A 72,089-nucleotide genomic window follows, 5' to 3' on the forward strand; every position below is an offset into this window, starting at 1 on the left:
ATAAAGGAGTATTATTTGTCACTTCTTAAGTAGGACAGCTCAAACTGTCCAGGGTTTAATGGAAAGTGATAGCCGAGATCTTTCAAGCTAACACAGGCAAAATGTATATATCGGCTTTTCCTCTGAAAGGTTTTATTTCCTCCCTTCCTCCCTTCTTTCCCTCTCCCCTGCCTCTCATCCATCCATCCATCCATCCTTCCTTCCTTCCTCTGTGCTTGTCTGTCTGTCTGCTGTTTCTCTATTTCTCTCTCTTACACATTTCTCTTCTTCCCTCTCTCTTACCACATGAAGACATCATTTAAAAATCTTCTGTCTGGCAACATTTGAAAGGGAATATTCCTTTAACCTGCAGTCCTACTTACCAAGCATTGCAAGGCAAGGAACACTTTTCCTGTGCCCAAGAGAAAATGGGTCATCTTTTGGAAACAGTCAACTTTCTGAAAATAATAATTTTCATGGTGCTCCTGTGTAGTTTGCAAAGCATTCCCACATGCCTGATCTCATTTAATATTCCCAGACTTGGTTATCATCTCCACATTATAGATGAGAAAAATTGAGGGATTTAGGGAGGGCTAACTGTAGCAATTTATACGAAGTGTCTCAGCAAGAAGTTGGAACGTGGTAGGTAGCCGTGGATTCCCTTCATCTTTCTTCAGTCTCCATCAACAATCTTTTTTACTTCTCAAAACAGACTCTTTCCACTTTAAACCACAGCCTGTAGGACGGAACAGTTGGCAGAGCCATGCATTTCTGGACTAGAAGGGATGGGAGGTTGACTATATGATTATTTCTCTATTTCCCTGTATCCAACCCTGGAGAGCATTTCCTTGGATAGAGAGGGTGAGGAACCCTCTAACATGACAAACATGGTAGGACAAAGAAAATGTACTCTTCTGCTTTTGATTTGTGTGTAAACTTCAAATTCCACACATCTGTAGAAAAGGATCGTTTTTTGTTTTTTTTTTTGTTTGTTTTTTGTTTTTTCAATTTGCTTTTTTCCCCTTCTATTCACGTATCTTAAGTGAACTGCCGTGCCAAAGAAACACAATAAACTACTGTGCCCTGCGGGGCCCTGAATTTGCGGCACACTGGGGGCTACGAGAGCCACACACAAATATGAGACAAGCAACGGCACAGAAGAGTGAGCGCCAAGTGGTCATTTTGTTGGAATACTTCACAGAACAGATGGGCTTTTATGAGTTTTCTGAAGTTTGTTATTATAAATCTAAACTGTAGTTCTGAGGATTCTTTGCTTCTATATACATTTTAATATTTCTCTTTGTGTTTGGTGCAAGGGACCAGTCAGAGGTTCCCTCCCCTTAGAACTGGGCCTGTCAAGGCACGATAACCTTCCCTGGTGAAGCTCTCCTCACTACCTATTGAGGATTTCCACAGAAATCCTCACTCTACCTATTCAAGCTGTGTGGCTGGGGGAACAGATTTAATACGAGACACTGTGACCACATCTAAGGCATTGTTCAGGGAAGATCATGCTTCAGAAACATGTTTAGCTGCCAGATCTCATAATGCATCCAGTGTTTCTGTTTTGCTCATGCAGGCTAAGGCAGGTTGTGGGGGTAAAGGAATGGGAGAAGCACAAGGGCTCTCTCCTCCACGTGGTCACTCAGGATCCCGGCTGACGCAGGCGCCAATGTGGCCCCATGACGTTTGCTAGGGCAAGAAAAGGAAGAATCTGGAGAAGCACAAAGAGAATTTTCATTACCATCGCTCAGAAATGACACGTGCCATTCCTTTCCAAATTTCATTGACCAGAACTGGAGACATGGCCCTGCCTACCTAGAAAGGGATTGAGAAGTATGGTTTCCCATAAGCCAGGAAGCAGGAATGAGAAATAGAATCGGATGAATGCAGAGCTTCTGCTCAGTCTTATTAGATGTTTGTAGAAATATATATTTCAACATTATTGGGGAATTATCGTGGGCATGTAGTATACAGGCTTTGTTCAAAGATAAGCAAAAATACATATAAGAGCAATTAGGCAATAAAAATATTTATCTTTGCCTTTAATTAAAATATTATATTTTTATATATATAACTAAAATATATAGTTGTCTTGTGAGGCCACAAGTCAGCGGCCTTTTAAAGGTCATTTTCCTAAATAAAACAACCTTATGTTAACTAAGCATACATTAATATTGAGCCAGAAAAGACTCTAAAATTTCCTGGTTGAGTAAAACATGCCAAGGTGGCATGAATTAGACATGTCTTTGGTATGAGGGCTCTAGACCTTTAAAAATGTAATGGGAAAGAATTTGAAATAGGAATTTTTGAGATTTCCTTTGCTGCTTTAGGCTGAGAAGGGCACTTTTTAATAGTTTTTTATGCATACTTTCATCTACTTTTAAATATAAAAAAATTAAAGGCAAAGTCCTACCATTTGAAGGTGAAAGGAAATCACTCATGCATTTCTGGCAGCATTATAAATTAGTGCAGTCCTCTGGGAAAACAATCCAGCAAAATGTATCAAAAGCTTTCAAGTACAGTCTCGCTACCAATATGTCAGGAGTCATAAAAATGCTTATAACCTCACTAATCCCACCTCTGGGAACCCAACTCAAAAAACAGTTATCCCTGATCAATCATCTCAGGTAACGCTCATGAAAGGCAGTGTGGTTGGCTGCCACCCCAAAAAACTACTTTGATAAGGTCATGATTTGATTAAAATTAATAGAGGAAGAATAAAGATCATATAACCTTCGTTATGTAGATCATTCTCAAAATTACATGAGTAGACGTCCTGGAAAGCATTAACCTAAATAAGTTATTTGTCATAAATTCCTGATTCTTCCTGATTTTTCTTCAAGATCACTGTTGACTTTGTGAGCTCCTCTGGTAGAGTCCCTATTCCATTCTACAGTCTATTCTACTGTCTTTTCAGTTTTCAAATAAACACGTGCAGCATGGAAGTCTAGTTTTCATATCGTTCAGTGTTGGCAAAATACGTAAGTAACCAGGTGGCTTTAAAAAGTTTTCATGCTTCATACTGGCACATTTTTCTAGGTCTGGTCTCCCATCCATATATTGATTTTCTTTCTTTTTTTTTTTTTTTTTACTTGAAACCAAGATTTATTTAAATACCCTTAGCCCATTTACATTTGGAAGCCTTGAATGCAATTCTCTGCAGATTCCAAAAATAGAGTTCTATCTCTTTTAAAAAATTAACAGTGGAATCAACAGGACAGGGTAAATATTATCTATTGCAGACATAGAACCCTTTGAATAGACGATCTACAATTTCTAACCAGTATGTATTATGTACACTTGATGTGGTGACCACGTAGTGTCAAGGAGGAAAACATATGATATATGAACTTTTTGATTTCATGTTATATCCATAATCAATTCACAGAAGTAATTATCTTGTTTTTCTGTTTGATTTTTGTTTTGTTTTGTTTTAGGGGATTGGTTTGAATGAGCTATTTGTACAAAGAATGCCAATCTCACATTTTTGGTCATGCCTACACTGCAGTTTGTAAGAAATCTATTTTATGATTTGGAAAGAAAAAGATGATTTGTGTAAAGAGCATCATAGATTTATTTCAGCATTATCTACTTCAAAGAAAGGAAAGTATCACCCACATATATAAAATAATAGATGATCCAATATATGGAATATTATGCAATTTAAGATAATTTTTATGAAGTCTATGAATCACCCCATTATAGTGTAATTTAGATTTTTTTTCTTACAGACAGCCGGGGAGGGGCAGAGGGAGAGGAAAGAGAGAATCTCAAGCAGACTCCATGCCCAGCCTGAAGCCCCACATGGGGCTTGATCTCACAACCCTGAGATTATGATCTGAACTGAAACCAAGAGTTGGAATCCTAACCAACTGAGCCACCCAGTTACCCCTTTAGAAAATAAAAAATAATAGCCACTTTCTGTTGCCATCTGCTCCGTGCCAACTATGCTGTTTCCTCCCCCACTCCAACCCTAATGTCAGACACTGATCCTAGAAAAAATTTCCCACTGGACTCATAGTTTAGAAGAGAATGTACCTAGGTTTGGGGCAGTGTCTCTCCTTCCTCCTGAGCTTTCCTGAGCCACTCTCCATGTAAATCTTCCCAGGTTCCAGATAGCTCAGGTACATAATGAATGTGGTGTCGGGGAGTACCACAGCCGCCTATACCCTTTTCATGGCCCCAAAACTCAACCGTTATCCTGAGGCTCCAGTCCCGAGAGACTTTGATGAATGACTAGCCCAGCCACGGAGCAGTGGTTGGCTGTGCTGGCTCCTCTGAGAGATATGGGACTCAGTCTGCTTGTTTGTGTCTGAGGGAAGACTATGTTTAGACAGGAGCTCTGTAAGTGCAAGATGGTTGCAGCAGTGGTAAGAGGCTAACCCAAGCTGTTTGTTTTACTGTTTGGTTGGTGTTTTATTAAGATATTACTTTTTCTCAGTTTTATCAGAAAAGGAAGAACACAAATTGTGTATATTTAGGTTGTACTACATGATTTTTAATTTTTTTTAATTTATTCTTTTATTTTTTAAAGATTATTTATTTATTTATTTGACAGGTCACAAGTAGGCAGAGAGGCAGGCAAAGAGAGAAGAGAGAGCAGGCTCCCTGCTGAGCAGAGAGCCCGATGTGGGGCTCAATCCCAGGACTCCGGGATCATGACCCAAGTCGAAGGCAGAAGCTTAACCCACTGAGCCACCCAGGCGCCCCATCACATGATTTTTTTTTTTTAATCATGCAATGTGATGGTTTAATATATGGATACATGAAACTAACACAATCAAGGTAATGGACACATCCATCACCTCAGGTAGGTATCATTTGGGTGTGTGTGTGCTGAGCACACTGAAAAATCTATCCTCTTAGTCGATTTCAAATCTACAACATAGTATTATTAACTATAATCACCATGTTGTACATTAGCTCCCCAGAACACATTCATCTTGTAACTGAAGGTTCGTACCCTTTGACCACCATCTCCCCATTTCCCCGACACCCGCACCTCCTGGCAGTAACTGCTCGACTCTGGTTCTATGAGTTTGACTTTTTTAGATTCTACGTAGAATAAGTGAGATCATACAGTATTTGTCTTTCTGCCTCATATCCCAAGTTTTTTGACTAATTCGTGATGCTCACACACACACACACCAGAATTGAATTTTTCAACACAGAAATGGACTGCAAGCTGAGGACTTGCAGCCATACACACTCACAAAGTCTGAATAGCTTTTCTTCTCTAAGTATCCCTGCGTCTTTTTAGTTTCTCTGGATGTGATTTTGAAGAGATCCTGTGAAGGTCCTGTGTGAAGCTTTGTTTGTATGGGCCTGTTTCAGCAGACTTTCCAAAGCTTCTGTGATAAAAACTTCTCAGTGTCTAAGAGCCATGCATAGTCATGTCCTAACCCTCAGGTAAGGTTCATTTCATTCATGAAGAGCTATGTAAATATCAATGCCTGAAAGTGACCTCCTTGAGGCCCAGACAAACCCTGCCCCACCCCAAGACACTTCAGGATTTCTAACTTGGGAGCTAAAATAGGAGTTCAGACTGGATGTTTCTGTTAAGCCCAGTCTTCCCGATGGTTTCTTTGAACAATGAGGAGGACTTTGAACCTCAATACATGTTGCAAATTTATATAGTTCTTAAATTACATGCCTAAATGATTTAATTCAGATTTATTTATCATGAGATATATAAAAATATTGACAATTTCTTTTGATAGTTTTCCCAGAAAGAAAAATACCTTTGTCTCCTTAACATTCTCTACCCCAGAACCACCACAAACTGCATCAAGAATGTCTCATTTAGGAGCACCTAGGTGGCTCAGTGGGTTAAACCCTCTGCTTTCAGCTCAGGTCATGATCCTGGGGTCCTGGGATTGAGCCCTACATGGGGTTCTCTGCTTAGCAGGGAGTCTGCTTCCCCCACCCCCCGCCACTTACTGTGATCTCTGTCTGTCAAATGAATAAATAAAATCTTAAAAAAAAAAAAAAGAATATCTCATTTAGATTGCTTACTTGGCACTTTATACCTTCCTATGAAGCAAGCCCCTGGGGCTCTCATCTCTTGAAAATTTGTGTTTCCATGAAAACTCTGTTCCGCAAAGATGCATATTAGGTGCTTCTAGTAAGCTGAAGGGGGAAAATCTGTTCAATTAATTACTTTCCCCTTAGAAAAGAAAGAGTGACAAACATTGCTTTGAACTGAGAAATCACAAAACTGTTAGTATGATCGGAATATGGGGAACACAGTGGGTCATATATATGAATCACATGACATAGGTTCTCAAAGAAGGGATCCTATTTTATTTATTTTTGAAACCCCACTCCTAGATAAGGGCCAGACTCCTAGAAAGCATTCAATACTTGCTGATTGAACAGATGAGTGCATGTTTGCCCCAATGATTCATGCGTACGGTGTTGATGACCAGGGATGTGAAGGGTGCCAGACACAGCAAGGTAGTTAGAATCAGTGCGGATATGTTTTCATTGTTTTAGATTATTTCTTCATTGCCCTTCTGAAAAATAAAATACTGCCATCCATATTATTCTTGTGATTTTTAGATGCCATAAAAATTGATGATTTGCAGATACCTCTAAGCAAATAGTGTAATTTTTGATGGATCAAAAATCAAGTTACATAATGCAGTGGAAAGTCCTCATTTCTTCCCCAAAAGCCAAATGAAAAAGAGGAAATAAATCATGTATGTATTTTTGGTGTGTTTGCGCATGCATGTACTCTTTCAAACACTGTGTTGACTCTTTTAGAAACATAACTCCTTTAATGTTCTCCATGACACTGTGAGGCAGTTACTGTCCTAACTTTCATTTTACAGTTTTTTACAGAAACTCAAGACTGGGGGGTTATTTCGGTGACTTAAACAAAATCAGTGGTAGAGCTGAGTTTTTAAACCAAACAGGCTGATTCTAGGACCCAAGGCTTCAGCTACTCTAACATACTCCCTCTCTCTCTTTTTAAAAGGTTTATTTATTTATTTTGGAGAGAGAAAGAAAGAGCATGAGCAGGAGGGGCAGAAGTATAGGGGGAGAGAATCCCAAGCAGACTCCCTGCTGAGCACAGAGCCCACCATGGGGCTGGGTCTTATGACCCTGAGATCATGACCTGAGGTGAAATCAAGAATTGGGACACTTAACCAACTGAACCATCCAAGGCACCCTTATAATCTCTTTGTATTAGGAAAATAACACTGTCATTGGCTCTTTGGCTAGAAGATTTACAGTTTTCATATTGTATGGCAAGGATGAGAATGAAATAAAAATCAAAGAGAAAACAAAATTTTTAAAAATGAATTTTACCGCGGCCCACTGATGTTTCTTACAAACATGGCTGCTGGAATTGATCTTCTAGAAATAAATAATAATCTCTCTCTCTTTTTCATTTTGAATCCTTACGAACTCTGAATGTTCTAGTGTTTCTGTGCTTTAATTAGCAGCTGTTTCCAAGTGTGATAGGTGATTCATGCTAGTCTTAATATTGTATATAATTGGATCTCTAAGGCAAATTTATCTGTCAGAGTAAAATTGATCTACAAGTAGTTCCCTCTAGCTAATACTTAAATTAGTTTCACCTGGACTCTGCCCTCTGATTCCTTCGGAATTATACTCCAGAAAGGAAAACTAACAGCTGGTGTAGGAAGCAGTGATTTTATCCAAAAGATTCTACAGTGAGTCCAAGCTGAGTAGGAATGGAACAAAAAAACTAAACATGTTTACAGGCCAACATTGGGAAACTCAAGCCTACAACCCTTCATATTGAAAAATATGTAGAACCCATTATTCGAAATGGGTATTTCAGTACTACTGGTCAAGACTCTTAAATTGGTGAGCAATAGAAAGCTGTGAAGAGTTGGGGGTTCGGGATTCCATTGTAGATTTCTTACTGCATAAACGCAGACTCTGTATAGATGTCTGCTTTCCCTCTTAATTTTAAACAGCTCCAATGGAGTGTTCAAATCTACTTCTAAATCTCACTGGGCTGCATATGCAGTGGTTTCTCATTAAATAGATAATGAGGCACCTTACACAGAGGTGGAGTCAATAGGGCATTTTGGTATGAGTTGAGGGAATCTTCTTGTTCCCAAGTTTTTCTCCCAGGAGCCCCCTACTTCCGTAGGGCAGTGCATCATGTGCTAGAGATAATTGGTCACCTGTGCTTCATGGCTTGTCCCCTCTTGTCACCTTCAGGACCTTACCACAGTCAGCATCTCTCTGTATTATAACACTTATCACATGTCCTTATCACTTATATCTTGTCCATTAAGCCACAAATTCTCTTAAATTCTTTTTTTTTTTTAAATGTCTAATCTCAGGAACAAATGGTCAGCCAAAGAGTTGAGAATTCTACCATCGTGTTTTAATAGAATGACTCCTAGGCACGAAATTGGAAGACCCAGTTCTAATGTCAATAACACCCTGAGTTTTGCCTTGGGTCTCCCTGGTCATCAGTTTCTTCCTCTAATGTGAGAAATTGGCCTTGCTGGTTTTGTTCAAAGTATGTTATGAAGTGTGCTCTGCAAATAGAATGGTTTTGCCCTCAAACAAATCTAAAGAAATACTCAAATATCCCTCTTAGAGAGCAATGTTTTATGGAAAGTCTCCAGAAATCCTGATTATTTGTATTAAAAATAATACAAATATGAATTAGATTTTTATATGTTGTTTCTCTCTTTAAGAAAACGTGTTAGGGAGTGTCCGCATAGCTCAGTTGATGAAGGATCCAATTCTTGGTTTAGGCATTTTAGATTTCAGAGCACCAGAAGTTGACCTAAGAATTAGAAGTTATGAGGAACTTTCTCCCTGGGGTGCTTCGGTGGTGGAGTTGGTTAAGCATCTGACTCTTGATTTCAGCTCAGGTCATGATCTCAGGGTGGTGAGATTAAGCCCCACATCGGGCTTTGTACTCAGTGAGGAGTCTTCTTGTCATTCTCTCTCCCTCTGCCCCTCCTGCTCCTGCTATCTCTAAAATAGATAAATAAAACTTTTTTAAAAAGAGAGAGAAAATGTGTTAGTATCTTGTAATACTGGGATTCCAAGGGAGAAAGTTAGGGGCAATCAATCTGCAAAATCCGCCCCCCTCCCCCCGCAATACAAAACCTTACAGGATTATTATTACTGTATAGTATCCACCAATATAGCACTATTAGAATCAAAATACACTGGCAGAGGTAACTGTTAACCTAATGCCAGTTATTAGCCTTAAGATTACTTTCCTCTAAAGAAACTGTTATCCAGTATATAGTACATTAGAGCTTATAGATACCGAGATGAAATTAGTAAAACTTTAGCTAAAGAAGGTTATGGTATAGGAGACCAAAGTATAAACCGTAAGAACAATCAAGTATTCTGATGAAATTATATATGGAACACAATGGAGACAAAGGGATATATGGCTAAGTCTGGGAGGAAGCTGGGGCCTAAGCTGTGATGGGCATCATTATAAGATTATAAGAAGGTACCCCTTGTAATGATTTTTGAGGAGCACCGGGGCTTATCAAGGAACAGTGGAGAGAACAGAATTAACAAAGGCTCAGAAGCCTGATAGCCTGGCTTGTTCAGAGGTCACCGGCAACACTTGCCAGAGCAGTTTTAATGGAGTTGAGAGAACGGAGGCCTGATTCACTTGAAATGACACATGAGTGAGGAGCTCAGAAAATAGAGAAGTATTTCAAGAAGACTGTCCATGCAGAGAGTGTGAGGGATAGATGGACAAGTACAGGGGGAGGATTTCCTGCACGTGAGTCTACCAGAACGCAATCCTCCCCAGCCGCGAAATGGAGCAAAAAGCAATAGGGGGGCATCCGAAAAATGCTGGAGGAGAAAAGTTCAGGGTGTTGCTGAAAAGAGATACGTGGGGTGAGGAACTCATATCCCTTAAGTCAGGCAGCTGCAGAGAGGGCTGAGAAAGTGCTGAAGACACAGACACATTTCTCTCCACAACTTGACTGTGATAAAAAACAAAACCCGTGTAAGAAATTCTGATTTCTTGCTTTAAATATCCAGAAGGCTGGCTTTTATATGATTTAGTGTAAAAGGAGGACATTTCATTGAGCTACTTCATAAAAATAGGAAATTACCTTTCCTATTTGTATATGCTTATATATACCTTGAGGGTATCTGGAATGTTTCTGAGCAGGCTGTATAATTTGTTGCTCTGAGCTATATAAATCCAAAGATGAACCAAAATACAACCAGGCACGGAGGTCTGGCTTGAGTTTAAGAACTATTTTCTAGGGAAGGAAAATGTAATTCATAATATGCATTTCCGAGGAGGTAGCATTCCCAGCATAGAGACCTATATTATTGTAAATATCAAGCAATCCCCGTCCTCTGCCTTCTCTTTACAATTTATCCTCCTCAAGTTGATAATAATAATAATATGTTCACTTCTACAGCATCTCAAATCCAAGGATTTCCAAGTGCTTTGTAAATGTGAATCAAATCTTAAGACACCCCTGTGAGGCAGGTGAAAATTGTTACTAATATTTTATAAAGAAAGTAATAGATGAGGGATTTACCAAGTTCACAGTCATATGTTTGTTGGTGCCTGAGAGTCTGGGATGAAAATGTGTGTGTCACACACACACACACACACACACACACACACACACACACAGAGTGGGGTCTGACTTCTATGAAGCCACTGGATGGAAAGAAGCACATGCGTAGAGATCATTACAATAAAATAGAAGATACATGCAGGATGAAGCCCTGATTCAAGGGAGAAGAATATCACCCCTGCTCTGGGGAATCAGGAAAACATTTAAGGAGACTCTGAGAAACAAACTGAGGGTTTTGGAGGGGTGGGGGTTAAGGGGGTGGGGTGAGCCTGGTGGTGGGTATTATGGAGGGCATGTATTGCATGGGACACTGGGTGTGGTGCATAAACAATGAATTTTGGAACACTAAAAAAAAAATAAAATTTCAAAAAAAAATTTTAGGGGACAAGATGTTTGGTCACAATCAGGAAGGATGATGAGGATCATTTGCAAGACATAGAAGGTGACGGAGATGAAAGTGCATTGTGTCTAAAGAAAGGCTTGAAGATAGGAAATTTCAGGGTGTCCTGTGTAGCTAGGACAGGAGTCACCAGCTCAGATACTCCCCAGGCCAGCATGTAGTGGAAATGAAATAAATGGTCTGCATGGAGATCTGGTGGCCTGTCAGCTGTGTGATCCATAAAGGGCAGGGTTGTTGCCATTACCATGTGGGATGCCATATATCCTGCTTCAAGATAAGCCAGAGGTCAGGATTTGAAATGAGCTCTCTGTTTTTGAATGTAACAGGCTATTTTATTTTGTAAAATTTGCTGTGCAGGCCAAAAATAGCCCCACCACATCTCTGGGGTAAATTCAGCCAGTTGACGACGATGTTGCCACATCTTCAAATGTCCAAAGAAATGTCATCCCAGTTTCTACTTTCTTCTTTTGGTTACAAGCACAGAAATTAAAATCTGATTAAGCTAATCTTGGGAGCTGTGTCCGGAAATTTGGAGAATCTATGGGCAGCCTAAAGAATAAGGCATGGAGAATTAGCAAAACCCAGGGGCGATCAGACAGCTGGAACAGGGATATTGTCCCAACACAGAGTCACCTCCACTGGCCTCCTGATGGTGTTACTGCTGTCTGTGAACTGCTAATGTTGGGATTTTGACCTTCCTCTGTCATTTCCTCAATAGTTTTAGTCTCAGGATGGAGTTGATAGAGTCATGATAAAATGCCCAGGTGTAAGCTACTGAACTAGGGAACAAGGAGGATGACATGGCCCATCCAATTCCAGACTAGAAGATAGAGTCTTGCCTCTCACCAAGACTCACACAATGAGGACAGATTTTTAGTGCTAGATAGCTCAAAAATGACAAATGTTTACTCAACATATACTAAGATGATGGTATAGTCATCACTGTCGTCTTGGCCCAGAAATATTACTTCCTACATGTTCCTGGGTAAGTTGCTAGACCTCTCATGTCTTACCTTCTATAAAATGAAGGGGCTTGGGCCAGAGGAGCTCTAATGTTCCCTTATAGCTATGCAATTCAATAGTTTTCATTGCCATTATAATACACATGCAAAAAGTCCAGAAAATGGATATGACTTTCTGTGGAGTTGCCATAGTTCAATCATCTAGAAAGTTACATAGCTGAAAGACTAGCACATTGGTGGCCTGAAAGCTTCTGAAAGCCTTTATACTACAGAGAAGTTCAAGACAAACTATTCATCGTAATTCAGCTTTCTTCATTTTTATTTTTTCTTTAGTTCCACTGTAACCAGCAAATACACCATGAAGTGTGAAGGAATAGGTGAGAATGCATCTTTAAGGCAGAAGTTGTCATACTTTATAAAAAATAAGACCCAATTCTATACTATTTATAAAAATGCACATTACATATAAACATACAGATAAGTCTGAAATAGCATAATAGGAAAATTTGTCATGCAATCTCTATATATTAGAATATGCTGGAGGCTGGGGTGTCTGTTAAAAACCCAGGTAGGGGCACCTGGGTGGCTTAGTTAGTTAAGAGTCCAGTTTTTTATTTCTGCTCAGGTCTTGATCTCAGGGTTGTGGAATCAAGCCCCCATTGGGCTCTGTGCTCAGCGGGGAATCAGCTTCTCTCTTCCTCTCTATCTCTCTCCCTCTGCCCCTTTCCCCTCCTGCACTCTATCTTTAAAATAAATAAATCTTTTCACTACATCTGTATCTTTGGGGTAAATACCCAGTAGTGCAATTGCAGGGACCATGAGAGACTATGAACTCTGAAAAACAATCTGAGGGTTTTGAAGGGGTGGGGTGGGAGGTTGGGGGAACCAGGTGGTGGGTATTAGAGAGGGCACGGATTGCATGGAGCACTGGGTGTGGTGCAAAAACAATGAATACTGTTACACTGAAAAAAATAAATAAATTTAAATAAATAAATCTTAAAAAACAAAAACAAAAACAGGTAAAGTAGACTTTTGCAAAGGAGTATAACCTAGAATAAAGAGGGGAACCTTTTAATGACAAAGGAGTTACCTCATCAAGAAGACATAAAATTCCCAAGGTTTGTGCACTTTATAATTCAAGTTAAAAGAATATGAAACAAACTTATAGAATGTAAAGGAGAAATAAAGTCACAGAGTTAAAAATATCAATACTCCTTCCTCAGTATTTGTATATGACAGGTAAACAGATCTAAAAGTATATGCAAGACTCAAACAACACTGCCAACTAAACTGACCTGTTGATAGATAAAGAACAGTAATAGTCCCTCCAATACCAGCAGACACAAATTCTTTTCAAGTATATATTAAACATTCACCAAGACAGACCATATAGTCACTTGATAAATTTAAAATGATTGAAATCATTAAAGTATGTTCTTTTATCACAATAACTTATAAATCAATAATAGAAAGATACCTGAAAAAATTCCAAATATCTTACATTAAATAATACTCTTTAAATAATCCATAGGTCAAAGAAGAAATCACAAGAGAAATGGAATCCAATTTTGGTTCTGGGGAAGGGTCATTCAAATTGATAAAGGTCTAGGTAGACTTCTCAAGGAAATAGGAAGACACACTTTACCCAAATTAGGAGTTTGAAAGGAGGAAAATACCACATTTCCTACAGACATTAACATGATAAAGGAATATTTTTAAAAGATTATTTATTTATTTATTTGAGAGAGAGAGAGAGAACACGAATGGTGGACAGGAGGACAGAGGTAGAGGGAGAAGCAGACTCCATGCTGAGCAGGGAGCCCAACTCAGGGTTTGGTCCCAGAACCCCAAGATCATGACCTGGTGAAGGCAGACATTGAGCCATCCAGGCCCCCCACTAAGAATATATTTCAAATATAGTTATGACAAGTTTTCTTTATGGCAACAATAAAAACAATTTTTTTATTATTTTATTTTTATTTTTTTAATTTATGATAACTTTGAGTAGACAAATTTCTTGAAACTCAAAAATTGCCAAAATTGACACATGAAGAAACAGAAAAAAATCTTAACATTCCTGTGTCTATTAAGGTAGTTGAAGTCATATTTCCAAACCTTCCCGCAAAGAAAGCTCCAGAATCATTTGGCTTCACTTATAAATTTTATTAATCATTTACATAAGAGATAACAATCTTAAGCAAATTCTTTGGAATAATAGAGAAAGAGGGAATAATTGCAAACTCATAAACCTGGGATTACCCTGAGACTAAAGTCAGAAAAAGAGATTTCAAGGAAAAACTGTGGGCTAATAATCTTTATTCACTATAGAAGTAAAACTCTTCTATAATAGAAGAGTTCTAAAATATTAGCCAGTTGAATCCATCACTATATAAAACTATATATCTATAAATCTATATATCTATGTATCTATAAACTATATAGCACTATATAAAACACGATGACTAGGTGAAGTTTACCTCAGAAATGCAGGTTTGATTTAACATTTTAAAGTCAGGCACAGCATTAACCATATTAACAGAATAGTGGATAAAGCCCACACATATCTCAATATAGGCAGAAGTATTCAACATTATTTGACAGAAATGAATACTGATTGACAATAAACACTTAACCAACTAGGAACGGAGAGGAACTCTCTCAACCTGATAAAGGACATGTAGGAAAAACTGTAGCTGATCACATACTGAATGGTAAAAAACTGAGTATGTTTCCCTTAATATCAGAAACATGGTAAGGGTATCTGTTCTCACCAGTTTTATTAACTTCTATGAACGGTCCTAACTAGAAAATCAGTATGACTGAGATAATAAATAAAAAGCATATAGAGTGTTAAGAGAAGGATTAAAATTCTCCTTATTCACAGATGATGCGACTCATGTACTTAGAAAATCCTAAGATATCTATAAGAACTGCTAGATTAAGTGAATTTAGCAAGGTTGCAGGACACATGGTCAATATGCAAAAATCCGTTGTGGCAGTTCCATTTCTGGTCTGGCTGAGTGAGCTATGGCCAGACTCATTCTTCCACAGAGGACAGTTCTATACATGGGACGATGTACACAAAAATCGTCTACCTAAAGGTGCTGGGAAGTAAACAAGAGTGGGCAAACTGGAAAAAAGTCAACACTCAGAAGAAGGAAACACAGAGCGAGCTTCCATTTTCATGGCTTTTAGCCTGATGATAGGTTGCCATCACCAGCACACAAACAAGCTAAACTGCCAAGGAAAACCAGCAGTCTTTCTGATCTGAAGAACAAGGGGACTTTGTTCGGGGCCAACACAGCCACTCTGAAGTGAAGGGGGATGTCCTGAAAAGGAGACGGAGTCGCAAAAGGGAAGACCAATATCTGTGTGTGAAGTTTGTCCAGATTTCTGACTAATCCTTGAAACATGCATGCGTAGGACAGGCTCAAAGGAGCTATGGATAAAAGAATTGAACGGAATGTAAAGCTTTTGCTAAACAGCTAAGTTAGTTATCTGCTAAAACAAAACAAAATGAAACAAAAACTATGAAAAAGGTCATAAAGTAGTAGAACTGAAAAATATATCTAACATTTAAAAAAAAATTGATGAACTTAATAGCAGAGTTGCAGGTGCCAGGAGTCCATGTAAATGAAGATACATAAATAGAAACTTTCTCTGGGAAGAACAAGAAAAAAAATTGAAAGTAAACATGAGCACAGCCTCAGCAACTTGCAGGAGAACCTAAAAACACCAAGCTTACAGTTCTAGGTTCATACAGTGAAGTGCTATTCACCCCTAAAGGGAACACCTTGCTATCACACAGAACAACAGGATGATCTCAGAATGACTCTGCTGAGTAAAAGAAGTCTTACAAAAATGAGTCAAACCATTTCATTGCATTTGTTTGAAACTGTAGAGCATCCTAAAGTACTTGACCATGTGAAAGAAAAGGAACAGAAAGGAATGGAAAGGAAAGGAATAAGAAAAGAAGAGAAAAGAAAAGAGAGGAGAGAAAAGAAAAGAAAAGGAGAAAAGTGGTTGTTTCCTAAGGGCAGGTGAGGGACGTACTGCAGTAGGGCCTAAGGGATTGTTGTGGTTCAGTGAAAATGTTCTATATCTTGACGGGTGTTTTAGCAACACAGGTACGTGCATGTGTCAGAACTCAGTGCAGGTGGGCGCCTGGGTGGCTCAGTTGGTTAAGCTACTGCCTTCGGCTCAGATCATGATCCTGGAGTCCTGGGATTGAGTCCCACATCAGGCTGAGCAGGGAGTTTGCTTCTTGTGATGACCTCTCTCCACTCATGCACACTCTTTCTGTCTCTCTCTCAAATAAATAAATATGTATATATTTAAAAAAAGAGAGAGAGAGAGAGAACTCAGTCCAGGGACACTTAAGATTTGTATATTTCTTTGAAAATATATATTATACCGAAATAAAAACCATGGACTATATTGAAATTAGTTAACATATGTGCATGTTAAAGTTTTAAAGACAAATGAAACCTGCCATATTTTTGAGATGCATTCAGAAGTAAATGGATTGAATGGGTAGAGGAATGAATATGGAGACTTATGTGATAAATCAAATATATAAAGTATTTAGTGGCAAAATTTGTAATGATAGACAGGTGTCACTGTCAAGTGCTCAAATGTTTCCTTAAAGAGTCATAAAAATCAATTGTATTTTACATAATAGCAAGAAATAATAAAATTTGAAAATATGGTACCATTATAATAGCACTAAGAATAAAATTTTTAGGAATAAATTTAGAATACTGATGTGTAAGACCACATACTGAAAAGTACAAAAAAATTGTTGAGTGATGGTTAGACCTCAACAAATGGAGTCATGTATGTGAGTCACCAGGGAAATGCAAATTTTTTTAGATAATTTTAAAAAATTTAATTTATTTTTTTCAGTGTTCCAAAATTCAGTTTAAGCACCACACCCAGTGCTCCATGCATTACATGCCCTCCATAATACCCACCACCAGCCTCACCCAACCCCCTACCACCCCCCTTCAAAACCCTCAGTTTTTTTTTTCTTAGAGTCCACAGTCTCTCATGAGTTGTCTCCCCCTCTGATTTCCCCCATCTCATTTCTCTTCTCCATCTCCCCAGGTCCTCTGTGTTATTTCTTATGCTCCACAAGTAAGTGAAACCTTATGATAATTGACTCTCTCTGCCCGACTTCTTTCACTCAGCATAATCTCTTCGAGTCCTGTCCATGTTGAAACAGAAGCTGGGTATTCATCCTTTCTGATGGAAGCATAATACTCCATTGTATATATGGACCACATCTTCTTTATCCACTCATTTGTTGAAGGACATCTTGGTTTTTTCCACAGTTTGGTGACTGTGGCATTGCTGCTAAGAACATTGAGGTACAGATGGCCCTTATTTTCACTACATCTGTATTTTGGGGGTAAATACCCAGTAATGCAATTGCAGGGTCATAGGGAAGCTCTATTTTTAATTTATTAAGGAATCTCCAAAACTTTGTTTTCCAAAGTGGCTGCACCAATTTGCATTCCAACCATAAGAGGGTTCCCCTTTCGAATTGAAACCACGATGTGTTATCCTGCACATCCACTAGAAAGGCTAAAAATTAGAAAGACACATAATTTCAAGTACTGGGGAAGATGAGCATCATATCTTGTTTGTGGGAATGAAAAACATTATAATTGCTTTTGAAAGATTTGGCAATTTCTTTTAAACTTAGGGATACACATACCATATCACCTGGTAATTCTACTCCTAAGTATTAACTCAAAAGAAATGAACACATGTGTCTACACTAAGACTTCTACATGAATGTTCAGAGTGGTTTTATTCATAATAACCGAAAGGTAGATATAACTCAATATCCATTGATAGGTAAATGGATAAACAAATTTTATTTTGTTTATAATAACAAAGATACATACTATTTTATAGTAAAATTTGTGTGTGTGATAAAAATATAGACAACTGTATTAATAAACAATAATACAGTTAATTTAATAAAAATTAATAAAAATACAGCCAGGAACATAGATAATTCTAAAAACACAGCAAAAACAATAACAACCATAAATGCAGAGTGAAAGAATTTAGACACAAATTCCATTTGTAGAAAATTCTAGAATAAACAGAGTAAATTTACTATGATGGATTTGCTTATGTAAGGTCAGGGTATGTATGGAAGGGGCAAAATTATTATACATAATTATGTATTATGTAAGGAAGGGGCAAAAGGTGAGTTTTGGAGGTGATGGAAAAGTCCTATATTTTGATCAGTTTGGTTACTTAGGCATATATATTTGTTGAAACAGATGTATACACTTAAAATGGGAGCATTTTATTATATATGCATTTTGTTTCAATAAATTTGAGTTAACAACATGCAGTTTATCATGGAGTCAGTGGGTGGCCTGTGGCTTGAGAGAGATTGACAGGGAAATTCACAACTGACATGACTATTGATGGTTTGCCTTAATGGGATTGAACTAGTTGATGTTTTTTCTCTCTTCTCTTACTCAATTTCACTATGAATTCTTTTAGAAAGAATTGAGTAGTATTATGAGACTAAAGATAAAACTTCTTATGAGGATTGATTCCGATGATGTCTGTAATCTTGGAAAATTCTTGAAATGCTTATAAATGCTTTGAAAGTTATCCCATTTTTGGAATATGCTATTAATAGAAAGACACATTCAGTGCAAGCTCTGTCAGAAAACTGTGGGTGAGCCTACATTTTCCTACTAGGGTCCCACCATTTATTGCTAGTCACATATCTTCAAGTTGGGATAGAACCATGCTTCTTGATTTGGGAACAAGATCTATTCTTAAAAACATGAAATTTAAAGACTGCCCTTGGGAGTAGTTTTCTGTGTTCCCAAAAGAATATGTTCTTGTTCTTTTAAATATTTTAAACGTTCATAGTTAGCAGCAGAAGCAACACATTGCACTAATCTCTTTTTCCATAGAAAATGTGTTTCTTTAAAGACAAAAAGATTGAGTCTGATTTTAGTTCATTAGGCCTCCAAGGTGAATGATGCAGAAAAGTTTCTGAAGGACAACAAATAGGTGGGGTGTCATTTGGCCTGACTTTTGATCCGCTCTCTCTTATTTACCTTTCGCCCCTCCCAAAGAGGTATCCACCACCCATCCCTTACTCCATGGAAAGTTGTGTGGACACAAATGGTTTCCATAGTTTTTTTTTTTTTTTTTTTTTTTTAAGATTTTATTTATTTATTTAAGAGAGAATGAGTGAGAGAGAGCATGAGAGAGGAGAAGGTCAGAGGGAGAAGCAGACTCCCCAAGGAGCTGGGAGCCCAATGCGGGACTCGATCCTGGAAGTCCGGGATCATGACCTGAGCCGAAGGCAGTTGCTCAACCAATTGAGCCACCCAGGTGCCCTGGTCTCCATAGTTTTAATGCAGTGGGTGCTGCTCAGGTTCCATATTTCTTGAAACTCAATCATTCTGTACCCCTAACAATTTTCTCCTTTCTGGAACATTCTTCTCTTGACTCCCATGGAGACCCATTCTCCTAGTCTTCTCTCATCTCTGTGTCTTCTCTTTTTTAGTCTCCTTTGTGGCTTTTCTTCCTCTACTCAACTTCCAGATGTAAGAGTGTTCAATGTCTTAGGCTCAGGCCTTCTTTTTTGCTATAGCTTCTCCTTAGCAGAGAAAATAATTTAATCCCAGGTTTCTAGGTGTAACAAATATGCTGATGACTAGCACATTTATGTCTCTATTCCAAAAGAGCCCCAGGTTTGTATATCCAATTTTTCACTTTTTAAATCCACATGGATGCAGAATAGACAATTTCTTTTTTTTTTTTCTCCAACAGATTTATTTGAAAGGAATGGATTTTGAGGAGAAAAAACATGGGGCAGAGGTATGGAATAGAAAATAAATACAAATGTAAGCTGTTTTGCTTATTGTTTTATAACCACAACAAATTTGTACAGAGAATACCCTGCACAAAACAACACAATAAAGGTTCAAAGATCGAGGTGTTCCCCTAGGCAAGGCTGAAGATTTCAGTCTCTGGTATTTGGAATTTAGGCTGCAGTCCTTGGTTTTGGATGGATCAGTGGGTGTGTGACACAGTCCATGCGTTTAACCAGATTTGAACAGAAGAATGGCCACTTGGCCCAGGTAGAAGTAGATGAAGTGTTTGGTTTCATGTGTCATGTAACTACCGAAGTTCCTCCCCACGATGCAGTGCCAGGTGGGGTTGTACTTCTTGTCAAACTCCTTATTAATATGGGCCGCAATGTCCTTCTCTATGTTATATTTCTCCAACGCCTGAGTTGCACACTCCACCGAGTCCTGTTGCATCTCCTCCGACATGTGGGCGTTTTTGATCACGGCCTTTCAGTCGCACATGGTTACCGAGAAGCAGGGGGCGACCAACTGCAATGGTCTCCTGGGGGAGGGGCTGGCGACACACACCCGACAGGAGCTACGGTCGCTACCGAAGCCGTGGCGCATCTCCAGAATAGACAATTTCTGCATAACATGCCTAAAATATCATTCATTCTTCTAGTCACCTTTTCATGACCCAGTCTCTTCCTAAGAAGAGATTTTCCCATGAAGGGAAATTCTATCACCATGGACTTGATTGATTAAGCTCATATCCCATGTGTGATTTCTTTTTTTTTTTCTTTCTTTTTTAAAAAAAATTTTTAATTTTTTTCAGCATAATAATATTCATTGTTTTTGCACCACACCCAGTGCTCCATGCAATCCGTGCCCTCTCCAATACCCACCACCTGGTTCCCCCAACCTCCCACCCCCCACCCCTTCAAAACCCTCAGGTTGTTTTTCAGAGTCCATAGTCTCTCATGGTTCACCTCCCCTTCCAATTTCCCTCAACTCCCTTCTCCTCTCCATCTCCCCTTGTCCTCCATGTTATTTGTTATGCTCCACAAATAAGTGAAACCATATGATAATTTACTGTCTCTGCTTGACTTATTTCACTCAGCATAATCTCTTCCAGTCCCGTCCATGTTGCTACAAAAGTTGGGTATTCATCCTTTCTGATGGAGGCATAATACTCCATAGTGTATATGGACCACATCTTCCTTATCCAAACTGTGGAAAGAACCAAGATGCTCTTCAATGGATGAATGGATAAGAAAGATGTGGTCCATGTGTGATTTCTAAGTACCCTTTTCTTATGTTTATGTAGAAAATTGTATATGGTTCATTTTTCAAACAATACAAGAAAAATAAAATTCCCCAATATGGGTAACTGCACAGGTACTTTTGACTTACATTTTTAGGATTGATTTTAAAAAGAAGCCTCATTCTATACCTATAGGAAACCGATCAAAATCTATCCAAGAAAGATGGTTTTAAGGCCATTTTAAATTCCTTGTGAGAGTTTTCACGGCATCTCCTAATAGTCTATTAATACAGTAAATATCCTGAATGCTCCCTCCCTGAAATTTAAGTCTTCTCTGCTTACCTTCCAGACCTTTCAGTAAAGGCATTAAACTGACTAACTTTACATGACCTTGTGAAATCTTATCTCAGTCTATAATTGCCTGCTCTGGTTGACTATCTACCCCTTATAGGAGCCAAAATGCGAGGCACTTCATTTATTCTATTTAATTCCATGTAATTAATGTGTTTAATTTTCACAATATTTTAGGAAGATATTATCTTCCCTGTTTTCCAGAAGGGGAAATTGAGGCTTGTAAAGGTTACATAAATAGTCCAAGGTCATTTCACGAATAAGAACTGGTATCCAATGATGTCAAAATCAGTGCTTTCTCCTGGATCCTGTGTTTGTGTGTGTGTTTATTTAAGTATTCCATATCACAACTCTGTGTGTGTGTGTGTGTGTGTGTGTGTGTATAAAAATCTCAAAATTCAAGCAACTATTAGCCACTAGAGAATCAGTTTCAGACACAGTGCTGGGTGGTGTTGTAACAGCGACACTGACATAACATCTTAATAACTGTGAGATGGGTGGAAGATTCTAGAGTACCTGGTCCAAAAGTGTAACCACTAGACACATGTGGCTATTTAAATTTTAATTTAACTTAATTATAGGAGAATAAAGCCAACTAAAATTTAAATTTAAAAGTCACTTCTTCAGTCACACTTACATTTAAGTATTTAAGTGCTCAATAGCCATGTCTAACTAGAGGCTACTATAATGGATGTCCCATCCCCAGAGAATGATCTCTTGGCTAGTACTTGTAGAGGATTCATGGCTTGTGTGTTTCCACAAATCATTTGAAAAGTAAGTAAAAATTAGTACCAACTTTGGTCAGCAGGGGCATTGCTAGTGACAAAGGAGATGGAAGCAAGATATGAACCTAAGGAAATTGTAAGTGAAAGTTAACTTAGATACACAAATTATTCCAGACTCTCCAAAAGACAGGCCTGAACTAAAAAAGAAATGATGGAAGAAAGCAAAATACTGTCCGGTTGCAAACTGAGTTAGTGATACCTTTTCACAATAACTTCAATAATATTTACAAGAGCTTAAGTAATTTTATGTGAGCTTGAGAAGATTTGCTGATAACAGAGAGAAAGAATGTTATAGTCAGTATTTAAAAATAAAAGTATGAGTGGGGCTCCTGGGTGGCTCAGTTGGTTAAGCATCTGACTCTTGATTTCAGCTCAAGTCATGATCTCAGGATCCTGGAATCAAGCCCCTCTTGGGCTCTGTCCTCAGCAGCAAATCTGCTTGAGATTCTCTCTCTCCCTCTGTCCCTCCTCCCACTTGCTCTCTCTCTCTAAAATTAATAAATCTTTTAAAAAATAAATAAAAAACAAAAGTATGAGCAACACGGCATTTAGTAACAATCCTAAATTAATCCAGACAAGAACAAAGTTTTAAAATTCTATTAGAAAGAACTAAGATTGATTTTTTTAAAAGATTTTATTTATTTGAGAGAGAGAGAGAGAGAGAATGAGAGAGAGAGCATGAGAAAGGGGAGGGTCAGAGGGAGCAGACTCCCCGAGGAGCAGGAAGCCGGATGCGGGACTTGATCCTGGGACTCCAGGATCATGACATGAGCCAAAGGCAGTCACTTAACCAACTGAGCCACCCAGGGGCCCTAAGATTGATTTTAAGACACACTCTCTTACATCATAAATGGGTATGGGATTCAACACAGAATGCTCGTTCGTCATGGGAGGTCTGGTTAACTGCCTATATCAAAGCTACATACTGCACACCAAGTGTTCCCTCAGTAGAAGCACCATCAGCTGCATTGAGCTGGGGCCCAGTGAGGTCTCAGTGAAGGCTGTGTGGGCTTTGGTAGTCTGGAAGAGAATCAGGAAAAGTATCATCCTAGGGAAGTAGCTAGTGAATGTAAGAACCCTGGTCTCAGGTATCATGTGACTCTCATCAAATAGGTTATTGGGGTTTTCTTAGAGCTGCCATGGTTGAATGCAAACAATGGCTTACTTTCAGACCTATTTATAAGGAGGTTCTACTCTAGAGGCGCCTGGGTGGCTCAGTGAGTTAAGCCTCTGCCTTCGGCTCAGATCATGATTCCAGGGTCCTAGGATTGAGCCCCGCATTGGGCTCTCTGTTCAGCAGGGAACCTGCTTCCCTGTCTCTCTCTGCCTGCCTCTCTGCCTACTCGTGATCTCTGTCAAAAAAGTAAATAAAATCTTAAAAAAAAGAAAAAGAGGTTCCACTCTATTGGAACCCTTGCTAATGGATTCCTACAAGGAGAGGTAGCTAGAATTGTGAGCTTTTGTCCCCTATATCAATATAAACCCTATTTCTTGCTCCAACTCTTATCTCTCCCTCTTTTCTGAATCTAAATTAGAGTTGGAAGAGTCTATGCCTAGACAATTCTGACCCCAATTCACCTCAGTCATGGATAAATATGGATATGGATAGAAAGCTCAACTGTAACTCAACTCCTGCCAACCAATAAGTCTCGGACTTTTTTCCTCTACTTTTCACTGATCCCATATTTATCATGTTGCTAATAAAAACAAAGCTAAATCAATCAATCAGCCAATCTAGCCAATCTCCAGTGTGAAGTTGGGGCTAGAGGAAGAAGATCCGGTTCTAGTGGATTTTCATACAAATCTCAAAGCCCTCTTAGGAGTTGTTCTCTTAGGAGAAATACTTTTCTAGATTAGTGGTTTAGTATTTTTGTTCTTGTCAAAAATGTAGACATTAGAAATTATCTTCAATGTGTAGAAGCCTGGATTTCAAGTGAAACCCAGGAAAATAGGACCATCTCTTCCATGTACTGAACTATAATGAGAAGTTCTCGATTATTGAGAGATTTACTCCATCATACTGTACCATTTAGAGTTGAGGGCCGAGTGCTGTCAAGAAGAGATCAAATGTTTAAGAAAGATAGTAAGTATGAGAAGTGTTTTCTATTTTTCATCAAAAACTATTAAAATATATATATTTAACTTTTTAATTATATGAAGTTTTGAACATATAATAAAGTAGAAAAATGAGATACTGTACGTCCCCACCAGCTTCAACAATGATCCATGTACCTAATATTGTCTCATCTATAGTCCTTCCATCTGTATTTCTACCCCTCACTATACTCATTTGATGCAAATCTCAAACATTAAATTTAATCAGAATGTACCTTTAAATAATGACACTCTTTTTAACATCATGAACTTCTAGGTGTGACTACAGAAAATATAGGATAGCATATTAATAGATGCCACACAGGTAACATTGGCAAAATTCTGAATGTTGGAAACTCTACTGGATAAACACTCAGTTTTTTTTTAACAAATAAATTGCAAAGGATAAAATAGGATTATGGATAACCTATCAGTTGAGAAAGACTAAGACACACATTGATTCTAACTAACAATTAGGAGACAATTGGGGAAATTTAAAACACTATGTTGGTATTTGATGATATTAAGTGATATTAAAGAATTACTGTTTTCTTTTTTTGTTCTTTCCTTTCTCTTTGTGTCTTTAAGCAGCGAAGATAATGGTATTATGATTATGGGAAGAATTTTTTTTAATAGTTTGCCACAAAAAACAAGAGTAAATGTTATCTATCTGGAAACTGATAACTCAGAATGACTCAAAACTTAGGAGTTCTGAGTAACTCCCTTCTTCCTGTGGCAGTTTTTATATTTTGAATAATAAAAGAGAAAATGTTACAAAAGTGAAATAAAGTAAAGTAAGCAAATCCTGAATTCAAAGATAAACACACAAACTCCAGATTCTTTCTGTTTTGAGGGGCAAAAAGCCGTTGTCGTTTTCAGAGTTAAGTAACAGAGCAAGGAAGCCATTATTGTCTAAACACTTTTTTCCTTTCTTTTCTTTCCTTTATTTTTAAATTTTATATTATTTTTTCAATGTTCCAAGATTTGTTGTTTATGCACCACACCCAGTGTTCCATGCAACTCGTGCCCTCCTTAATACCCACCACTGGGCTCATGCATCCCCCCATCTCCCTCCCCACTCTCCCCCAAAACCCCTCAGTTTGTTTCTCAGAGTCCACAGTCTCTCATGGTTCATGGTTCAGCTCCCCCTCTGATTTCCCCCAACTCCCTTCTCCTCTCCTCCACCCAATGTCCTCTGTGTTATTCCTTATGCTCCACAAGTAAGTGAAACCATATGATAATTGATTTTCTCTGCTTATTTCATTTTTCTTTTCTTCTCTTTTTTTTCTTTTCTTCCCTTCCCTTCCTTTTATAAATCTATATACCAAACAACCCTGAGTTCTGCAGAATTCTCAGCTTTAGTCATTTTTGCCTTGTTAAAAGTAGAGAGACCCATTATTTTATGACTCCAGTTCACACCCTTTCCTCTGTCCTGCACAGGTGATGTAGGCCATTGGAAAAAGCATCGAGAACACTCCTTAGACCTTTTTCCCCAGCTTTTCACACCATGCCATATATTTAAATAACAGGCTGAGGTGGGGAGTGATGAGTCTCTCAAGGAAATAAATACTGTGCACTCATTAGAAGGCTCATTAAGAATAAAGTACAGGAAGGGGGCTCTGAGAACAGACTCTTATTCTGGTGTTTATTAGGACAAAGCACTCTTTAATGGGGCACCTGAAATGCTCTCTGCTGCAGTCATTATTAGGCATTAGTGCTTTTACTAACTTCTTGGGATCAGCTTTGCCCTTTCTCTGCCTTGGTAAACAGTTGACAACAATGCCCTTGTGTTTCAGTCTCCTGCAGAGAATTTGTTCTCACTTTTCCTGTCTTTGCTCAGGAGTCCTGTGCTTCTGCTCTGCCAGGTGTTTGAAAATTGGACCTCTCTTCCTAGCACTGTGAATTGAAGGATATAAGCACACTTTATTTCTTGTCTCCCACCACCCCCGGCCCCAATCCCTCTTCCCTTCCTCCATTTCGTATACAACTCTCGTATTCTCTTTCGCTCCTTTCCCTTAGGGCAGAGGTTGTGCAACTTCATCTTTAAAGGGTCAGGTAGTACAGACAGTGAATCGTTTAGGCTTCCTGGTCCATAAGATCACCCTCATAATTCTACCATTGTAGTGCAGAAACAGCCATATACTATACATGAATGAATGGGTGTGGCTGTGTGCCAATAAAACTTTATTTATAAAAACAGGTGGTGGGCCAGATTTGGTCCACAGGCTGCAGTGTGCTGACCCCTGTTCTAGAGCTCTAAAAAGGAAGTTCCCATTGCACTTATAAGAGGAAAGTGAGTACGCGGTATTCCCAAACAGTTTTAACTTCATTTATTCAATAAGCCATCAAATTTCAATACCTACTGAATTTTTAATACCCATTCTGTGCCTGACTCTGTGCTAGGTACTGGGAATATGGAAGCATAAAAAACCCAAGGAACTCAGAGTCTTATTAGTCATTAGACAGAAGAATGAACAACTACAATATGATATATTTAATGCTAAAATGGACATAATGGGCAGCTGAGACCACAGGTTAACAGTATATAAGAGGGTCTCTTGAGCATTTGAGTGTCACTGCAGGACTAGTGTATGTGCGGGTCTTCCAGAAAGGAGACCACAGGGAGCGAAGGAAAGAATGGCTAGCAGAAAAGGAGGCTCGGCAGGTGGGAAAGTCTTGTGTTCCATGCTTGTGTTATGATTGTATTTTGTAAGACGTGGGAGCCAAGGGACAATTACTGCACAAGAATGGTCAGATTTTCCTGCTAACTTACAGGAAGCAAAGGGGGAGCTTCAAATCCATCAGGCCTTGCAGGCTTTGCCTTTCTCTTGAGAAGCTGTCAAAAACAAGGAAAAGTTCACAAAGCAAGAATCTAGAAAACCAGAGGGCTACTGAAAATAGCCCAAGTATTCTTCCTATTAACTTTCCATTTGCATTGGTATTGGAAGTTTGATGTTTGCCAGAAATAAAGCTCTCTTAGTTCAGTGGCAAGAGGAGGAGAATTGTTGGGCGCCTGGTTGGCTCAGTGGGTTAAAGCCTCTGCCTTCAGCTCAGATCATGGTCTCAGGGTTTTGGAATCGAGCCCCACATCAGAGGCTCTCTGCTCAGTGGGGAGCCTGCTTCCCCCCACCCTCTGCCTACCTCTCTGCTTACTTGCGATCTCTCTCTCTCAAATAAATAAATAAATAAATAAAATATTTAAAAAATACAAATAAAAAATAAAAAAAGAGGAGAATTTTTAAAAATTCCAAGGGGCTAATAATTCCAAGATCTACGATGAAGAGCTTCTTCTGAGTATGATTTGAAGGCTTCTGAGGAATCCCTTTGCACTGAAACACCATACTCGTCCACCTTCTGTAGGATCTAGAATTATACAACTGGAGATTTTATTCCTTTGTGTATTGCCCTCTCGAGGCAAGGTATTTTAAAATGCAAACACTCCCAGGAGGAAGGATACACTACGTCAATCATACCCTTGTTCGAATGAGGATATAAATCTGATAGGATCTCAGGAGAACAGAGACGGCTGAGATGGACAACAGGAGGAGGCTTCTGGAGTAAGGCAAGAACTTACAGAACTGGGATGTGGAAGGTAAACTCTGCCTCCTTCCCAGTATCGCCCAGGGCAGCATGAAACATAATAAGGTGGGTGAGGAAGGGGCAGAAAATAGCAGCTGATTAATTAACATGGGGAGGAGAAGTGTGTCTTTCTCAGACTCAGTGGAATTTTTACTGCCTAACATTTCCACAGCCAATTTGTAAAGCTGCCTGGGAGTGTTCCGCGTGTGCAAGGCAGACACATAAAGGGGAGGGCGACAATTAGGAAGCCAAAGATGCTTCAGACTGGGGATGGGCTGCGAGTGACAACAGAAAGACCCCCCCCCCCCCGCCGCCCCTTACTTCTGGCAGCTCTTATTCTTCTCCCAACAAGCTCCTGCCTGCTGCTTTGTCTCCGAATGCAAAACCCGAGTGCCTCGGTGAATAAACCAGGGCTCTGTTTCTCAAGGAGAGACAGTGCCCAGTCTCTTGGGTTTGCTGTTTGTTCCCACGCGGTGCCCACTGATTTGAAGCTGGTGAGAGATGGAAGGGCATAGCGTGTAGGTGATGACAAAGAGGCACTCTGGGGCCCCAGAATGGAACTCCTCAGGTGTCGTCCTACTTCTGGCATCGCCATGGGAATCGCAGAAAGACAATTCCGAAGCCAGTTCCTGCCTGGGTCAGGCAAAAAAATTAACAAACAAACAAAAATCCTCACCACACACACACACACACACACACACTTTCAGGCTTTCTTGATTGACTTGTGCATTAAATATTGAACCGCGTCTATCGCAGACCTACTTTGCGTGAAGTTAGTTTCTGGTCAGGTGCCAGGAAGATTCACAGGCACATGCACGAATGATTAGCACACGGATAGTTGCCTGCGGGTGACAGAGAAGTTATCTGAATGTACAGGAAGGAAATAGAATGGCCTCCATTCCTCAAATATAGAAGCAAGCCGAGAGACTGTAAAAGTTTGAAAGAGTTTATGGGATACTCCAGAGGTGACATGGGGAACACCAGATTGGGAATGATCTGAACAAGCCCTGACTGGAACTTGGAACGGAAGGTAACACAAGACTGTGAAACCACAGCCAGCTACATCATTTGCCTGGCCCGGTGCGAAATGAAAAGGCAGGACTTCTTGTTGAAAAATCAGGAGAAAATGTGCCCTCACTTTGTACTAAGTACTGAAATGTGGAACATGTTTCTTTCTTCCAGGTCCTTTCTCTTGACCTGTCTTTATTTCACTGTCATGTTCCTGGGACTCAGGGGTGACCAGCTGGGTCACCATACTCCTCACAGACACCCAGGGTCCTGCCCCATGACTCAGCGTGTGAGCACACGGCCCCCTGCCTACCAGGTGCCTGGTCCCACTGGCCACCTGATTGATGCATGTGGCTCCGACCAGGTCCCATGGGCGGGCCACCCTAAGCATGGGGACAGGTGGCCATGAAGGATCTCTGCTGCCACACGGGGACACAGTCAGTACCTGGGTGGGGTTGAGTGAGAGGCTGGGTGAGGGCCAGGAGGGGAAAGCTGGCTGGGACCCTGGGTGTGGCAGTGGTCACTGGTTGGAAGCAGGAAAGGTAGAATCCATTTCCGGGAGGCAGCAGGGGGAGGAACTGTCTGTGAAGGGAGGCTTCAAGGCCAGGGACAAGTTCCAGGGTCCCAGTGGGCTTCAATGACAAAACACAAATTAACATTACTGGGGCACCTGGGCGGCTTAGCCGGTGAAGCATCTGTCTTGGGCTCGGGTCACAGTCTTGAGGTCCTGGGATCTCGTGCTCCACATTGGGCTCCCTGCTCAGTGGGGAGTCTTCTTTTCCCACTGCTCACCCACTCGTGCTCTCTCATTCTCTCCCTCAAATAAATAAATCTTCAGAGAAAAAAAACAAAACAAAACAAAACAACAATAAGAACAAATACAAAAAACAATGAAATTAACATCATTAAGAATTTCAAGATGGTGATGGCAGAACATTCCACACCAACTGTAGATCCTTCTAAGTGGAGGGTTCTCTATGACTGCCCTGGTGTCCCCTCCTGACTCTGGTTGAAATCTGTTCTATGGTACTTGTATGCAGTCTGGCAAAGAGATTAGCTGAAGAGAGTGCTATCTGCAAGCAACCTAGAAAGAAAGGCATTAAGAAAATAAATATGTGCAATGTTTCCCAGAATGGAGTAGGGGAGGGACCGTGAGGTTGGTGTTTAGGGCCCTGAAAGGGAGCAATGTTTCTTTCTCCTTCACCGAGACCTGGGTGAGGGGGTCCACACTCCTTCCAGCACTTTGCTCTCATGAACACACGTTTTAGAAGAAACTGCTAATTGTTCCTAAATATCCATTCTCCTCTTCCTGCATAGTTATAGTGGGTTTTTGTTGTTGTTGTTGTTTTATTGTTTTTTGCTTCTTCCATGGTCATCTAGAATAAAGGTGACATTTTCTCAGCTGATGTCTGTGCAGGCCCGTGGGACCATGTGGCTAAGTGACGGTCATCGGGATGTGAGTGAGAATTTCCATGTAACAGATTCTGGCTCCTTCCTTAATGTAAAGCCGTGCATGCTGTTTCTGTCCTCTCTTCTCTTCTTCTCCATCATGATGTCTGGGCCAGGTATGGACCAGCAACCTCTTAGACCAGGAAAATGTGGCCACACCCAGGAGTTGTGAGGGGATGTGTTGAAACAGCTGGAGTCCCAGGACTTCATGGGGCAGAACATCTGGTCCAACCCTACGGCCTGTCTTGGGACGACCTCGCTTCCCTCTTTTTCTGTGGGAGAGAAAAAAAAGCATCTTGTGTAGCCTTCATGTTAGGTCACTCATAGCCAAACCTAGTCCTAACTAATGTGCCAGGCGGATTCACCTGGCTTTGCACAAACTCTGGATGAGAGATAGGACTACCTCAGTCAGGAGAAAGTATACCTATTATAAGTTAACAAGTTAGCCCTGGGGTTCACATATGATACAGCTTATACGAATTTTTCTGGTCTGATTTAACATCTCTGAGTCCATCAACCCGAACAAAATGTCATTTCTAGGTCTGAAAAGCAGAGGCCTATCTCATCGATCTCTGTAGATCCCCTGAAAGTGAGCTATGTGGTCAGTGCAGCACCTTGGTCTCCTGACAGATATGGGTACCTGCAGGTACAGTAGACCTAAAATGCTCTGAAAGTGAAGGAAAGGGGGGCAGCGCTGCAGCTAGTTCTTTACAGATGAGTAGATTTAAGAGAAGCAGAATACAGAGAAACATGGAAAACCACTATACAATGAGCTAAGGTAGATTTTATCAGGCAGATATTTATTCAGCACTTACTGTGTGCCATGCCCTGTGCTAGAAGCTTGGGCGACATCAATGAACAAGACAAAGATCTTTGACCCCATGGAGATTATAAGCTAGTGGGAAGAGACCATCAATAGAGATAAAATGTGATGCATAATTAACAAACATAATATGTACACGTGATAAGGACTATGGGGGTAGGGGGAAGAAAACAAAAAAAGTAGCACAGGAGGAAGTAGAGTAGGTGCGGACCCAGAGTCTCTCTACTGGGCCATTACGTACACACTCCCAATTGCTTTGAGAAGGCTGAACCCTTCTCAAGAGCACTGTCTGGCAGCCAGTGGACCCGCCTTTCCCAGATACTCCTAAGAGGTTATGCCTCCCTGAGTGGGTGAGGAGGCTGGAATCTAGTGTACAATAGAGGGAGCTTAGGTAGGAGGATGGCGAGTCCATCTATCACAACTGGCAGGAACGTACAGTATGAGATACACCTGCTGGTTGGGGGAAGCATATCCAGTTGCTCCAGCTATTTCTAATAAAGGAGGAGAACAGCACCAGCCTAGGGAGAGAATAGAGGATGACACATGCGTGACCAAAGGGAAGAGTCTGCAATAACCCAGTCAGAGAGTGACCATGTGAACGGGCCAGGCTGTATTCTGTGCTACTGCGGCTGCATGAGGGCTCACCTGAAGTTCACGATCATGTATTCACGTCAGGATGGTGGATGCCATCCGCCACGTGACGTCAACCGTGCCAGCCAGAGGGTGCCGTTTTCCCAGCTAAGGGTGATGCGGTGAGTGCAGATAATGGAATCAAGGGTGTGTGCAAGGAATTGATGATGACATTTGGCTAAGGAATTTAAATGGAATAAAGAAGTGAATGAAAATCGCAAGGGTAAAGGGGATGGAAAAATCAAGTAATAGAGAGGAGGGACTAGCAAGACAATGGATGGGACAGTGAAAAGATCACTGGTTGCCAAGGATGTGGGGTGAGGGAGGAAGGGACGAATGGGAGCAATATCGGGGGTTTTGGGAGGCAGTGAAACTTCTCTGTTTCATATAGTAATGGTGGATACATGACATTTACATTAGTCAAAACCCATAAAATATACCTTAATGTAAACTATGGATTTTAGTTAGTAATAGTGCATTAATATTTATTCATCAATTATAACAACTGTACCATAATAATGCAAGTTGTTAATAATAGCAAAAACTGGTGGTAGTGTGGAGTGGGCTGTATGTGAGGGACTGTATAAGAACTCTGTAATTTTTACTCAGTTTTTTTCTCTAAACTTATTACTGCTCTATAAAAAAGCTATTAGTTTTTTTTAAAAAGGTTTTATTTATTTTTCAGAGAGAAGGAGAGGGGGCACACAAGAAGGGAGAGTTTCAGGCAGAGGGAGAAGCAGACTCCCCCACTGAGCAGGGAGTTCTATGTGGGACTCGTCCAGATCTGGGACTTGGCCCTATCCTAGATCATGACCTGAGCCGAAGTTAGATACTTAACCGACTGAGCCACCCTGGCGCCCCTAATAATATATATTTTTTTAATGTAGGACTTAACATAATTCTCCATGAGACTAGATTTAAAAAAGAAACAAACAGATAACAATTTTCTTCATCTCTTGAAGAAATAAAAGAGCTCTAGGCTTACATCACATCATCAATATTAGTTAAGCACAATTACATTAAATCCAAAATCACCTCCTTTAGATAAAAAATGAAGAGTCATAATGTAGAAAATATATAAAAAAATTTTTTTAAATTAATTTTGGTTTACAGAGACCACACACTTTATTTGCCCCAAAACTGGAAAAGCAGTATAATTTTAATCTTCCAAGTCAGGAATAATCAAAGAATAGCAATAGCAGTAACCTTGGAAGAGGAAACAATGTCTAAGGCTTGGTCTCCTTAGTCAAGAAGAGAAGCACCTTGATACCTTCCCCACCATCTCTCTCTTGTGAGACCAAGAGGAGGTAGGAGAATGATGAGTCCATATATTACAACTGGCAGAAACATACAGGATGAAATGTTGGCCAAGACTGCTGTGTGTGCTCCTCACCAATGGACTGTGGAGTTTGGTGATCACATGATTCTGGTAGGCCTTTTCTTCTTAAACCTAAGAAAAATTATTATGACCCAAGTCTCTGTTTTATGGATAGAACAATTCGAACTTCTGCTTGTAACCAGGTGCATATCATATGTTCCATTTCCTTTTTTTTTTTTTTTTTTTTTAGAATTTAAAAGTGAGATAGTTTTACATGCATGGTGAGCCTGGTTTAAACATCTTGCTTAATAAGGGTTCTCAACGCCAAATTCTGTGAAATTCTCACCTCGCTTTAAATTCAAAAGACAAGATATGGCTATAGTGGCAAATGGACTAACAGAAATAGACCATACATGGTGCGATTGGGTGGCTCAGCCAGTTAAGCATCCTACTAGTGAGTGGGTCTCAGGTCGTGATCTCAGCGTCCTGGGATCAAGCCCCAGTTTGGATTCTGTACTAAGTGTGAAGTCTCCTTGAGAGACTTAAGAGTCTCTTTCCCACTCTTTCTCCCCACTGCATGTGCATGCTCAAATAAATAAATAAATAAATAAATATCTTAAAAAAAAAAAAAAAAAAAACCATAGTTAAATAGACCACAAATGGACTTTACATAATCCAACTACATAAGCCAACTGTTAACCAAAATAAAGAAACATATTGTTAATAATACTTTAATAGTGGGAGACCTCAACACTCCATTCTCAGCAATGGACAGATCTAAGCAGAAGATCAACAAAGAAACAAGAGCTCTGAATGACACACATGACCAGATGAACTTCGTAGGTATATACACAACATACCACCCTAAAGCAACAGAATATTCAGTCTTCTTAAATGCACATGGCACTTCTCCAGGACAGACCACATACTGGGTCACAAATCAGCTATCAAAAAGACTGAGATTATTCCCTGAGACTGAGATTATTCCCTGCATATTTTCAGACCACAATGCTTTGAAACTGGAACTCAATCACAAGAAAAATTTGGAAACAGTTCAAACACTTGGAGGCTAAAGACCATTCTGCTAAAGAATGTTTGGGTCAACAAGGAAATTAAAGAAGAACTTAAATAATTCATGTAAACCAATGAGAATGAAAACACTTCAGTCCAAAACCTATGGGATACAGCAAAGGCAGTCATAATGGGGGAAATACATAGTCAACCAAGCCTCATTCAAAAAAGTAGAAAAATCCTGAATACACAGCTAAACTTGCACCTGAAGGAACTGGATAAAAAACACCAAATAAAACCTAAACCAAGCAGAGAAGAGAAATAATAAAGATTAGAGCAAAGACCAATGAATTAGAAACCAGAAATACAGTAGAGTAAATCAACAAAACTAGAAGCTGTTTCTTTGAAAGAATAATATCAATAAACCACTAGCCAGATTCATCCAAAAGAAAAGAGAAAGGACCCAAATTAATAAAATTATGAATGAAAGGGAAGAGTTCACTACTAACACCAAGGAAATAGAAACAATTATTAGAAATTATTATCAGCAACTAATGCCAATAAATTAAGCAACATGGAAGAAGTGGATGCCTTCCTGGAAACCTGTAGACTACCAAGAATGAAACAGGAAGAAACTGACAATCTGAATAGGCCAATAGCCAGTAACGAAATTAAAGCACTGATCAAAAGCCTTCCAAAAAACAAGAGTCCAGGGCTTGATGTAGTCCCAGCAGAATTCTACCAAACATTTAAAGAAAAAATACCACTTCTCCTGAATTTTTCATAATATTCAAAAAACAGAAACAGAAGGAAAACTTCCAAACTTGTTCTGTGAGGCCAGCATTACCTTGATCCCCAAACCAGGCAAAGACCCCATCAAAAAATGAAAATTACAGACCAATATCCCTGATGAATATGGATGCCAAAATTCTCAACAAGATCCTAGTCAATAGGATCCAACAGTACTTTAAAAGGATTATCCATCATGACCAGGTGGGATTTATTACTGGGATGCAAGGGTGGTTCAACATTTGCAAATCAATCAATGTGATAGAACACATTAATGAAAGAAAAGACAAGAACCATATGATGCTCTCAATTGATGCAGCAAAAGCATTTGACAAACTATATATGGAAAGAATTGCAAATGTGATCCTTAAGTGACCAGAATGCATTAAAAGGCTTATAGTATATTGAACGATATTACTCTAACTGGTTAAATAATTTTAGGTATAATTAACTTGTTCTTTCATAAAACAGAAAATATTTTCTTGAGCACTTGACCATTGATTAAGAAATCATTGTATTTCAAAAATTAAATGGAGGAGATGATAAATAAATTAATAGTGACATTAGATGCCTATTAAGTTATCTCTGCTGTCCACACATGCAGACACATTAGCACAGACTCATCATTCAATTAATTCCCTTTTGGTGCAGTGAACCTCTAATTTCAGAAATGCAACGATCATACACACAGAAAACTAGATAAGCTATTTGGGCTACAGTTTAGAAATCAGAAATCAGGTTTTCACTGCCGATACATAAGGGATCACTTTTGAGTGACCAGTATGTTGTTTTTGTATTAAATGCTTTCAACTCTTGCCATGTATTCTGAAGGAACACAGCAGTGAGGGGGAAGAAATCTACATTTATAGAGAGAATTTTATTCCTTGTTTATTTCTTTTAGATTAAAAACCCATTGGAATGAAGAAAGAGCCAAGAGATCACCAATTCAGTCTTGCTAAGAATGGGTCTAGTTTCTTACCTGCTTTAGAAAAGGAAATTGTCCATTTTCCTTTATGATGGGGTCATAGCCCTGGGGAGATACCCCAAAGTATAATAAATAGTCCTTATGTAGGTCTCATCTCATTTCCTCATTCTGTTATTTGGCCTATTATTTGCTGATTCTTGGAGGTGGAAAGTAGGCTTGCACCAATCTCTGAGAATCTTGATATGTTTGTTATTAATTTCCTGTTCACTTTTCTTCTTTTGGCCCAATAAACCCTTATTATTTATTGTTTGGGTTTTGAAAAATTTAATCATTTTCATGACTTGCTTTATGTTGGCTTTCTGGCTTCTGTATCTTTATTGTGACATTGAAGATTAGACTTGAATTTAGTGGAATGGTAAAAACCTAGTTTCAATATACTGTAGATATTTTTAAACAACAGAGCGGCACTGTTTAGAGTAGATATCATTCTAATGTCTTCCAAACCCCTCTCCGTTGTGGTGATTTTTTTCAATTGTTGATAATTCCCTATCTTTTATTTTCTGTCTTCTGTTTTCATGTGTATTCCAAAATAACTAAAAGACAGACACTCAGCACCATTGATTTTGGAAAATCACATATAATGGAAACAACTGCCATCTAGAATTGTGGAAATTTAATGGAGGAGCTTCTTATTTCAATCTCAGATCTTTGTAGGAAATATAAAAATGAGCGCCAGAACTTTATTTGTAATGTTAACTTTACATGTGTGTTGGAAGCAATCATAGAAATGCAAATGTACCTTTTTTTCATATTCATTCAGTCAACAAATAATTATTCAGTGCATCTTATCTATCAGACAGCGATCAAGACAGATATTGTCCCATTATCAGATGGTTTTCTCAGAAGTCTACTGGAAAATATTTTTACAATTTTGGTCATATTCCAGATTTAAAAGATCACAGTATAAAGAGAAGCTTGGTGACTCTTTTTGATATAGGGAAGAGTCCCTTTTTGAAGTGGTATGTATGAACTAGTTATTATAAATTAGTGTTGTTTCCAGCTGTACTGTAAGCACAGGATGTCGGGACACAGAGTCTTAAGTTTCCTTTGGCGGGTTCTAGTGGTATTCTAGGCACAGAATTGGTGTTGATCACACATACTGTAACTTGTGGGACAGTAGATTTTAATGTTGTGTGTATAAATCTAGTGGAAGCTATGGGTTCTCATTGCAGAAAAGAAAAGAAAACAAAACAAAACCCAGTGTCCTTAAGATTTCAGAAGCACCTGTGCTCTCTAAAATCCATTTTTGGATTCTAGGGTAAGAATGACTGACAGTTCAAGACCTTTATACTTGACCCATATTCCCACGATGCCGTTGGAAGATGGAGGATGTCTGATATGGACCACAGTCCAAAATAAGGCTTCAAGGACCAGTATGGGATCTCTGTAATAGAGGGAGATATATAATCTCACAGAAATAAAGAAAATCCATTTTATCTTTCTTCACGCATCAAATGGTAAGATGAAGGAACCAACGAGGACCGGAATGGGGCCCAGGAGAATGTGTTGTATGGTTGGGTGATCCATCTTGTTCCTAATCTAAGTTTGGAGCTAAGGGGAAATATGTGGACTTCGAAGTTCAGATATTAATTCTAAGTGGCCAGCAGGCCTTTCATTCATTGATCAGATATTCATTGAGTGGCTACAAGGTGCCAACACTTAGGAAGGGCCAGTATCTGGTCTCATAGAGCTCATTTGTCCACCCTTGTAACTCACTGGGTCAGCAGTGGAAGAAAGCTGCTTGGAGGCACCATTGTGCCTGGTCTTGGACAGCTCTGGCATGACCAGCAGAAGTGCTTGATAAATATTGGCTGGCTGATCGGCCTATTACTTCCCCCGATGAGTTAGTTTTGTTGCAGAATCAGAGAACAGCTGGGGTTAATAAAAGAAAAGTTTAGTTTTGAGAGGGGCTCAAAGCTACATATACTAATTATAATAAAATATTAAAAATCTACTTAGGGTAACATAGTTATGAACATGAAGTGCATACTAATGTGAGATTCGTTCTGATGTAAAGTGTTTTCAAAATCAGCTATCTATCCTCAGAGTGGCCAAAATAGCAGTCCAGAGACGGACAAGGAACATTTCAGATTCAGCAGTATGCTCTCTTATTGGCCCAGGGATGGCAATAACACAAGGAGCAGCTGGTAAGAATCTGGGTCTATTCTGACTAGATCATGCTGCCTGAGAGTCTAATTTTGCTTCAAAAATGGTCTAATTTTGCTCACAGTGGAAAAAGTGGTATATTCCTTTAGTGTCAACAGACCAGATTGCATCTCCAGTTTGTTTGATGGGGGAACTTGGTTCGGTTCCCAGATATGGCTCTCCTTCATGGATCATTGAATTACGCTAAGTGTTTTGAACAAAGTCAATTTCAATACATGCTGCTTTCCTCCCAAACCTTGGAATTTCTCTTCATACCAAAGTTCCGAGGGCTCGTGTTTGGGGGAAGAGAATATCCTGCCAATACAAGTCACTTCAGCTTTGGTTGTCAGCTTCTTCAGCCCTGAAGAGGTAAACCCGAGGGACCCTTCAGGATTTAACAGTTGAGCATTTTTATGGCGAATTGTAGAGGCTCCAATATTCTGGTATTTATGCAAAGATGTGTGTTCAGTAGATGTGCAAATGGGGGCATAAAAAACATTAGGTTCTTTCTGTCCAAAAATATCCCCAGTTTGGGTGTTTTGTGCTTTGGCTTTCAGTGAAGGGACTTCTGATATTTTCTTGTTTACCTTCCCTTACATTTGTTCAGGAAATAACAATATGGGGAAGATCTTATTACTTCATCACTATTTTTCTTTTCTTTGAGAGTATTTCCAACCGAGGGCCCATTGCCTATTTGTAATTCATGAGTTTCAAACTCTCTGGTCCTAAGTAATGAGCCATGAAGGAGACCAGGTTGGAGAGTGACCTGGGGAAGGACTTGCAGCCTCATGGGGAGCCCTGGGTCTCTCTCTGAACAAGGGGCCCTTTCCTCCCAGCATGCACTCCTTCGTGCAGCTGCTGGTGGCCACAGCGAATCCCGGGACCTTGCTCCAGGCGGACTGTGTTCCACTGAAAACCCAATTCTCTTAAAAATGAACCCGGAAAACTTTACAGATGATATATCTGTCCCTGTAATTCATACCCTGGGAGTGTGAGGCTGCAGGAGGAGGACGGGGTGGGTTGATGAGCAGCTCTATTTATGTTCTACCGGTGGGCTAATCTCTCACACACACCTGCATGTGATCTGAGCTCCTGCCCACACAAAGGGAACCTGGCGTTGGCTCTGGTGCTAACAAGTCCAAACTGAGCTCAGGCTTCAGTCTGGCTGGAATGTGCAGGTGTACTACCTGGATTCTCATGGAGAACCAGCTGGGATCTCCCCAACTTGGCCACTGATCTTGTGTGGGTGGGGTGGGGAGCATGGTAGGAAAGGGTTGATAATTCAGAAAGGGAGCCCCATGGGACAATTTTAAGGAGCAGGAGCATTTCTCTTTCCTTTTCCTGTACTTTTTTTTTTTTTCCCCTTGTATCCCATCTGGTCTCCAGGTTTCTGGTCCTTTTGCTTTTCTCTTTAATTTTTAAGAGTGCATGAAATTGTGGCACTTAGCTTTATTGCGTAATGAATTCAGGTTTTCAAGGAAGGAGCTATTTGCTTTATTTGGTGTCCTCCAAAATGGGTGGCTTCTTCTATGTCATATCTGGAGGTAGGATTTTACTCAATCCTGTTTCTGAAATCCATTGTATATTTTTAGCTTCTTTTTGGAATTTCTAGTTGGACAGGACACCCACAGGGGAGAGAAAAGCCTGTAAACCAGCCTTAATGCAGGTGGAAAGGCTTTGGCATGTGATAGAAAGCCTACCTCGTCGTGCTCACTTTGCTGTGCTGGCTGTTCCCTGATGACTTCTTTGGATTGAATAAAGCCAGCTACAGAAGTGGGTGAAGCTATCCCTCACACTGACATTTAATTTACCTAGGAGTACCATAATCTGAGAAAGAATCAAATACTTGAAAATTTTGCTTCAGTGAGCAGAAGCTAAGTGTTTATACCATATTGAAAAGTGATACTTTTCTCCAGAATTTAAAGTAAGAAAAAAAAAAAAAAGGTGACAGGTTCATGGACTAAAAGCAAAAGGAAAGAACAAAACTCTCGTTCGGCATACTCACAATGCCACCGCTGGAGAAAATTCTGGAATTTTGCACATCATGGTATTAGTTTATCAGCTCTGGTTTGATAGGATGAGGTCAGGGGGGCCTAGGAAAAGGATGTGGTTGTAAAGCCTAAGAAGGGAAGGGTATTTTTAAGTGTGTTGCTGAGAAGGAAGCAGCTGGACTTAATAACGAACAATATGTGAGAGGTGAAAGTATGTTGAATCTTGTACAGAAGTTTGATGATCAGAGAAAGGGCGGGCGATGTTGCTGTCCAAATCAAAATAACCCTCTATAATTAGCTCCACCTGTGCTAAAAAATTACGCTCACATACTGTTCCCAATTTATTGAAATTTATGACCATGCAATATGTTATGTGAGTAATAGCCACTACTGAACCAAAAATCAATATGCAGTTCTCTATTGACGGAACTTGGGTTTATATTTTATTCATGTTTGCGCTCTCAGTAACTAACAGGATGCCTGACATCTAGATGATGTTCAAAACGCTGAACACACGGAGAAAATGGCAAATCCGAGGCCTGCTTAAGCTCTCTGATTTTCCTTTAAAGCATGTCTGGCTAGGTTCAATTATTTGTTTGCTTTAATGAGTTGAGTGATTAAATTTGTTTATTGAAATCTGGCACTGTATGTCATATCTCTTTGCAATGCGTCAATAGTCAGGTATTTAGCAATTAATATCTGCTTTGCGTCAGCTTTCAAGGTATTCACCATGTTAAAATATGGAATGGTTTGGTGAAATGATCAGATATTCGTTATGCCAAAACAGGAACCACAGCCTCTCCTTACCTTTTATTTCATGATCACATGATGGTTTAGGATCGTACTCCCAGATCATATGAGCAGGCATTCCAGCCAGCACTCCACTCTGTCCATCTTCCCCTCCGGTTGAAAGCCTTTGCATAGATCCTGGATCTCTGGGGGTGGTTTGTGATGTCATACTGGACCGTCTCAGAGGCCATGTACTTCCACGCCCATCTCTCCCAAAGATAAGTAACTAGACATCTTACAACAGCCTGGTATATTTCTTTTTTTTTTTTTTTTTTTTTAATTTTTTTTTTTTTTTTATTTCCAGCATAACAGTATTCATTATTTTTGCACCACACCCCGTGCTCCATGCAATCCGTGCCCTCTATAATACCCACCACCTGGTACCCCAACCTCCCACCCCCCGTCCCTTCAAAACCCTCAGATTGTTTTTCAGAGTCCATAGTCTCTCATGGTTCACCTCCCCTTCCAATTTCCCCAAACTCCCTTCTCCACTCTAAGTCCCCATGTCTGGTATATTTCTGAGAGAGTCCGAATCTGTGTAAGATAGAACTAGACCAGCAACTCGTCTACAGGAACATTAGTGTCTTCATGCGTCACATGTACAATTCAGTGGCCATGATTTCTTGTCTCTTAATTCAAATTCTGGCTAAAAAATTAATCTGCCTAGGGGTACCTGGGTGGCTCAGTCGGTTAAATGTCTGCCTTCAGGTCAGGTCGTGATCTCAGGTTCCTGGGATCGAGCCCCACATCAGGCCCCCTGCTCCCTCTCCCTCTGACCCTCCTCCCTACTTGTTCTTTCTCTCTCTCAAAAAAAAAAAAAAAAGAAAAGAAAAGAAAAGAAAAAAAGAAATTAAAAAAATTAATCTGCCTAAGATGTGAGGCATCTAATGCAAAGAGTTCTGAAACTGGGCTGGGCACATGGTGTCAAGAGATCAGTAGCCCTGATCCACTAAAGCAGCGTCACTAAGAGGTTAAGAGCAAGGACCCTGGAATCAGACAAATCAGGGTTGATCTTCAGCCTCATCACCGCGTAGCTGTGAGATCTTGGGCAAGGTACTTAGCCTCGTCACATTTCAGTTTGCTCATGTGTGAAGTGAGAGTAACATCAACTTACTAATACTGTTATTACGATTAAATGAGGTAGTGCTTAGGAAGCACTTAGCAGAGCATCTGGAAAATAGTCATCAATAAAAATTATACAACATCACCACCACCGTCACTGTTTCTCTGTCACATGAACCTATGAGAGTTCCTAATAGCACCCTGGTAGCCTGACTCTGTGTTTACAAAGTGAAAGAGTTTTCTCGAGATGGAAAAGCCTAAGGGCTGCCCGGGATAGAAATCTTATCTTGGGTCTCCTACAGTTGCCTTCACAAACACCAAAAGAAGCCACTTGCTGGGTAGAACCTTCCATTGTGGGGAAGGACACTTAATGACCACTCTACTACGGCTATTTTCCTGGGGCATAGTGTCTGCAGTTTAAATAATGAGGCACATGAACCACTCCAACAGCAAAAAAGCCCCATGTGGGCATCATCTATAAATTGAACCAAAGAAGTAACCATGTAATCAGTTTGTGAAATGGCCAACCCATTTCAAGAATTTTAGTATATGTGCTGCCGAAGCGAGCACCCATTTCAAGAATTAAAATAAAACTTTTTCATAAGCATAACTTAAGCCCATCAATTGTTTACTGTGTCCAGATCAATTTTCAGCCGCAGAAATCTGTGGACAATAATAACTTCTGGAAGACCGGAGAGAAGAAACAAAACTAAACAAAAAAACTTGAGAAGGCCTTATAAATAAGAAAACCTTAAAAATGAGAATGTTCTGAAAGTGTTTTTAGTCAATGTCTTTATGCAAACCACACTAATTAATCTCATGCAAACATGGATATTTTTGTAAAGCATAAGCCCAAGTGCCATTTTATGACCATGTAATTTACAAGTCCTCAAATTACATTAAAATCACCACACACAGTGTTTACAGTTTAATTACATGGTTATTTACCATTCCCAATCAAGTGTTATTCATTCAGTACCTCTTTGCCTGATCTTACCTAAAAAAGAAAACACTTTTATGCTGAATTTGAGTGGAAACATTCAAACATGCCAATACTTAAAGGCAACAAAGATGTGATTTGGAGTAAACAAACTCCATTGACAGATTTCAGAGAACTTCCAAGGGGAAAGAGAATGGAAAGAGATCAACATTTAACTAAAATTGTATTTCTTTGGTTGTTTCAGTTCTACCAAAGAAGAGGAGAGACCAATCACTCTTTACTGTCCATTCTTTCTGTAAAAAAGCCAACTGGGTCTGTTATCCATATTTTGCGTTATAATGATAGAGTTCTTCAGTCAAAAAGTGTTTATTGAGTACCATATGTGTTCTGGGTCCTAAGAATAAGTGTGAAAAATAAGGCATGGCCCCTGGATGAACTCAGACTAGCTATCTACTAGTACATCATAGACATTTCAACATGTAGAATATATTTACTTCTGGTTTTCTCTTTGTCATTTACCAATACCATTTTGAAAGGATAAAATCTCAGTCTCACCAAGGAATATCTGTTTTCAGGCATAAGCTATTGCATAAACGTTGAGCTTTAATCTTTTCATTTGTAGAATGTGGCGGTGGGGAATATAATAATAATGCCAGTTTTCCTTCCATGATAGTGTGATTGTAAAGATGAAGTCTGAGAACACTTGCAGATGACTTCTTCAGGATTTGCCTCTGCAGCTAATTCTCTAAACCCAGTCCAACCGAGTCCTTGTTTGCTTCTCTGTGTTGCCTAAGAGTTTGTGCTGCCTTGTGGCTGTTATAGTAGTAGACATTCATATCAGGAAACAGTTATTTGGTGAATTAACTAGGATGATGCTTAAATTTCTAAGACATAACTTTGAATTTTTTTTTTTTAGATTTTATTTATTTGACAGACAGAGATCACAAGTAGGCAGAGGCAGGCAGAGAGAGAAGAAGGGGAAGCAGGCTCCCCGCTGAGCAGAGAGCCCATTGTGGGACTCCATCCCAGGACCTTGGGATCATGACCTGAGCCGAAGGCAGAGGCTTTAACCCACTGAGCCACTCAGGTGCCCCTGGGAACTCAAATTTTAATTAAAGTCCTCATTGTGATATCCTTGGTCATCCTTGGTGGTCCATTGGACCTTGGTCCTGGGACCACCTGCCTCAGCATTACCAGAGGTCTTCTGAAATTACCTATTTTCTTGGGCCCACTCCAGACTCAAAGAGAATTTTAAGTAGTAGAGTCCAAACATATATCTTCCTTTTAAATAAGCTTCTCTGATAATTTTACGCACACTATTTTAGTCCAAGAATTCAAGTGAATCCAAGAATCACTGTACCTACTAGGATTGTTTGCAGATACTTTGGTCATCTTCTTTGGGACAGAATCCTATTTCTCTGCACACTTGGAATTCAGTGGGAGTATAGCACTGGTTTGGGCCAGTGGAATGTGGATGTACGTGACAAGTTATGTGACATTGAGTCAAAGTCAGTTATTTGAGGTGACTTTATATTTCTCATAATTAAAACATTTTATTTCCCTTTCCCATGATTAGAAAACAACATATAACTAGTTTTCCCAAACATGATTTAATGGTGGTGGCACAAGGCATTAACATCCATCAGATTGTGAATTAATCCACCCCAATCACATTATGACATCATTTTTGATGGAGCCAACGAAATGGCAAGGTTGTTAAGATTTTTTTTTTTTCTCTTTCCTTCAGGTCTTCAATATAGAAGACACAATAATATTAACAAAGGGAGGTTTTATGTGATATTTCTCATTGGGCCTGCTAATTTATCTCAGGCTGAGTTTACAGCAGCAAAGAGAAAGTACAAATAATCACATGAGATGAAAATAATTCATTTAATATATTAAGCGCCCACCATATACTACTTGCTTTGCTCATTCCATTTGCATTTAACCACATTTAACAATTGTCTTAGAGACAAATGTTTTTTATACATTTTGAATGTGAACAGTTATGCTGATTAAATAACTCCCAAATTCACCAAATTAGAAATCAAGTTGCTAGCTGAAAACTGTCTGCTTGCCCACCCACTCACAATCTTTCCGTGGCATCGTGTCACCTATGGGAAAGTCAGCCTGTCTTTCAACGTGCTAATAATCATACTAGTTTTTCAGTTAATTGCTCAATTTTCATGAAGCCTCTACATCTTCATGGATGTTAATAAAATGTAGCTTTTTTCGCTATAAATTAAAAGATCAGTAGACCCCGCACAGCACGCATGCAGCGTGTATTTATATGCCCACATGCATTTTGGGATAGAAAATTACGAATGGCACATGTAAAATGGTACTTATAGTCTTCAACACCAATTCTGCAAACCAGTGTCTCCTTCTGTCTGCGATAGATGCAACTAAAATGTAACAAATTAAACTAGGGTGATCACCTTTGGAAATTGCTGGCCCTAAGATATAGATATTTAAATGACTTTCAATCTGGAAAACACATTAAACATATGACACGTCATTACCATCCAACAATTATCCAAATGGAATGTGAAATATAAAATTATTTCAGCTATTAAGGCTTTGGAGAAGCTTGGGAGGGATGGGCATGGAGGAATATAAGCCCATTTTGTGAAGTCAATTTTGATAATTGAGGCAAGAATGTAGTTACAAATTCTACTCTATCGCTGCTCCTTTGTGTTTGTTTCTAAATTAGGAAGACAAATCACCAAGTGAGAGGACAGAATTTAGAGTCTAGCAAAAAAAGAAACATTAAAATAGGCACACTCCTCACAGTGTTTGTGGAATATCTATCCCTGAGGATTTTCTCTGGGCTCTGACTGTGGGATATTACACACCTGTTGGGCAGTTACCTGGCTGATAGCCCTTGAAATGATGCGTATACTACATAGCATGTATGCATCAAACACATACATGGGAGCCTAAGGAGAAAATAATAAGTAACCAACCCCAGATCAGTAATAATGAAAGATTCTTAGTGATGTAATGGAGTGGGTTTTTTGTTCCCTAAGTATATGTTATCAAACTGTATTTGTGGACAAGGTGTAGCATAGTTCAATTTGAAGTTACCTTATCATTAGGAGCAATTAGTATTTTATCCCCAAAAAGAAAAATAACAAAGAGAGTTTTCAGAGCAGGAACACCACAGAGATGATCTTTTCTGACTCTGACTTCTCAAGTGAGGAAACACATTCAGGACAGTAAATGGTTTGTCCAACATCACGTGGCAAGGAGACAAGGCTTGCACAATCTCCCCTCGAAGGGCACTTGTTCAACTCCTCATTTGCCATTACAAGAGTAAATAAAATTAACAAGATAGCTTTTTCCAAAATTAAATTTAAAAATCACAATTATTACATGATGATCTTTCTCAAAATCTACTGAATCCATAGGGCTTCTTGTATGAGTAGATATATCCCCATTGTACTTACTTGATGTTAAATGGTTATATTTATGCCTGTTATATTAATTACTTCCATGTCGCTGTTGAGTTTTACACTAGGATTATTGCACCATGACAGCTGAGAAGACAGAAATTAACAAAAGTATTATCTTTCCCAAGATTATACAGTAAGTGAAAGACCTAGAGTTTGTACTCAGGTCCTTCCAATTCTAGAATATTCATCCTTTCTACCTGCCTACGCTACCCCTCATCAAGACATTTTAAGAGGACAGAAACCTTATAACACAGATCTGATTAACAAAGAGATAGTATAAGAAATATTCAAGACAAAACCCACAGAAAACTAAAGAAAAACAAAGTGAAAAGATGTGAGGCAAACATTGGCAATGAGAAGGGATTGGGGCGGAGTAGGGGAAAGCCATCCAAATGAGCTACAACAGGCTTTGTCTTTTGTATCAAGACTTTCATCAACATATAATTCATTTCCAGAAGCTCAGTACTGTGCAAAATGTAGAATATTACAATCAGCTTAGGAGTTATCATAATAAAACCCCTTGGAAGAATTACAATTAACTTGAGCCAATTAGATTTCTCAAGGATCCCTGACTTTAGCTTTGACTAACAGGAATCTTAATGAGGCAATTAATATTAGTTAATATCAGCTTGATTGATTTAAAGGGTATGTATGTATAATTATATAGATGTGTATATGTAGAAATGTTTCTCTGTGTGTGTATTCTACACCTATGTGTGGCATTCAAGATAGAGTCCCAAAATATTTTAATAGAAAAGTCTCACTCTGTAGATAAAAAACTGAGTTTTAAAAGTGATTGACTGTAAGAATCACAGAGAAAGTAAATAACCTCAGAAAAATCAGGCTTAGGCATGAGCTAGATACTGTAAAATGAAGGAAAAGTTTGATAAATAAATGTTGTGTGTCAAGTAGCTATCATTTTCAGTAAACTATCCCTTTAATCCTCACAGTCCTGAAGGGCTCTATTTTATAGATTAGGAAACTGAACCTCAAGAAGTTTAAGTGATGACCAAAGAGAGTTCTCAGGGCTGCCATGTATGGTTGTACAGTGTGCGTACTGCACAACAGCATCTGCTAAAAGGAAGGAACTTATTGGGACTGATATACATTTTGTGTTCTGCTGCCCGATGATGCACCTTAATGAAGGGTTATGTCATTCCAGAGAAAGAGAGTGCCTTCTCCTCATGTCCCCAGAGGCCACCTGCCCCACTGGATTATTGGATTAAAACTTTAATCCACAAATATCAGAGACAAAAAACAGGCTCTTTCCATGATTTCTTGAAGTCTCTCCCACTATGAAGATGAATAGGAATAAGTTATGAGTAGCTGGTGCCCATTTCATAATAAAAAGACTAGATGATCTGAATATCAAGGGTTAAGACAATAGGGGGAAATGGAAATTTCTTCATAACTTCTGCATTTTTAGACAAAACATTATCTGACTTTGAGATTTGGGTGTGGGTGGAGAAGAAAAAAATTAGTTCTGATCAGGCTGTTTTATTTGTTAGATCTTCTGAACTATTCAAGTCAGTACATAGTCAGTCACTCTTTTGGTTCAACAAGTAAACCTATGACAAGAACATTGGCACCATGCCTGGCACAAAGCAAGCCCTCCAATCACATCATCATCATATTGTACCAGCTGAGTTCTGAGGTTTTCATCAGCAGAAGTGTCTGAGGATAGTAATGCCATTGGACTTCCACGACCACTGATGTTAAAAATTTCAGTGACTAAGATCCAATGCAGTGGGGAAGCTAGGGTAGCTGCACAGGGAAGGGAAGCCTCGGAGAAGAGCTGGGCGTCCCACTTTGCTCAGACCTGGCACCTTGCCTCCCTCCTGCCTCCTTCAGTGGTCAGTGAGGTCCTTGGGGGGGTAAGGCACATGGCTAATCTACCCCAGCTCCAGCGTTTTATGCATAATAAGTGGTCTGTTCATAGCAGGTGCTTCTTGAATGCTGTTGAAGAAATCACTGTTTCTTTTTCCTCCCCCTCATAATACTCAAGATCATTGCCCTGTAGATTCATTGCCTTGTAGGCTTTTACTCAATCCTAGGAGGGAAAAAAGTGGAAAGGGACTATAGAGGAAGCCTACTAGGGAATGAAATTTTAAAGAGACACAGAAACAAATTGTGGTTATATCCTCCAATGCGTGGTACAGAAATAGCAGACATTATTGAGAGCTGAGGAGGCAGAAGAGGTCCTGCTAAGCCTTTAGAGGTAGAGATGATGAGAATAAATTGGGTAGAAAGGAAGACTGTCGTGAGTATAGAAAGGAGTGTTCAGAAGAATGAGTGTTTGTAGAAGGAAGGGGAAATGCTGTTGACCAGGAGTAGAAGAGTCCTCACCAGAGGATGGAAGTTCGAATCTAAAAGCCACAGGGGGCTTGAACTTGACCTTCCACTACAGTGAGTAGAGTTGGGTCAAGTTAGGGACAGGCCATGGGAGGAGCTGAATCCAGTTTTATATTTTAATGTTTAAAACAAAGTTTTAGAAAGATGACAGCAGGATTTACTTCAGCTTGTTTTATTCCACCCAGATTAAAATATATTTTATTTTATTTTGTATTTTTACAATGGTTTCTTAGGCAAGTGCATCATCCCAAAGGCAGGATGATCATCTGGGGGAGGAGGGGATAGGCTTGAACGTTTGGACTTTCTGGTGCCCTTAAAGTCACATCTTAGAGAGGAAAACCTACCTGCAAATAGGTACAACCTGCTGTAATTTTCTTAGATGAGTCATAACACGGTGGCCCACTATAGAATAGACAGCAGGTGTCCAGACGTGGAGAGGCATGTTGGTATCACTGCTATGGGGAGTGGCAGCGGCTAACAAGCAGAAGAAAGAGGTGTCTGTTGGGAGCTGTCACTCCAGGGGTCCTGATCTTTGCCGTCTGCTCTCCAGCTCACCCAAGGCTGAAATGATTCTATTGTAAATTGGTTTAAATAATATGAATAGGAACAAATCTGGTCTCTGATCAGTGGGCAGTACCAAATAATGCCCCTCTATTGGCCCAGGAGAAGAGCACGTTGATAAGAAGCCAGATGTGATAAAATGAGTACTAGCTTTGAAGTCGTTGGGGCGGGGATCTTGTTCTCATCCTGCATCTGTCAGGGACCCATCAAGGAGTTCTCTGTGGCACTGACAGTGGGGATCAGAGCAACCTGAGTTGAATTTATCTAAAGTATTAGAATTTTAGTGCTACCATTTTGGGAAAGCTAATTCAATTCTACTCTTGGGTCTCTATGTGTCATACTGCATTTTCATTTATAGGTCAATAACACATGTGAAATCCTAGAATGTTCAAAGACCTACAGATACCAAGAGTTGTCATTAGGCATCAGTTCACCATAAATTTTCTCTAGGGTTCCAGAAAGCATGTCATAGTGTGCATTTGTACAGATATAGTGATGGCTGCCTTAGGACAAACTTCCTCTTCCTTTTGTAATTAGTTGGACAACCTTCCTTCTGGAGAAAGACGGGAACACAAGCTGTAAGTTTTATGAGGCAGAATAATACCATACATCCTGAGCGGTGTATTTATCCCTTAGTGGATGTACAGAAGATATGAACCTTTGGAATGGTTAATATTAGGAACTGAAAGTCTTCTAGAGAAAAGACTTGTCAGCATGTGTGGGTAGAGAAAACTAGGTTCATTTGGGACCATGATCAGAAGGATTCTCTGAATAAGTTTGGGACCTAAAGGCAGGAAACTGGTTTCTTGTTCAGACTCTGCCATGGTCTCCTATCCCCTGGACCAGTCTTCTTTGTCGTTTCGTTTTAAAATCAGGGGAGGGGGTGAACACTGGGCTAGGTGATTTAGTTTGAACACTTTCTAGTTTAGAGTCAATTCCATTTGGGGGTGGACAAAGAAAAAGATACTAATAAAGAAACTTTGACACAGTTACAGTCGCTTTTAAAGTGGGGTCCGTTACCAACTTACAAGCCATCTGTTGACTCTGGACCTCCAAAATTTCTCATGATGAATACCACTTTTGTTCTTGTGCCATAATACGGAATCGGTCCCTACAGTGTAAGTATCAGGAAATGTCCTTGAATGTCATGGTCTAAGTGCTCAGAACAGGTCAGAGGTAATGGATGTTGTTATAAAATCATTACCTTATTTGGCCCACGCCATCCAACCCACCTTCAAAGGTTTTCAGAGCAGCCCGTGGCATATCCCTTACTTGCTTTGATGCAAGTCTTCTAGGAAACCCCATGAATTCTTTATGGCCGCTCACCTGTGCTATTCTTTGCTCAGCCATTTAATGCAGTAAAGGAATCCCTGTTACCGAGTGGCTTGTCCCGGTCACGCTGTTTCTTTCTCTAGGCTTGATTGTCTTTCCCCCGCACATTCCAGTGTGTCTGGCTCTGCTGGCAACACGGTAAACAGCCTGGTTGGAATTATATTCTTCCTGCAGGAAAGACGAATGACTGCCTTCTTTGTCTAGGTGGTTTGCTTATTATTGTTCTTTTTCTCAACCTACTCTTTCATGAACTGCTTTACTGCGGCTTGCTTGTCTACAGCTTTTCCTTTCCAGGAGAGCTGATTTAGCACCATGCCCGCCTTTGGTGAGCACGTTGCCTCCCTCTAGAGAAGTACTTAACCTTATTAACGATGACTTCGATTCCACGACTGTTTAAGATAAGAGGAAAACAGAGATAGGATTGCCTGGAAACACAACCCCAGACCCCAGAGCTTTTAAGCCTGGTTTTTCTATTTTCCTTCTCTGCTTTTAGGGAGCATATGTGAAATTTAAGCAGACAAGGGTGATTTCAAAAGTGCCGGCTCAGGACGTCCAGTGAGAGGCGGAGCCTGCAAACAACCGAGCAGATGTAGCAGGTGTAAACATGTTTCCTTATCTCCGTTCCTGGGTCGTACATCCTCCTAGAAGACGCGGTGCGGCAGAAGAGGGTTATCGGTGCAGATGGTAAACTGCTCAAATGCCCAGAAGGTTCAAGCTCATCTGTGCTTTTAAAGAAGGGGAGGAGTGTGCGTTATCTGACTCACAGGTGTTTGGAAGGCTCCAAATTACCTTCAGGTTTTCCCGTTTTACTTTGCTCGAACAGATGTCTTGGGTTATATGTGGAAGTATCTACTCCTTATGGTGTCCAAGTGTTCAAAATTGGAAAGAGGGTCCCCCGAGCAAGGAGGTGGAGTTCAGCTCTTGGCACAGGAGCCCCTGCCGTCCTTGCAAATTGAGGCTCTGGCCTCCCTTTGTCTCTGCGCTGCTGTCACTGATTATTTTCTCTGGTCACTGGATCCTCACTTTCCTGCTTTGCAGAGTTTTTATACAATGGTTTTGGCACAGACGCTCTGTAATTCCTGAACCTTAATGTCCCTTGTTCCTGTTTCTGTCTCTCCCAGCCTGAGGTAGCAAACAGTGCAAGCAGGCAATGACCACACACTTCAGGTGTTTGGCTCAGACAGCTTCTGGGGAGAGCGCCGAGAAGGGCCCCTCAGTTACCACCGAAGATTAGCACAGCTTCCCTCCTCGGAGCACTGGACTTTAATCCTCTATGGAAAAAGCCAAGCAAAACTAAATTAGACTAGATGAAATCAGAGAGGGAAACAAACCATGAGAGACTCTTCACTCTGGGAAACAAACGGAGGGTTGCTGGAGGGGAGGCGGGTGGGGGGGGGAGGGGCAACTGGAAGGTGGCTGTTAAGGAGGGCGGGTCATAGAAGCACTGGGTATTATGTAAGACTGATGAGTCACTGACCTCCATCTCTGAAACCAGTCATACATTATGTGTTAATTAATTGGATATAATTTTTTTTAAAGATTTTATTTATTTATTTATTTGACAGACAGAGATCGCAAGTAGGCAGAGAGGCAGACAGAAAGAGATGAGGAAGCAGGCTCCCCGCTGAGCAGAGATGGGCCCGGATGGGATGCGGGGCTCGATCCCAGGATTCTGGGATCATGACCTGAGCTGAAGGCAGAGGCTTTAACTCACTGAGCCACCCAGGCACCCCTAATTAATTGAATATAAATGTAAAAAATAAGTAAATAAAAAAATAAAAGCATAGGTCTCTTACCCAAAAACCCCAGTAAATGAGACTAGTGTCAATTCCTGTGACATCATTCAACTTGCTATGTTTGCCCTCCTGCAGTTTCTCTTCCTACTTTCAATAAAAAAGAAACGTGCCCTCAGAACTGCATTTCCTAAACTGTGTCCCATGGGATTTTTCATCGGTAATATTTGGGAAAATCCCACGATGACAAGGATTGTGAGAAATCCTGTATTACATAAAAGTAAACACTGTTTTATTTATTTATTTTTTAAGATTTCATTTATTTATTTGACAGAGACACAGTGAGAGAGGGTACACAAGCAGGGGGAGTGGGAGAGGGAGAAGCAGGCTTCCTGCCCAACAGGGAGCCCGATGCGGGGCTCGATCCCGTGACCCTGGAACCATGACCTGAGCCAAAGGCAGATGCTTAAGGACTGAGTCACCCAGGCACCCCTAAACATTGTTTTAAACTCTGGGATTTGGGCGGGGGCACTTAGATATGCTACTCTGTGGGTCAGAATCCTTATAAATATATTACGCAGCACTCCCCACTATTTATTTAACCAAGAGATGCTTTCTTTGTGGAGCACGTCTAGAGGCAAGTGCTCCTTGGACTACACTTCTGGAAATGTTTGCTTAGACAAAACACTAGGGCCCCAGAGACCCGCATCGAGCTGCACTTTGCTCTGGGGAAGATCAACACTCAGCCAACGGTGTTTTGTTTTGTTTTGTTTTGTTTTTAAATTGGAACAAATTGACTTCAGAGGGCTTTGCAGATTATCATGGACATTTTGGCTAACTCCCCAACATCTTTCTCCCTCCCACTCTTGTCATACCGTCCCCACTCTCAGCATCTGTTATGGACTAAATTGTGTTCTTCTCCAAATTCATACGTTGACAGCCTAACCCCTAACAGGACTGTGTTTGGAGATAGGGCCTTCAATAAGGTGTTTAAAGTTAAATGAGATCATATAGGGGGTAGCCCTCATAATAATTGACTGGTATCCTTATGAGAAGAACGTTCAAAGAGATGCCAAGAATCAGAGGAAAAGCCAGATGAAGGACACAGGGAGACGAGGGTCAATTGCAAGCCAAGGAGGGAGATCTCAGGAGAGACCTAATGTGCCGGCATATTGGTCTCGGACTTCCAGCCTCCAAAACTGTGAGAAAATCGGTTTTAGTAGTTTAAACCACCCCATCTCTGGTGTTGTCTTACGGCAGCCCTCGCAGACTTACAGAGCACCCACTGCCTGTGCCCCTGAGTACAGGGCCGTCCACTCCATTCCCTCACCCTGACAAGGTTTTAGAGTTTTAGATAACCCTCACCGAAGCCAGCTGGTATTAGGATATTTCCCTGGACACGGCGATTAGGTCAGGAGTACTCGCCTAAGTATAATGCTTGGAGCTTTGATGGTGTTTGAGAAAAGTCCTTTGGTTCCTGAGGTGTGTGGCTGAGGAAACATGCAGCTTTGGTTGCCGTGAGCAGCCATCTTGTGAAGGCAGTCAGAGGACAGGAGATAGAGGAGGCAAACCAGAAAACAGAAGACAAATGCATTTGGAGCTCTGATCAGTCCATGCCATACAGCTGCTTTTTTCCATTCTGTGAACTAATAAGCCTCTTAGATTACTTAAGCCGCATTGTATTGTTTGCTTCTATTTTCAGTGAAGGCCATTGCAACTCATACATGGGTTACACAAGTGAATCAAGGTTCAGTCCCAACAGAAGGTTCTAAGGTAGGTCATGGTGTCCAGGTTATTGTGTATCTGTATCTGTATACAGGAACTCAGAGCTCCTGAACGATAAATTTGGTTTGCATTTCAGTATTGCGCTCCATTGCCTCGAATATCAGAATGTGTGCCCCAAATTGTGGGGGGTTTTTTAGGGCCTTTAATTAACTAGTTTTTTAAATCCTCTATAAGTGATTAAATTATAGGCTTCAAAGTATGCTCCTTTCTACAAGTAGGGAGACTCTTGAAAGCAGACAGGCCTGCAGGAACTTGGGGAATTTCTAATGCTAAAATATAAGACTACCAGTCTTGTAATGTACCTAGTTTGGGATAGGACTCATGTCTATTAAGGGTCAGCCAGCTGTAAACAAAATCTAGCTCTGGAAATATATGAGATAAGAAAGTGTGTCCGACCTAGGCTGTAGGAACTGAGGCCTCTTCAAGACATTTAACCAGTCAAATCTCAAGACCTTGACACTTTATGCTAAAAACAGACATTCCAACCCCTTAATTCCTGGGTTCCCATGGATAAAAACCCAGCAAACTAGGTCTCTGCACATTATCCCCGCTTTCTTTCATACCCTGAACCACCTGCAAGCTTCCCTGTTAAAGACAGAAATAAGGTCACTATGGGGGGGGTAAACTGAGTCAGCTTCTTAAAGGACAGTGACATGACAGATGCTAGCAGGGTGTCTTACGCACAGGCAGGCTGTGTGGTCTGTAGTGATGACTTGGTGACTGACTTTGCTTCTTGGAACTTGTCACTTCTTGAACCTAAGTTCTGTCAATCATAAATTAATGATCCCGACTCAGGTTTTGACCTCAGGTATAGATCAAAGGCTAGATATAAAAAATTCAATTAATGGTTTTTCACTGAATATTTACTATAGGCCGAGCCTTGTTCTAGACTCAGAGATCTTTAAGACGCACAAAAATAGGATTGTGCAGGGCACCTGGGTGGCTCAGTCTGTTAAGCGTCTGCCTTTGGCCCAGGTCATGGTCTCAGGGTCCTGGGATCGAGCCCCGCTTGGCGGGGGAGTGGGGGGGGTTTCTGCTCAGCCCGGAGCCTGCTTCTCCGTCTCCTTCTGCCCCTCCTCCTCCCGCTGGTGCTCTGTTTCTCTCTCTGTCTCAAAATAAATAAAATCTTTGGAAAGACAGGACTGTGCACGTGTGTGTGTGTGTGTGTGCGCGCGTGCATGCATACACAGATTAAAAAAGGAAAACGTAATTAAAGGATAAAGTACGTAAGAAGGAGTTCAGGGGGCTGGTCGCGGTGGAACCAACACGCCTGACCGGAAATGAAACTGACACAAGGCTGCGAGGCCGGAAGTGAAGCCGCAGCCATAACTCTCTGAGTATCACCACGGTTAGATGCCGTGAGAGATGCAGAGGAGCCGGAGCAATCCGCACTGCCCTTCTCTCCTCCTGCTCTGTGTCCGGCCCTGTAGTGAACGGTCTGCTCTGCTGACCTCCGCTGCCTCAGGCTGGGCAGCGCAGCAGAGGCAAGAGCCTCCCGTTGGCTCCTCCACCCGCTCGCTCGCTCGCTCGCTCGCTCCTCCGTGCTGCTGGGCTCTGCTCCCGGCTGGGCACAGTCTCTCGCGAGCTCCCACGGGTCCACTGGCCGCTGGGCCTCCGAGGGGTTGGGTTAGCGCTCTTTCCCGACCTCTGAGTTCCAGGCGCAGCCCCTGACTCTCCAGATTGTCCTGCAGTCGTGGGAGGCCTTGGCACACCGCACTCTCCGTGACCGTCCGGGCCGAGCCCCGGGGCGTAGAGGCCTGGGGGGGAGGGGAATGGAGCGCGGGGGCGCAGAGGGAGGGCCCGGGACGCATGAACCGCGGTTTCGGATAACGGAACCAGAGAGGTTCTCCCCAAGGAGACACTGGAGCCCAGACCTGAGGTGATCAGGAACATCGCCGGGCAATCCTTTCTCAAGGACGTGAACGCTGTCCCGCGGGTCATCAGAATGACGCGAGATTGGGCCGCACAGCCCCAGCGCTCCGTCGTCCAGCCCTGCGCGAAGAGAGTGATGGCAGAAAACACGCCACCGTTTTCTTCCGAGCCTCCTTTTCAGGTTGCGTTTTCTTAACCGTTACGGCCTCTTGCTAGGGCGAAATCAAGGCCAGAACTGTGCTGTGGGCTTCTAGAAGGAAAAGGGCCCTGTCGGTAGGAAGCCATGAGGATAAAACACGCTTGTTGAGTCGCCCTGCTCTGCTGCCTGCTGGAGCTCGGCCATCCCTCTTTCCCCACACGCACTCCTCCGGCTCCGTCTCGTGTTTGCAAGGGCCACAGTGACAGCCAGTATGAGACGTAATAGGAAATCCGGGGAGCCGGCCTCTGAGAAGGGGAAAGTAATGGAGTGAAATTTTTCCACGGAGATTCCTGGAGAGGAACTGCTTGGTTTCAGAGCATTACAGAAGGATCTAGACTCCCCTGGTGTGTGAGAGAGAGAGACACGGCACCACGTACCCAGACACTGCAGGAAGGCGACCCTCTGCTCCCCTGCTTTGCAGTGAGCAGCACCAGGGGGTGAGGCTCCTGGCAAGCTGCCACCGTGCCTTCCCTCTGGAAGGTTCGTCCGCCCCTAGGGGGAGCCCATCGTCTACCAGCCTCCAAGGACCGCCCGTGTTTGAGCTCCCTGGTGTTGGGATCGCAGGCTGGTCTCTGTGTCGCAGACACCATTAGAGCATGTGCTCAGAAATGATGGTTTTGAGGCAGGTATGCATTTAAAAGCTTGATGTTGCAGGCTTCCTGCCCTGCCCTCGGGTGATGGGAGAGTTTCTTTAGGCTCTGAAGTCTGATGCTGATAGAAGGTCGGTGTCTGTAAACAGTTCTCTGCCCATCAAGGCAAACCGAATTCTTACCCATCTGATCATCATAATCAATCCGCAAAACTTCGATTTTGCAATGAATAATGCTCGTTCGTTTTTAGGTGGATTTTGTAAATGCTAGTTAGTTGTTCATTGAAATGGACGTGTCCTCATCTTATACACTGGAACACTGTAAGACCTAGGACACTTGGCAGACGTATGTCCCTGCCATCCACGTTCTCTTGTGGAAGCAACGTGCACAACATAGACAGGAGAAAAACAAGGACCTAGAGTTTTGACTTTGGGAAATAAAGGCTGAGCGTGATCTTTTTTGTATGTGGAGGGCAACTAAGTAAAGGAACCTGTGTCTGCCTCACAGCGGCCCTGCATTTCCCTGGCTCTGCGGATACACTTCCTGACCCAGGAACATCGGCTCAGGGGCGGGGTCTCCCCACACCTGTGTGGATGCAGCTTAAACTAAGTCAGAAGGGAAGGCCTGAGGGTTGGGATAGGAAAGTACCTAACCCTTCCCACACATGAACTCCTCCAATGACGTGCCAGCTATGGACAATGGACCCCATTGACTAAAAGGTTTGGAAAGGAAGAAACCAAGAAATGTACCTGGTACCAGGCCAAGTTTATGGCAAAGTTTAGTGATGGGAAGAATCTTATGACGTTGGTCTCCTCCTACCTTTTTGGTTTTATTTTTCAGACATTAATTTATTCTTCTTAAGTACCGGAGATGTTTCCGGCCTAGGCCAGGATGATAGTAGTTTCAAAGATACCATCCATTGAATCAAATGAAGGTAAACAAACTTGAAAACACAAGCCAAGAGTCTAGTGTCTGTCTTTGTAAACATTCCATTTCACGAAAGCCAGTAGAAAGGACCAGGTATGATATGAACATCCCATCAGTGTTTATTTGATCTGACAACACTGCTCAGATATAATTTTTCCCAATATCTGGTGCCAGTTTGTTCTAGGAAAATATCCAATATTATCCTTTGGTATCAGAAGTCTCCCTGCTCATGCCGGTATCCTAGTTTGCATCTTAACAGAGTGAAATACCAACCTTGGAAACTAAGATAAGTACACAGAACCTGGCTTTGGAATTAGATACATTTCAGATAGCAGTGAGTGGGCATTATTCGCTCTTTTAAAAAATAACTCTCTTAACGGCTAGCTTCTTCCCTTCGTTCAGTAATTACTTGCACTGAGGAGATGAAACAGTCCATTTGCCTCCACAGCCTTGCCCATCCGGATCCCACCGGACTACCTCTTTACTAAATTATCAAGGACCGTGTCAGGAAAGTGAGGGCAAATTTTGTAGAGCGCAGGAGGGAAGGACATGAAGCTGATGTTTGCCCATCCTTTATTAAAACAAAAACAAAAACAAAATAAAGGTCTTATCTGAAGGGCAAAGCGGACTTGAATTTGGAGTTTGCAAGACTTGTCTTGTGACTGAGTAGCCCAAATTTTACCTGACATATTAGGAAATCATCCATCTCATCGAGAATTAGCTTTAAAGAAGGGGGGGAAAATCACATCTTCCTGATATTTAATTAGTGAAGTATTGTGCTCAGTAGTCCTTTCATTTTTGAGTAAGTTTATGTCAAAAGTATATTCAGAGAGAAACGTCTTCCCAGCAATTATTTTTAGAAATACAGTCATTTCTTATCACGTGGAAATGTGGCAGCATTAGAATATACATTTGGGAGGGAACTCAAATTAGCTTTACAGTTTTCTTTCTACCTTTCCCTTGCTCTCATTTTAATGCCCGCAATGTTTACAAGGTTTGAGTACTAGAAGCTTTTTTTTTTGTTCTCATAATTATTCATGAAATTCAATTAACCTGTCATCCGATGAACAATTATGTTATCCTGGTCTTTTTGCCCCCAACAGCTAGACTTCCTATGAGTTATCTGAGTCGAAGTTTTACCTGATTTCCTTCTAAATGATGTGTTTTTTTATGAAAAAAGAAAATCATGAAGCTATCCAAGCATCATTTTAGACTCCTTATAAAATCAAAACGATTTTTATCAATACTTAAAAAATATCACCAGATACACTTAGCTCCCTAACCTACCCTTACTTTCCACCGAGATTTTGCAGAAATCATCTTTAATCTTTATGTCGCTGATGACAATTTCCCGAGCTGGTGTGTAGCTCCAGTAACATTTTCAGGCACTTTTAATTTAATGTCAGAAACCCTTATACACTGTGTCTTTTCAGGCTGTTGGTCCTCTAGCAGCAAAGACATGCTTGTCTTCTGCTCATCTCTGAAAAGATAAAAAGACCAGCGCAAAAAAGAAAAAAAAGTCTCAGAAGGAATACTAAAACTATGGGAAACAATAAACGATGAAGGGAGGAGAAAGCCTCCAGACAAAAAGAAGAAGACATTTATGCAGGATAAGGATACTTGTGTGCATGGAAAAAACCCTGAGGATGGCTTTTTCCAATCACTGGGAAGTAATTTTCCCTTCTTGAGCAAGAGACCCTCCTTGCCCTTCGAAACAGGAGTTGATGTTTACTAATTAATTTACATAGAATGGGACCTTAGCAACCATTTCAAACGGGATCTGTTACCTGTGCTCTCCGGGTTGAGAGCTGCATATCCGTCTCCAAGACATGGTGTTGAGAGTGGAGTGCAGGAGGGTTCTAAAGTCAGGGCTCAGGTGGTGCTTCCACCACCCCTGGAGATTGGGAGGATGTCTTGGAAGTTCTAACGTTGTGATTTGTTGTTGAGGAATGCTTTCTTCTACTATTTAATATGTAGCTATTGTTATACCCAATGCACAGACCTTTAAATCACCATATCATCCGCTATGCTATCCTTACATAGGGTCCTGTTGTCGTCTCTCATTCCTGAGTTGTAGAATATGCAAAGTGCTGTGAGGAAATCAAATTCTGTCTGCTCTTGGGGCACCTGGGTGGCTCAGTGGGTTAAGCATCTGCGTTTGGCTTGGGTCATGATCTCAGGGTCCTGGGATCGAGCCCCACATTGGGCTCCTGCTCAGGGGGGAGTCTGCTTGCCCCTCTCCCTCTGCCTTCTGCTCCCCTTGCTTGTTCTCTCTCTCTCTCTGTCTCTCTGTGTGTGTCAAATAAATAAAAATCTTAAAATAAAACAAATCCTGCCTGCTCTCAAAGGCATCCTCAGCTTTGGGGCCTTGGCATCGAGTGAGCCCTTTGGAAACATTTCTGGGCTGAAGAAATGAATCCACGAATAGAGATTTCTTGCAAAGTTGGACAAGGGGACAAAAGACAAAGAGGAATGATATTTACTAATTTCTCAGGTTCCCATTGGAGGGGATTCTGAAGGAAGGAGGGCAAGTGTGTCCTCGGGCTTTGTCAGCTATAATGGAAATTTGGATCTTCCTTAATTTTAAGTCCACTACAATATGTCTCCATGGCCGTCTCTTGTGGTGGTCTTGTCGTCCTCCCCATACCTCCTAGCCCTTACCGGGAATCTTAGGGTTTTTTTTTTTTTTAATGTTATTTGCACCCCATGTTGAGGCCCTAGTTGGAAGCTGTTGGGTTCCCTTTCTGGACCAGTCAATTAAGCCCACACTCTTAACCACCTCCCCAACTGGGCTCTCATACTCAGCCGCTCTCCACCTGCCTTCATCATCTCAGGGTGAGGTAGCAGACAGCTAGAGAGGGCCAACCCGAAACCCCTTACCCTGCCTTACCCATTCCCTCCCTTGGAAACCACAATGAGGGCGGCTGTCCGCTTACTCCCTCGCTTGTGAGCACCCTGGGTGCTTCCCCTGAGGGGCCCTGAGTGCCTCGCTTTGCTCTCTCTGGGGATGTGTGAGCATAATACAGATGAAGACTCTTTCTGGTTTTCCTTCCTTGGTCTGTGCCTGGTCTCATCGTACCTGACCCAAGATCATCTAGTTAGGGTAGGAACGTAGAGGCCAGACCCCCTGCTCTGCTCCCCCTGGGGTCTTTCTCCTGCAGCTAGAGCTGACCTGGCCATTCAGATGGGAGATGGGAGCTCTGGGGGAAATAACAACCCCTGAGAGTAGCCCTCAGTCCATGGTTAGCTGGAGAAGATGTGCCGGGACCCAACTCCCTCCCCCAGATCGTGAGCTCTGAGGCAAATGCATTATGTGGGCTTTCGGGCATTCCCGGCAATATTTACTTCCACAACCAACTGTTTTCCCATAGTTGTAGAGGCCAGAAATCTGAAATGGGGGTGTTGATCAGGCTACACTGCTTCTGATGGCTTTAGGGGAGGCTTTGGTTCAGGGAAGCCTGCTTACCTCTTCAGTTTCTGGGACCTTCAGGGATCACAGGGCTCATGGGAGGATAATTCTGATTTCTGCCTCTGTTATCTCATTACCTTCCCCTCTTCTGGAGAAAATGCTCTGTCTCCTCCTTTTAAGAGCAGTAGTCGTAGGATTTCAGGCCCACCCACATCCACAATGAGACTTCAAGGGCCTTGACTTCCATTGGTAAAGGTCCTTTCTCCGAATACAGTCCCATTGATAGGTTCCAGAAGGATCTCTCTTTTGGGGAGATAGCATTCAACCCACCATGAAAACTTCCCTGTATGCAAAATAAATTGAGATTGTTTCAGCATAACTAGGAGTCCAACATCGAGATGCCGGGGTCCAAACCCATCCTTTCTCTCAGGAGGCTGCTCTCTCTACCTGGAAATATTTTTTCTTCCTCAGTCCAAATTTGGCTTCTATCCCAACTGAAATGAGTAATAAAGCAAAATTTCATTCTTATCTGTGGATTTTTACAGCCCTTGGAACATGTCTACAGTGATCAGAGAAGCAAAGCTTGTAATTCTTCAGAGAACTTCTTCATTCCTTGTTTCTTTTTCTTCCTCTTCTCCCATGTGATGCCCATTTCTTCTGCCTGGGTGATGTCATTACCTTTCTCAAAACAATTCATACCTGCACACTGAGCTCACTGAGCCAGTTTTCATAAAACATGTGTATTAAAGCTCACTTTTATTTGTAGGGTTCTCTGGCAAGGAGCAGGGTGGTCCAGAGATTTCTAGGGTTCTGAGTTACTAATACCCTTAAATATCACCTCTGTCAATTCCTTCATTTCTTAGATGATGGTGATGATAATAATAAAAATAATGCCTATAGCACAAAGAAAACCAGGACCATACAATTGACAATTCTGGATGGTGCCTAAGATGACTAGGCAATTTCAAACTTTGTTTTGCCACATTCATTTAAGTGAATATGAATTTAGAAAGAACGTGTGATTTCCCTCATGAGGGCTAAGTTTGGTACTGAAAATAAGCCCCCTTTCTTCACCAAAAATTGAAATCTTTGATCTCAGGCAGTGACTTCTCCTAGCCCTCATGGTGGAACTCAGGAGTTCAGTCTCACTATTGTTTATGTGTGGGGTCTTCTGCATTGTTTCCTGAATAGTGGGGATTTTTCCCTCTGCCAATAACCCAAAGCAGTTCTACATAATAATCTACCCAAAGTAGCCAATGACTTTCAGTCCACTTCCCTCCAGAAGTTTTGAAGATTGAAGACATTTAATCTAACTCACTAACTAGACATTCTCTAACTTGAGAGAGAAAAGCTCTTACCAATTAAAGCCTTTATAGGCAGCATTTTCTTCACAGATGTTTTGTTCACTGATATGTTTTCTCTCTTTCTTTTGATACCCCAGTATCTGCAGGCAATTCTCTCTCAAATCTCCCAGTCTGCTAACCTTAGCACTCTCCCTGAGAACCCCTGTGTCCCTTGTTCTGGAAGAGGTGGGTTGCTAAATTTCAGTCCAGTACTTAGTCTTTCCAAGTGGGAAATTCTGCTTTTATAATGTAGTCACTTATAAAATAAAAACAGCTCACAAAGATAAATAATTTTTCTCAGGGACAGAGCAATCTAATTATATACAGATGAATGATGTTTCTATGATTGGTAGCCTCCTTCTTAAAAATCATTTGCCTTTTTTCTTGTCTCTCTTGAGCTATGGTTACCATCTCTGATGTACCAGTTTTGATCTAATTGTTCTGATTTGAGGTTCCACTTTAATATAGTTGAGATCCCCATACAGGGCAGGCAGTATCTAGCCTTATAGATACACCTGGTTTATCATATGCAAACAGCATTATGGGGTGAATCTCATGTTTTTACAATGAATGATCACGGCATCTCCCACTGAAGAAGCATGCACTGGCTTCTACCCCAGACTATCCCTCCTGAGCTGAGACATCTCAGAGGTGTTCCATAGGCTTGAACAAGGTTGTCTTAGAAGCAGAGATAAGGAAAGATACAGACTAACTCATGTGCTTTGGCCCCAACCTACTCAAATGCCTACTTCATGCCCAGCTTCCTTCTCCCAAAGGTTTCAGTGGGGTCTCCTGGATTCTGTTTGCACTTCTGTCCTCTACCTTCCTCTGGCTTCTCCTGGCTGGGCTCAGATACGAGCTGGAGTCTCCCTTACAGGCCCCACTGTGCATAGTAACTATTTCAACCTATCACCTTGGGGCCCGGGACTGATCTCACGTGCACATTATATACCATTCAACACTGTTCTGCAACATCTTTCCACCTACTTGCTATTTTGGGCTTCCCACGAACCTCCCAAGTTCTTCAACCAAATGGGAATGCCTACAGTGAGAAACCAGTGAATGCCTGTCTCTCTAATATAACTGAGAAGTTTTAGGTATGCCACATGCCATGGAGGAAGGCTGTGGAGACAGGTAAGGGATAGGGCTGGAGAAGTGGCAGGTGCCAGACCAGGTGTTCAGGATACTGAAAAGGGAATTTGGACTTCATCCTCAGGGCACCTTGGGGCTCATGAATTGCTTTAAGTCCGGTACGACATGACATTCTTGCATGATATCCCAAAACATGTCTGAATCTGGAACCCCTGACCCTCTCCTTTGAGGTAGGTCACTTCTCCTTAGAAACAATGTCAGTGAAGGTCTTGCACAAATACCTCTAATCAGTATCAGACAAATACCAATCAGGTTCTTTGTGCTCTGGCTCTGGAGGGTGCTATTAAGATGATTGAAAAACCAGGCCTGTGCTTCGTGCCAAAGCTAGTCTTGACCTGGCCGATCACGGCATGGTGATCATCTCTGTTTCAGCCGTCAGCCCGGCAGAGCTGATCATCCGAAGAAAAAGGGGTATTTGCAACTCAAACAGTGCTGTGGCACAGATTTCTTTGTGAAACCTCTGATTGGAACTGCACAGTGTTGTATTGACAGCCAAAGCTGCTGAGAGTAATTAATATTCATTCCATTTTAGCTGTGCTTGAAGAAAAGACATGGCCAGAAATTTTACCTATGATGTATGTGAAAACATATCTCATAATTTAAAAGCTACTTCGGCACACTGCACTAGACAGTGGGATGGCATATCAGAGAGACTAGCTAATAATCACTGTATTTCTAAGGAACAGCAAAAGGGTAAATAATTTTTAAGATGCCCTTAAATATATACGTATATACATATAAAGGTATATATTGTATCATAATAAGTATGCATATATATGTATTCAATGTATATAATAAATATATACATATATAGTATACATTATGAATATACATGTATAATGCATACATAGCTATTATATATTATACACAGATATCTTATATGTATTATACATATGTATATGCATATACACATATATACCTTATTTGAATCTCAGTCTCCTCATCGATAAAATGAAGATTGTGATGCTCAAATCAAAGATTGGTTCTGAAGAGTAAATTAGTTATATGAGTAATGTGATTAACACAAGACCAGGCATACAGGAAAAATTCAATTGCAGTGAGTTTCCTTTCCAGTGCTTAAGCATCAAAGCCAAATACACAAAGATTTACATGTGTAAACAAATTGTGAATATGTATTTTTCAATGATTAGTAGAGAAAAACCAAGAATCATTTTTATTTTTCTAAGTGGAAGAGTTCAAATCTGTTATCAGCACATCAAATCATCAAAAATAATTGAGTTAATTTCTAGTCTTTCTCTGATCTTCCCATACATGTATTTATAATAAATATAAGCATCTAGAAACTTCTATTTCATTTTTATCCTCAAACTTTAATTCCAGGTATGACTTGGTTCACATCTTGATACGATCATCTATCATTTTATAAAAAGATGAACACACATCATGAAATTTAACTCTTTTCAGATTTGCTTTTATTTTATTTTTGAAACCTAAATTGGTATACACAGATACTGAATACCCAGCATATAAGTGATTTATTATTATTACTAAATGGATTGTTATTACCTGGATTAAAGAAAACCTCAGATTGTTTTACATTTCTCCCCTCAAGAGTTAGAAGCCTGTGTTCCTCTCCTTGAACCCGAGTGGCCTCTGTGACTGCTTTACAAAGGAATGACAGCAGAAGTCATGTCATGCCCTTTTTCAATGCTGAGGGTTTAAGAGACTAGCCATGTCCACTTCCTGTGTCTTAGCACGCTGTCTCTAGGGCCCCTGAACCACCCTACTGGTCTATCATGGACTTCTGTGTAAGACAGGACACCTGCAGGTGTTCCAAGCGCAGTCACAATTGAGCCCAACTTCCTAGCCATCCCTACCAAGACACCAAAGCTGGGAGAGAAGTCTCTCTCCAGTCCCCCTCCCAGTCCATCCACTGGCTGAGTACCTTCAGGGACTTCCATCAATGCCACGTGGAGAAGAGTGACCAGCTCAGCCCTGTCAGCACTTCTGACGCCCAAAACCGTGAGACCTAATAAAATGAGAATTGTTTTAAGCCACCAATTTTTGCTGGCAATCTCTTAAAAAACAATAGATTGCTGGAACAATGGATTTACAGACAGGGAAGTAGAATGTGTTTCTCTCCTGAGTGGGAAGTCTTAGTATGGATTCAGCAGATAGGTTGTGAGCTCCAGCAAACTGTAATGGATGATGACTGGGCTTCAGAAGGAAACTATAATAGTTTTAGGAACTAGGATAATTTTTAAAAATTTTATTTATTTTTTAAATTTCTTTTCAGCATCCAGAATTCATTGATTATGTACCATACCCAGTGCTCCATGCAATACTTGCCTTCCATAATACCCACCACCAGGATCACCCAACCTCCCCCCCCACCCCTCCAAAACCCTCAGATTGTTTTTCAGAGTCCACAGTCTCTCATGCTTTATCTCCCCCTCCTATTTCCCCCAACTCACTTCTCTCCATCTCCCAGTGTCCTCCATGTTATTTCTTATACTCCACAAATAAGTGAAACCGTATGATAATTGGCTCTCTCTGCTTGACTTATCTCACTCAGCATAATCTCTTCCAGTCTTGTCCATGCTGGTATAAAAGTTGGGTATTCATCCTTTCTGATGGAGGCATAATACTCCATAGTGTATCTGGACCACATCTTCCTTATCCATTCATCCGTTGAAGGGCATCTTGGTTCTTTCCACAGTTTGGCCACTGTGGCCATTACTGTTATGAACATTGGGGTACAGATGGCCCTTCTTTTCACTACATCTGTATCTTTGGGGCAAATACCCAGTAGTGCAATTGCAGGGTCATATGGATGCTCTATTTTTAATTTCTTAAGGAATCTCCACACTGTTTTCCAAAGTGGCTGCACCAACTTGCATTCCCACCAATAGTGTAAGAGGGTTCCCCTTTCTCCACATCCTCTCCAACACTTGTTGTTTACTGTCTTGTTAATTTTGGCTATTCTAACTGGTATAAGGTGGTATCTGAATGTGGTTTTGATTTGAATCTCCCTGATGGCTAGTGATGATAACATTTTTTCATGTGTCTGTTAGCCATTTGTATGTCTTCATTGGAGAAGTGTCTGTTCATGTCTTCTGCCCATTTTTTGATGTGATTATCTGTTTTGTGTGTGTTGAGTTTGAGGAGTTCTTTATAGATCATGGATATCAGCCTTTTGTCTGTACTGTCATTTGCGAATATCTTCTCCCATTCCGTGGGTTGCCTCTTTGTTTTGTTGACTGTTCTTCGCTGTGCAGAAGCTTTTGATCTTGATGAAGTCCCAAAAGTTCATTTTTGCTTTTGTTTCCTTTACCTTTGGAGACATATCTTGAAAGAAGTTGCTGTGGCTGATATTGAAGAGGTTACTGCCTGTGTTCTCCTCTTGGATTCTGATGGATTCCTGCCTCACATTGAGGTCTTTTATCCATTTCGAGTTTGTCTTTGTGTATGGTGTAAGAGAATGGTCACGTTTCATTCTTCTACACACAGCTGTCCAATTTTCGCAGCACCATTTATTGAAGAGACTATCTTTTTTCCACTGTATATTATTTTCCTGCTTTGTCGAAGATTATTTGACCATAGAGTTGAGGGTCCATATCTGGGCTCTCTACTCTGAGGAACTAGGCTAATTTTATAAGAATTTATTAATCTTTTGCAAACCTGGGAATATTTCATGTTCCATGTTGATTTAAAAATGCGGTTCTCCTCAAAAACGTCCATTTTTTTTCAATGTAATGCTAGGAGAAGCTATGTCCCATTGGAGACAATTGAACCCATTTTTCAAAAAGTGAACCCATTTGAGTAACCGCCACACATGAGGGGAAAAAAAATACTAGATTTCCAAAGACTTGCTCTTTCATGCTCCCTCCTCAAAGGTAACCACTTACAGAACTTCTATATTATCAATTCATTTTGAGTATTTTGAACTTTATCTAAATAGATGATATTCCTTTGTGTGGATATATCACAATTTACTTATCCAGTCTGCCGTTGACTGACATTTGAAATTTTCAGTTTTAGGCTATTTTAAAGAGTGCTGTGATGAACAATTTTTAATATGTCTGTTGGTACAAATACAGATGCAGTTGTGTTGAGTATATTCCTTTGGAGTGCAATTAATGGGTTGTAGGACAATTTGTATTTAACAATATTACCAAACTCTTTTCCTGAATGGTTATACCAATTTGTATTTCCAGCAGCTGTATATGAGAGTGTCCCTTAACCCAAACCTTGTATCACATAATACTGTTAGTATTTTCAATTTTAGCCATTTAGTGAGCATATAATTGTACTCATTATGGTTTTAATTTTTACTACATGATGGTTAAGGAGATTGGCCACATTTTCCTATACTTTCTGACAATTTGGATATCTTTTTAAACATTTTTAAAAATTTGTTTGCTATAGCTTAGCTTTTTGTAGAAGTTCTTTATGTATTTTGTTCATGGTTTCTTTGTCAGATACATATGGAGTAAGCATTTTCTCCTCTGTGGCTCCTTGTCATTCATATAACAGGGTCTTTTGATAAACGTAGGTTTTTAATTTTAATGTGTTGCAATTTATCAAGGTTTTTCATTTTGGTTAGTGTTTTGCAAAAAATTCTCTGCTTACAAGATGTTATTTTCTAGAATGTTTATTATATTATCTTTAACTTTTTGATCTGAGGACCATCTGGAATTAATTTTTGCTCAAGGAATAAGTTATGGATAAAAATTTATGTTTTCCCATACAAAAATCCAGTGGGCCTGGTACCATTTATTGAGAGGACCATCTTTTCCACACTGCAGTATAGTGGTATCTCTTTATAAATCAAGTGATGTTGTATGTGTGGATAGGTTTCTAGGATTTCTATTCTATTTTATTGGTCTGCTTAACTATCTTTATAATAATACCACACTGTGAATTATTATAACTTCATAATAAATCTTTGGTAAGACCTCTAACTTTGGTCTTTGCTTCTTCAAAATTATCTTGATTATTCTTGGATTTTAGCATTTGTATGCAAATTTTGAAATAGACACCAACTTTTTAAAACTTTGTGGCTTTTGATTTTGATTGCTTTGCCTTTATAGTTAAATTTAGAAAGAATGGTTATTTAAAAAATAATGTGCCTCCTAATTTATAAATATGGTCTATTCCTTCCATTATTTTCTTTATTTTCTCTCAGTAATGTTTTATGCCATACATGGTTGAACTCAAAGTTCTTATTTTGTCATATAATGCTCTTTATAATATTGTTTCAAGTATCTCTCCTGCCTACCTTATTTCTTGCCACTTCCCATCATCCATGCATTTTTCCAAATTCTTTGACCTTCCTATTATGTCTAGAGTATAAAGAGCTTTATCTTTTCTTTCTTTCTATTTTTTTAGAGAAAGAGTGTGCATGGGAACCGGTGGGGAGGGGCAGAGGGAAAGGGAGAAAGAATCTTAAGCAGGCTCCATGCCCAGTGCCCAGCCTGACGTGGGCCTTCATCTCACAAACTTGAGACCATAACCTGAGTTGAAATCAAGAGTTGGATGCTTGGGGCGCCTGGGTGGCTCAGTGGGGTAAGCCGCTACCTTTGGCTTGGGTCATGATCTCAGGGTCCTGGGATTGAGTCCCGCATCGGGCTCTCTGCTCAGCAGGGAGCCTGCTTACTCCTCTCTCTCTGCCTACTTGTGATCTCTCTCTGTCAAATAAATAAATAAAATCTTAAAAAAAAAAAAAAGAGTCAGATGCTTAACCGACTGAGCCACCCAGGCTATTTCTTACCTCTTTGATTTTGCATGTGATTTTTCCTATTCCTTAAAATATTCTACTCTTCCACACCTTGAAATTTTCTAGCAATGGTTTGAAAGAAAGCTCAGCTTCTATCATCTCTGTTAAATTTCCCCTTGCAAAGTCAATTGCATTGCCCAAAGTGCACTGATAACATTTTTCACATCATACTATTTAATTGTATTAGCATTTGTACACTCTATTTAATTAATTCATATCATTCCTCTGTGAAACTGAACTCATCAAGAGGGGAGACTGCATTTTATTTGTCTTTATACCAGTACCTGTCACAATTCTCACAGCTAAGCCAGAGTTTTAACTATTATTTACTGATTGAATGGATGTGTCCCCAGTATCCAATCCTTGTCAGTTCATGTGCCGATGACACACACACAAAAGGGAACTCCAGATGCCCTCCAGGTTTCAAAGAATCTCAGTTTCCTAGCATCCGAAGTAAGCCAAGAGCAGAGATAAGAGATACACCTTAAAACTCATCTTTAAAGAAGAGTCTAAAAAACTATTGCTGTATTTCTAAGCCTCATATAATTTAGGTTAGCAACACCCAGTGAGTCTTCCACAGACCAATTATGTTCAAGTCACAAGCAGTAATAAATCAGGTTCCCTTACCTCAGGCCTGAATCCAGGCCTTCTGAATCAGAAAAAAAAAGGGGGAGGGAGAATCTGCATTTCTGACAAGTGTCCAAGATGATACTTATGGGCATTAACATTTGAGATTCATGGACCCAGACATGGCCTTCTGGTCACTCTCTCCAATGGCAGCCCTGGGTTTTCAAGCAGAGTTACCTTCTGGGCATTATGGCCTTAGAAGGTAGCATTCCAGAACTAGAACAATCTAAAAACTTTAGCAGCAAGTGGTTTCCATTAAAAGCAGAGCATATATAAGACTCTATAAGAGATCAGGATAGGAGAGGCATGAAGGAAACTAATATTACTCCATACTGAATACCAATCCAGGTCAAGGTGTGGCCGGCTCTTTTGTTGTTGTTTATTCTATTTTAATCATTACATTTCCACCTGTGGTGCCATGGGCATGGTCCGGAAACTGGCACTGACAGCTACTTCTATTGCAAGAAAAGTTGAAGACCAATCTCTGAAGGTCATGGCTGGCCATTTGCAGTGCCCCACATGAAAGGCAGAGTGAATGTCTTTCTTCCCCACTCAGGGAATGGTGGTCATCTGAATTGTGTGACATACTGAGGTATAGGAACCTTTGTCCTACATCTCTCTCTTTTTTTTTTTTTTTTTTGGTCAAACCTAGAGTGAGAAAACCCACTTCTTTCTGCCTCAACAAGGACAACCACTCTATTCTGCCCCAGAGCTCTGTAATTAAAAAGGCCCCTTGTTGTTTGGTGAATCCAATGAATGAATGGCAGAGAAGGTCAGTCTGTGATGCTAAAGGGCTGATCTGTAGGAAAATGGTGAGAATACAGCTGACTGACACGTAAGCTAAGTCAGAAAAAAGTAAAACCCCTCCATACCCTGAGTAGAATACAACCGAGAAGAATATCTCAGCCTCACTTCCTTTTGATGAGGATGCTGTTTTATTTCTTCATTGTAAATATCTCTTCATACCCCTTTTAGCCTCCTGAAGTTTGGATGCTCATAGATGGATATATAACAGCAAGGAAGGATAAAATTGCTGAATTTGGAACCACAGAGTTGTTAGATCACTGGGAGAACGTTGTCCCTGGGACATATGCTGAGACAGTCAGGGCTGATCCATTTCCAGATGGAGCTCTCACACCAAAACCGCAGAAGGACTGTGAATTTGATTTCACAACTAACAAAGCCTCATTTCAAATCCAGATGCCTAAGGATTCTGTTCCAAAACAGATTTATAAGAGGGCCAACAAAGACCAGGCAATAAAATTTTTTTCTAGGCAAAGACTATGTAGGAAGATGCATAAAAATTTCTAGTACTAAAAACTAGTTATTAACAAGTCAAATTCCTCAAGAACACCAGAGTGATGCTTCCACGGCTCCTTGAAGAAATAAACAGAAAAACAATGATGGTTCTGCTTTAGGGATATCGAGGTGCCACAAAAAGATACAGCTTTCCTGAAAGTCCTCTGATGTTCTGGGCGTGATTGAGCTTAGAAAAAAAATGGCAATATGGTCCCCATACTAGATATTAAGACGATTCTCCTGGGATTGGCAGACATTAAAGAGTGGGGAGCAGGAAGGACATAAGTTTACCTAAAGCAACTGCATAGTTTAAAACTCCTGAAACGTAATATATCTGTAAGGGTGAGAGACCCCAGTGCTCATGAAATCACGAATTGCCTCGGGCCAATTCTGGACAAAATTTGCTCACATGGAATGATATTAATATTTGCTCACAGCAGACTCTTCGTTCTCAAAATATTGTGAAAGCAAATATGTCAGAGACACTAGAGGCAATTCTCTGATCACTGACACAATATTCATCTTAGTAAAGGTGTGATCGAATTTGAAATTAATTTGTTAATTCCATATGTGAAACAAAGATGAGGAGTCTAATATGAGTCCCAGCTGCAGTGAGTTGGAAATATAAAGGTGCCTAATGGATCATTTGATGTCTAATGTACATCATAATCGTTACTCACTGGCATGGTGCAGGCAGTGGTTCTCAACCCTGGTAGCACATGCTGGGGAGCTTTAAAAAACACCGACCCCTCCCCCCCACCAGGTTCTTGCTTAATAGACCGGGCGTGTGCCCTGTACCTTAACATTTTTTTTTTTTTAATAAAAAGCTTCCCTTAGGTGATTTGAATGTACTCCTGGGGCCACAGACCACTAAAGCCTTGGTGTAGGTCATTATTTCTCAACGTTGGCTAGTCATTAAAATCACCTGAGAAACTTAGAAA

General features: G+C 40.6%; 1 protein-coding gene and 1 long non-coding RNA gene across 2 annotated transcripts; both read right to left on the reverse strand.

Moving 5' to 3' along the window:
* Nucleotides 1-19,804: 19,804 nt before the first annotated feature.
* Nucleotides 19,805-20,372, reverse strand: LOC116587858 (dynein light chain 1, cytoplasmic-like). The gene has a single exon (XM_032338378.1). The coding sequence runs from the start codon at nt 20,243-20,245 to the stop codon at nt 20,012-20,014; it is 234 nt and encodes a 77-aa protein (XP_032194269.1). The 5' UTR covers nt 20,246-20,372; the 3' UTR covers nt 19,805-20,011.
* A 9,834-nt stretch (nt 20,373-30,206) lies between these two features.
* LOC116587859 lies at nt 30,207-40,881 on the reverse strand. The gene is made up of 2 exons (XR_004284684.1): nt 40,789-40,881; nt 30,207-30,561 (listed from the first exon to the last, which is right to left on the reverse strand). It is a non-coding gene; the product is annotated as an uncharacterized LOC116587859 (long non-coding RNA).
* Nucleotides 40,882-72,089: the final 31,208 nt, after the last annotated feature.

Source organism: Mustela erminea, chromosome 4 (assembly GCF_009829155.1).
Source record: "Mustela erminea isolate mMusErm1 chromosome 4, mMusErm1.Pri, whole genome shotgun sequence".
In the NCBI taxonomy this organism is placed as follows: Eukaryota; Metazoa; Chordata; class Mammalia; order Carnivora; family Mustelidae; genus Mustela; species Mustela erminea.

What these genes read in the sequence shown, in the direction of transcription:
- LOC116587858 (XM_032338378.1), bottom strand. Translation starts at nt 20,245, where the DNA reads ATGTCGGAGGAGATGCAACAGGACTCGGTGGAGTGTGCAACTCAGGCG.